The 60,948-nt window shown below is 32.7% G+C and overlaps 7 protein-coding genes and 1 pseudogene across 13 annotated transcripts; 5 read left to right on the forward strand and 3 right to left on the reverse strand.

The window, feature by feature from the left end:
* The first annotated feature begins 7,152 nt into the window (after positions 1-7,152).
* On the forward strand, positions 7,153-10,223 carry LOC146952225 (F-box/kelch-repeat protein At3g23880-like). The gene is made up of 2 exons (XM_085700179.1): positions 7,153-7,332; positions 7,432-10,223. Exon 2 carries the CDS (start codon positions 8,427-8,429, stop codon positions 9,720-9,722), a length of 1,296 nt encoding a protein of 431 aa, XP_085556305.1. The 5' UTR covers positions 7,153-7,332; positions 7,432-8,426; the 3' UTR covers positions 9,723-10,223.
* On the forward strand, positions 7,153-13,024 carry CBL10 (calcineurin B-like protein 10). Of its 3 annotated transcripts, XM_085700210.1 has the most exons (10): positions 7,153-7,332; positions 7,432-7,609; positions 7,749-7,844; positions 10,561-10,643; positions 10,760-10,819; positions 11,130-11,238; positions 11,333-11,385; positions 11,855-11,935; positions 12,011-12,123; positions 12,663-13,024. In XM_085700210.1, exons 1-10 carry the CDS (start codon positions 7,315-7,317, stop codon positions 12,715-12,717), a joined length of 846 nt encoding a protein of 281 aa, XP_085556336.1. In that variant the 5' UTR covers positions 7,153-7,314; the 3' UTR covers positions 12,718-13,024. The 3 variants fall into 3 exon arrangements, with proteins under 3 accessions (XP_085556336.1, XP_085556315.1, XP_085556325.1); XM_085700189.1 differs by lacking the exon at positions 7,749-7,844; XM_085700199.1 differs by lacking the exon at positions 7,749-7,844 and having other exon boundaries at positions 12,011-12,073.
* Positions 13,025-16,265: 3,241 nt separating this feature from the next.
* Positions 16,266-17,177, forward strand: LOC146952227 (uncharacterized). The gene has a single exon (XM_085715972.1). The coding sequence runs from the start codon at positions 16,266-16,268 to the stop codon at positions 17,175-17,177; it is 912 nt and encodes a 303-aa protein (XP_085572098.1).
* A 5,824-nt stretch (positions 17,178-23,001) lies between these two features.
* Positions 23,002-25,500, forward strand: LOC146952228 (rhomboid family protein). The gene is made up of 5 exons (XM_085700227.1): positions 23,002-23,213; positions 23,309-23,393; positions 23,768-24,265; positions 24,617-24,707; positions 25,138-25,500. Exons 1-5 carry the CDS (start codon positions 23,066-23,068, stop codon positions 25,222-25,224), a joined length of 909 nt encoding a protein of 302 aa, XP_085556353.1. The 5' UTR covers positions 23,002-23,065; the 3' UTR covers positions 25,225-25,500.
* A 4,254-nt stretch (positions 25,501-29,754) lies between these two features.
* Positions 29,755-31,305, forward strand: LOC146952229 (protein LURP-one-related 15-like; annotated as a pseudogene). Its single transcript, XR_015005507.1, has 4 exons — positions 29,755-29,895; positions 30,018-30,202; positions 30,300-30,525; positions 30,709-31,305. The product of XR_015005507.1 is annotated as a protein LURP-one-related 15-like (transcript).
* A 316-nt stretch (positions 31,306-31,621) lies between these two features.
* Positions 31,622-32,805, reverse strand: LOC146952230 (uncharacterized). Its single transcript, XM_085700256.1, has one exon. It carries the CDS (start codon positions 32,803-32,805, stop codon positions 31,648-31,650), a length of 1,158 nt encoding a protein of 385 aa, XP_085556382.1. The 3' UTR covers positions 31,622-31,647.
* A 13,656-nt stretch (positions 32,806-46,461) lies between these two features.
* LOC146952231 (uncharacterized) lies at positions 46,462-47,619 on the reverse strand. The gene has a single exon (XM_085717199.1). It carries the CDS (start codon positions 47,617-47,619, stop codon positions 46,462-46,464), a length of 1,158 nt encoding a protein of 385 aa, XP_085573325.1.
* A 9,048-nt stretch (positions 47,620-56,667) lies between these two features.
* RTE1 (protein REVERSION-TO-ETHYLENE SENSITIVITY-like protein (DUF778)) lies at positions 56,668-60,070 on the reverse strand. Of its 4 annotated transcripts, none has more exons than XM_085700268.1 (3): positions 59,986-60,070; positions 58,685-59,059; positions 56,668-57,187 (listed from the first exon to the last, which is right to left on the reverse strand). In XM_085700268.1, the coding sequence occupies exons 2-3, from the start codon at positions 58,970-58,972 to the stop codon at positions 56,765-56,767; spliced, it is 711 nt and encodes a 236-aa protein (XP_085556394.1). In that variant the 5' UTR covers positions 58,973-59,059; positions 59,986-60,070; the 3' UTR covers positions 56,668-56,764. The 4 variants fall into 4 exon arrangements, with proteins under 4 accessions (XP_085556394.1, XP_085556411.1, XP_085556407.1 ...); XM_085700285.1 differs by having other exon boundaries at positions 58,685-59,084; XM_085700281.1 differs by having other exon boundaries at positions 58,685-59,100.
* Positions 60,071-60,948: the final 878 nt, after the last annotated feature.

Consider the following 60,948-nt stretch of genomic DNA (forward strand, 5'->3'; position numbering starts at 1 on the left):
TCCTTTGAAAATTGCACTATGAACCCCCTGACCATTTAATGTTGCACCCTCTGCATCCATCCATCAAACATTTCCTGCGTTGATTAGCCCATGTTTTGTCCTTTCCTTTCCTTCACTTGTTGGATTTTATTTCTTACATGTCCACTTTATATGTATGTACTTTCTTATATCTTTTGTCATTTTCTTTAATTGAAAACTATTTCATGTAGCCTTTCTTTGGATAAGTGTAGTTTTATTTTCTTTGATATTTAAGTTAGATAATATTATCTACCACTAAGACAAAGTGATGGTCATGTAAATTACTTGCACAAATAATATGATCTATATTGGATGATTATTCAATTATTTTTAGCATATATATAAAAAAAATTGAAGACTAGATCGTGTAACCAAATATAAAATAAATGGAAATATATTTTTTTTTTTGAAAGTAAAATAAATGGATATATAATTGTCTCTTAACTTATATCGAGAGAGTTGTATTCAACAACTTTAATAATGAATTTATTATTCAACGATGATTTCAAAATATAAAACCACATAGAAGACAATTATAAAGTATGTATGTAATTTTTTTTAAGTATGTTGCAATTTGTTAATATATATATATATATATATATATATATATATTATTAATTAAAGTTCAAAAAAATTGACCCCTTGACTCAGGTTCCTGGCAATGCCACTGGATTCAAGGGCAAAAGAGTCAAATGGATGATATGTACTTCTGCGGTGGAAAGACTCGATTTCAAGAAGCTAGGGAGAGCAGCTTCTTTAAAAATCGATTCTGCAGAGGAAAACGTGCGACGGCGGTAGAGTGTTGGTGGAGAACCAAACACCTCGGAATCGCGTTTGAAGGGTAAGACGTGCGTTTAACAGTTCACACCGCGTAACCAAACAGGGACTTCGTCCTACGTACCGGCCAACTGTAGGATTATGACCACTAACGAACGTGTACAAACATTTTTCATAGGAAAAAGAATGACACTAGATAAGGTTTGCAGAATTTAGTAATCCTACCAAGTATAATAGAAACGTACAAATATGAACATAATTTAGCTAAATGTGATAGTAATCACAAACAAACAACAATCAGCATCAATCGGATTGGACATTCACATCTAAATGAAGATAAGAATAATGAATACACAAACGGATACGATTGCCCTTCCACTTATACTTTGGTCAATGAATACAACAGGATCCATTGAGTAGGTTTGAAATTTGAACCCAATTTTGCACCCTTACATTCTAAGCATTTCTCAATTAAAAAAACCATTTCGTTTTTTGAGAAATCAATCAAACAAACCATAAAATTACAAGGTATTGACATAATTATAACACCATCAAATCCTTAAATTTTTGTAATCGTATTTTTATTTGTGCTTGGCAAGATCTTTTACTCTAGTTTATGGTATAAAATCGTTCTAAGGGATTGAATTTTCCAGACATGTAGTTTTCATTCACGGGCATGGATCAAACCTTGACTAATTGCTTAAGGTATCCTCCTACCATCAACCCATGACCAAATGGTTAACTAAGCTATTTTCTCATAATATAATATAGGAATAAAAGCTACCATGTAATCATCTAAAAAGAAGTTATGATGTAATCCAACAATTGTTTTCATATAAATATATGTATTCAGATTTGAATCTTCATAGATGAATACTGGGATTGACTTATAACCAATAACCTCGGAGGTGGTAGAGGGATCGATCACGCCAAAGCACAACAATGACGATTTTATAGACACTTTGATGTTTATGTTAGTATTTTGTTAAAAATAGTGAAGGTTAGCATAATGTATACACCCACTGATTATAATTATAAGCAAAAACATACATTTTAGATGCATTCAATAAATGATGTATGTGGCATAAATTATAGATCACGTACATCATTTATTGAATGAATCTAAAAAATATATTTTCATTTATAATAATGACCAAAGATTTAAGATGTGTGGCATAAAGTTACTTATATGATCCAATTATTGATTATTTTGCTTTTTACAAATCTTCCCCGAATTGACTTCTTGTATAAACAATTGAGATGGAAGAAGAAAACTTTAAGAATATTTTTTTTTAACAAAAACTTTAAGAATGATTTCTTATTTAAAAATAAACGACATATCTTCTTATTGAAAAGAAAAAACTATAAATGTTGTCATAAAAAAGACCTTGAAATTCAAAAAACATTCTTAAAATGAATTACATATACCTTAATTCAAAGACTTTCAGCGAGACTCAAACATGGAACTATCAAATCAAAATTGTAACATGCCATTCATTTGTGGCTCTGTCTACGGTGGGAGACCTTAATAGGTTTCCTACCGGTGCATCACCTTCTTTTTTTTTTTTGAAGAGTGCATCATCTTTTAAAACCGTTAGATTGATAATCACACTAGATTATGCTATAGACCATATGCACTTGATTATTTTTCATTTGTCTTCACTAAGTGGGTTACATGAGGCAACCACCGTTTGGACCTTCTGGTATAATACTTCCTCCGGTCCTAAATATAAGAGAAGATTCTCTTTTTAAGTTCATTGAATAAATGATGTATTTAATTCATATTATAGTCCAGATACGTTGATAATTCAATGAACCTAAAAAGAGATTCTTCTCTTATATTTAGAACCGGAGGGAGTACCCATTTGCAAAATTTTGTTGTCCCTTTTTATAAGACTTTTTTTTTTCTTTCAAATTTCAAGATACGTTAGTGAACTTTTCGCAAAAACACCCATAACTAGATGAGGAGAATTAAAAAATCAAATATTATCAATCTTAATAATTAAAGGATAATTTTAGAAAGACTAAGACATATTATTGACAAATTTAATGTAACCATTATTTTTCTTAATTTGTTTTTATAAAAAGGGTCTTATATCTATAAATTTAGGTGATTTTTTTCCATATCTAGGTTTTGCTTCGTAAAAAATAGCGGATAAACTAGCTTATAACGAATGAACTTATAGTGGATGACTTATAAGCTAGTTGATTATTTGATAAAATTAGCTTATTAATGTGAAATGACATAAATAATGTGCACTTAAATTTTTTTAAATTTAAATTGGAGGGGTAAAATTGTGATAAAAGATGATAAAATACAAATTCTAAATTATAAATAATGTGCACTTAAATTTTTTAAATTTAAATTGGAGGGGTAAAATTGTGATAAAAGATGATAAAATACAAATTCTAAATTATAAACTAGTTGAATTAACTTATCAACAGCTATTATAAACTCCTGAAAATAAACTATAAATTCGTGTAACAATAACGGTAGTCGAATGGGTCTTATTTATTTTTTTATTAAAAAAAAATGGGTCTTATTTAATCATTCGAGCCTATAAATTACGCTTAAATTTATGTCTTAGGAAACATATTCCACAATGAACTAGTTACAAACTCGTGCTTCGCACGGGTTCAATAGCGTATTCGATAAAAAAATTCTTCGAAAGAAGAGATGTTAAAACGACGGAACATTGTGATTCATCATAAAATATGTATGAGCTGGTTAAGAGAGCATATAATCAGTTTATGAAATTAGGAATTGACATAATATTTAGGATGAAAACAATTGGAACCAATAAAGGAATCAATGATGTTTGAATTATGATTACATATTATCCAAAATTATAAAAAAGAGTCTTGTTGTTATAGAGTTACCGCAAAAGGATTGATACCCATATTTACATCATATGAAATCAAGCAAAGAAGTAGCATCGGTGAGTGAAGATAATCTAGTCTAGGATTAGAGTTAAGGTGATCTGTTGAAAGTGCGGATCATGAACACCAAATCTTTATTTAGGAACGACTTGAACGTGCATATTTTTAGGTGGCTTCTCTAGATCAAAAATTAGCTTATCACCTACCTCTAACATATGTTCTCGGGAAAAGTTGAATCATTGGCCGCCTAAGTATTTTTCGTAACTTGCTCTCTTTGCCGTTATCAAGCGACACTTATACCTTTTTTGAGCTTGTTTGTTGATGAGTGTGATTGTTTTCCGTGTTCCTTTTAGAAATGTCCTTGATATCTCATTTGGGAAGTGCTAGGTACAAAACAAATTGCAGTGTTAATTAGATGTTATATATATATATATATATATATATATATATATATATATATATATATATATATATATATATATAAGTACATTTCTAAAACATTTACCAAAACATTATAAAGATTTGCTGTAGAAAAAGAGCATGTTCTATTTTGTTCAAGAGATTAGGAAAAAAACATTATAATTAACATGATACTAATTGGAACCAATGAAGGAACCAACAATGTGCAGATTAAGGTTACATAATCATTAGGTTTATAAAAGAGACTGCAAGTGTCAAAGACTAACCAAAAAAGGATTTTTGCCAATATTTACATGAGACAAAATGAAAAGAACAAATGGCATCCCAAAGTCAAGATAGTTTACGATTACAGTCCAAAGCGATACGTCAAAATAGTATAAGTTCAAATAGTTCAGCAGCAAAGATCTACTTTGGAACAACTCGAACGTGCAAGTTCTTCAGTGACTTTTCGAGACCAAAGATGAGCTTACCACCTTCTTCTATCACACGTTCTCTGCAGAAATTGAACCACTGCCCACCCAAGTATTTTTTATAGCTTACTCTTTCGGCGGTAATGAGGCGACACTTATACTTTCTCTGTGTCTGGTCATCAATGAGAGTGATTGTTTTGCGCTTCCTTTCAGAATTGTTCTTGACACCTTGTTTGGGAAATGTTAAACAGGGAAATAACAACAATATTAGTCTAATGCATATTAACATGAATAAGATGTATGCGAATATAGTTACATATAATTTATAAAATAAAGGTAGCTTGACTAATTTTAAGCTAAAGAAAATGTATCATGACTTCTAATTTATCTTCCTATTATCTTCCTATAAAGTCTAGATAAATGCATGTATGTGCATTATATGAACCCCGTTGACCAATTAACATTGTTGAAACAAATGGAAATTAAGCATCACTCCCGCATGTGCATCTATAGCTAGCACCATTTGACATTGATGTCTTCGAACATTTGGGGCAACTCTCATAACACCATCCAAACTGTATATATTTGCGAGATTGAAGAAAGAAAATAAAAATATTTGGTATCATTAAATGACAGCGTGAATAAAAAAATTTATGAAGTTGTGATGATTAAACGATATTGAAATTAAATATATAAGTGATAAAAAGATAATAACATTCCTTTGAAAAAAAGGAAATAAAATTAAATGGGACCTTCTTAAAAAAAATTAAATGGAAGAAAAAACATATTGAAATATACTATTAAAAAATAAAAGAAAGTACCTTGGTCAAAGCGAAATGCTTGTGAAATAAATTGTCGAGAAGTAGTTTTTTTAAGTAGCATTCATCAACTTTTGGTCAAAGCTCATTCCATTCAATTTTATGCATTAAAAAAAAGTACCTTTTTTTAGTAAGTACTTAATTGATATTGAATTTAGCTTAACTTCTCCTTAAAAATGTAGAGAAGTTGAAAAAAAAAACGGGTCAAACGGTATCTTAATCTCCTACAACGGCAGTGTAGAAGCAACTGAATTTGGGAGAAAAAATTGGAAAATAGTTAAAAATAAAAAAATAGGAAAAAAGTTAAAAGTTTTAAAAAATATAAAAATCGGAAAATAGTTAAAAAAAATCGGTGAGATAGCACTCAACCAAGCAATACAAAAAAAAAATTATATGCATTAGCGTAACAAAAAAACAGACAGAGGGACATAAAATATTACTTTAAACGTTAATGTGTGTGAGTATATATTCGCGAGGTTGAAGAAAGGAAATAAAAATATTTGGTATCATTAAATGACAGCGTGAATACAAATATTTGTGAGGTTGTGATGATTAAACGGTATTGAAATTAAATATATAAGTGATAAAAAAATAATAAAATTAAATGGAACCTCCTTAAAAAATTAAATGGAACGGTTTTAAAAAAAAAAGTTAAATGGAAGAGAAAAACATATTGAAATATAATATTAAAAAATAAAAGAAAAGATTCCCAGCGTGAGTTGAAAAGAGGTGCTTGTAAAATAAATTGTCGAGAAGTAGTTTTTTAAAGTAACATTCAACAACTTTTGGCCAAAGCTCATTCCATTCAATTTTATGCATTCAAAAAAATTACTTTTTTTAGTAAGTACTTAATTGATACTGTGTTTGACCTAACTTCTCCTTAAAAATGTAGAGAAGTTGGAAAAAAGCCGGTCAAGCGATACTTTAATCTCCTACAACAGCAATGTAGAAGCAACTAAATTTGGGAGAAAAAATTGTAAAATAGTTAAAAGTTATTAAAAATATAAAAATTATTAAATAATTAAAAAAATGTGAGGGGCAAAATGGGAAATGCACCCATATATTGGTGAGGTGGCAACAACACAATTCCACCAATAAGAAAATTACAAAAATGCCCCTCCTAAGGGCAAAATGGGAAATTCATAGGGCATCAACTTTAATAATAGTATATATATATATATAGATAGATATAGTCATATAGATGTATTACCTGGCGTAGGATTAGTGTATGAAGATGAGGTAAGGTAGTGTGGTGACAGCAGTGTCATCATGTGGGGACAAACGAATATTTATTCAACTCCACACTTGCTATACTAAGAGCATCCACAATGGTAGTTCCCTAACAAGGACTCCTTAAATGGACCCTACGTGACACATCACTTATTTATAATTTTTTAATAAAAGTACCTATTAAGGACTCAATGACTCCAATGGCAATACACTAATAAGGACTCCAATGAAATAGTACTTAAATATGTCCCACTATCTTTACATATTAAACAAAAATATTTTATCTATTACTCATTTTTACAAGTGGGACCAAGTAGTACACATTTTATTACTTCTTTATGCAAGTGGGACCAAGTAGTACACATTTTATTACTTCTTTATGCAAGTGGGACCAAGTAGTACACATTTTATTACTTTTTTAAATGTGGGACCCGTTAGTTACCCAGGAGAGAGAGGGTCCTTATATAGTTGTCCGTTCCTTAACGGGGACTCAATTTTTCTTCCTCCAATGGAGGGTCCTTAACGGGGAGTGGTCCTTGTTAAGTAAGGACCCCCCATTGGAGATGCTCTAATACTATTATGCAAATAAAGAAAACAAGGAAACCATAAACAGAAACATAATCTACATAGGAAAGGAAGTCTTAAACTGCAAAACAAAACAAAACAATCAAACAATGCATCACATGCTTTTCCATAACCATCATAACCCTTCTTATCATCATCACCAATTTCGATCATAGAGGCTAGAAAGAACACTCACCATGCCTACTCATTCCCCTGTAACTTTTTACCTACCTACTCATTTTTCTAATTCATTTCATTACTTTATAATTATTCACATGTATTGATTTCAAGATGCATGTTTTTTGATTCCACAGGATGTATCTAGAGGAATAGGGGAGTGTTTCAATGCAGCTTTGATGCCACTCATAGCTGTCTTTGAGGTTTTGGTCTTTGCTGTGACAGGTTGTTTCAATTCTCATCTTCCCAATTTTCACACTCAAAAATCTGCTTTTACTGCTAAAGACTTCATACGCCTTGCTCAAGAAACCAGATGTAACTACTCATTTCATTCCCCCCTTCATTCAATGATTTCCATTTCAATTATTTTCCACTTTGGCTCAATCAATACAATACAACAGTGTTTCAATTTTTACCATTTTTTCATCCTCAGTAAAATAGTAAACAATGGCAGGTTACTGTGATTCTGTCAAATTCTTGTGTGATTCTGTAGACAAGTTATATCCAACAATATGCTGTAGGTGTTTGTTGTTATTTGATAATGATGATGGTATGTACAGGATAATATCATAAAATAATATGTACCATAATAATTGATCACGTTGGATACAACTATATAATTAAAGAATGCATCTAACAACTGAGTTTGATTGCTCCTTATATTTATTATTATTGTTTAAAACTTTATGCAAGTGGGGTTTGAAGCCAGCTTTGATATGGTCTATTAAATTATCCTAACTGCTCAACTTTATTGTAAAGCTCTGAATCTAATACATTAAACTATGTTTTTATTTTTACTATATACTTTTCTTACTCTTCAATTACTATTTTCTCTCCCAAAATTACATTTTAGAGGGGTAAACTTCTCAATCTCAAGTCAAAGTGAACTGTTTTGAAGAGTAGAGTTAATGTACCCCTTTAAAGGCCTTGATTTCTAAGCTTGTCCTATAGTTTTATATGGGATGGAAGCTGAAATGGAAGTTATTGTGCAATACTAGTTTTGCACTTGTACTTGCATATGAAAGTCCCACATGATATAACCTCTTTTCCCACAACAGATTTGCACCAGCAATATACAATATAACCCTTGTCTTTAGGTTTCAACCACAACGACACAGCATTGAAAATTGATATGAATATCCAATCAGTTGCGTCTATGACTCTATCGCCGGTGGTCCTCTCTGACGATATCATCGCTGAGGTATTATTGTTTCTCCCCGTTAAATCTCTTCTTCGATTCAGGTGTGTCAGTAAGTCTTGGAAAAACCTCATCCCTGATCAAGCCTTTGTGAAACTACACCTTAGTAGATCAGCAACACGAAATCTGCTCTTCACACTAATCTCGCAGCACATCACAGATCTCACACCAGGCGACTCGTCGGATGACAGTGACGATGTACCTGTTCCTTACTCCATGCGCCATTTAATTGAGAATCCGGCATTCACCTTTTCCATGGACCCTTACTATCATTTGGACAACAAAGATTGCTCTCGTATGGTTGGCACATGCAATGGATTGATCTGTTTGAGTAGTTATTCTGTGACCGATGCATATAGAGAGTACTGGTTTCGTTTATGGAACCCAGTAACCAGGACAACATCTGCGACATTTGGTCGTTTTCAAGATTTTCGCAACTCTCCACTTGAAACTTTCAGCTATCATGGCAATTTCAACTTCAAGTTTGGTTGTGACAATTCAACTGACACTTATAAGGTGGTGGTGTCCCGTTACCATCCACATCAACAGAGAAGCATTGTGAGAATTCTAAGTGTGGGTGATAACGTTTGGAGAGATATTGAAAGTTTTCCTATTGTTCCTCTTCATTTGGACTTTGGGGAATATTATTGGAATGCGGATGTGTATTTGAGTGGCACACTGAACTGGTTAGCTATTCACAATGACATTCATTATAATGTTGAGGGTAAGAATATTACCGTTGAACAATTTGTTATTGTTTCACTTGATCTGGGTACAGAGACATACAATCAGTACTTGCTGCCTCGTGGTTTTGAGGAAGTTCCACCTACTGAACCAACAGTTGGTGTGTTGGGGGGCTGCCTTTGTTTTTCTTATTCTTACAAGAAAACTGATTTTGTTTTATGGCAGATGATGAAATTCAGGGTGGAAGAGTCTTGGACTCCATTTCTTAAAGTTAGTTACCAGAATCTTCAAATAGATTATAACTTCAGTGACGATGAGATGAAGTATCGTTTTCCGTTGGTGCCGTTGCTTCTTTCTGAGGATGGTGATACAATGTTGCTTAAGAGCAGTCAAGATTACCAAGCAATTCTCTATAATTTGAGAGATAAAAGAGTAGAGCGAACAAAAATTACTGCAAGTAGTACTATTACCGATAATAGAACCAGAAATTATATACGCTGGGTTTCAACCAGGGTTTACGTTGAAAGTTTAGTTTCAACCTTTTGAAACCTTATCCTCAAGGTTGAAGTCGGGAAACTGCTACTGAATGGTTGCCTTGTCCTCCCAAGTTGCCTCACCAACTGTTCTGTCTTGTCACTGTATTCGAGCTTGAGGAAAAGAAAAGGAAAGAGTTACGCAAGATGATGCTTACATGAGTTATTTGATGTGTATTTAAATGCAAACGTATATTTTATATCGCTGACGATGCATCAGCTTGGGGATGCCACTATCACTCATAAAAGAAGGAAGCTGAACTCTGATGTACACAACCTTGTGGACTTGAGTTTTCATTTCTACAAAAAAAAACAGATTCAAGAACTTTCTGTGTCCAAGTGCACTTTTTTCTGAATTTCGTTTTCCTCTTCTTTTGGTTCTGGTCACCAAAGATACTTCTAAGTTTCAATCACTTTAGCATCTCTTTTCAGCCATTTCTGTCACTGATTTATTTAACACAGTGCACAACTTTTGTATGACAAGGGGGCATCCATTTCTATTACATTTTCAAAACTAGGTCGGTGTTTATGCATCTATGTTTGAAAGAAAAAAAAACTGAGAGAAAGATGAACTTCAAAATTGAATAAATGAGAAAAAATTGATTACAATGATCCTAACTAAACTAACAAACTTAAACTAATATGTAACTAATACTAACCAACTTGTAACTACATAACTCCAACAATATATCTCTAATGATATCTAAAAAAATGTGATTTTCTAGTTTGAACTTTGATTAACAAAAGCTTTGGTTTGAATAATTGGCTTTTGTGCTGTATTTTCTAGTTTGAACTTTGATTAACAAAAGCTTTGGTTTGAATAATTGGCTTTTGTGCTGTTAATGATGCAGTTACTGTTAATGAAGTTGAAGCATTACATGAGCTATTTAAAAAGATAAGTAGCTCTGTAATTGATGATGGCTTGATTCACAAGGTAAGATCATATTTGGTTTCAATGATTGAATGCAAGTTTTTCACATAGGGTGTTTTACTTTATTCAGTGATGCAGTGATCATGACGATACTTGTATTTTTTTTCTTTCAATTGTAGGTGGAGCTTCAATTAGCACTATTTCAAACCCCAAATGGAGAAAATCTTTTTCTGGATCGAGTAAGCAGTTCCTATATTTTTTAGCCATGGCATATTTCTTCATGTTAATTCCTATATTGTAGATGAAATTGTATTGTAATGGATTTACTTTATGTTAAAATGAGTATATGAAAATAACATGCTTAAAAGAATATAGCAAAACAGTTGCTGATTTTGAGGAACTAACATAGCGAAATGGCATTATAATATGCTTTGATCGGATGCATGTGTAAAAAAATTATACACTATTAGTAAAAAAATAAGACCATTGTGATTCTTCCAATGATGCCATGAATGTACTAATGTGTTAAATTCCATGTTTCTTCTATAGGTTTTTGATATTTTTGATGAAAAAAGAAACGGTGTTATCGAGTTTGATGAATTTGTCCACGCGCTCAGTGTTTTCCATCCTTATGCCCCAATGGATGAAAAAATAGACTGTACGTTCAGTTGAAGACAGTCTTTTGGTTTCATGCAAAGAAATTCAAGTTTTGTTCACATCTAATTCTAAGTCCCATGATGATAATTTTGCAGTTGCATTTAAGCTCTATGACCTGAGACAAACAGGGTTTATTGAGCCAGAGGAAGTGAGTTCAGTAGTTCAGTTACAGTTCTGTTATTTTTACACAATTTTGACATCAAATTTCGACAACAGTGGTTAATTTTGGCAAGTATAAGGTTAAGGAATATAATTTCAGGTGTTCAAGTTTGTGTGTGTGTGTTTCCATTAATTGTCTAAATTGTGTGCAAATATACATGATTATCATTAACCATGATTTATGTTCAAATATACACTTGAAAATTGTGGTTAGTGACATTCAAAACTGTGTTTAATTGTGTTGATTGGATGCTTAATGAGTTGTGATACCTTGTTATTTTCATTAACCAATCACGGAACGTAATTAACTACATATTTTAACTGCGTTGACTATCAAAATTGTTGTTGAAATTTGGTGTCAAATTTGTGTTAAAATATAATTTCTCTTCACATAAGCCGCATCGCTTTAGGCATTATAAGTTTATTGATTATTAAGTGTTTGATTTACTTGGTTTCAGGTGAAGCAAATGGTTATAGCTATTTTGATGGAATCTGAAATGAATCTTTCTGATGATCTTCTTGAAGCTATTGTTGACAAGGTCAGCATCTAGTGAAACATGAAAATTTAGCTGCAATGAGTTATATTGTTTACAGGACCTTCACTTTGTCTGCAGACAATTGCCGACGTTGATCAAGACAATGATGGTAAAATCAGCAAAGAAGATTGGAAAACTTTTGTGAGTCGAAATCCGTCTCTCTTGAAGAACATGACACTTCCTTATTTGAAGTATGCAAAAATTCCTTACTTTCTTACTTTGGTCTGACTCTTTCCAAAGTGAACAATTCGCATACAAACTTGTGGAAAAACATCTTAATTACCGCTTATAGCATAAACACTTATCATATACGTGCTTATGTATACTCTATTTTATAACAAAAGATAAAATAATGTCAAACTGTTTTCATATAAGCTATAACCTATTTTCATAAGCTATTCTGAAGAGTGTGTGGAAATAAGCCGAAACAATTTATGGCATGTCATAAGTTGTTTCGATAAGCTCTCTCAAAACAATCTCACAAGTACTTATGTCAGTAGAAAAGCTCAAATAAGGCAATGCAGACAGGTTCTTAGTTTAAAATGAGCAATACTAATCGTTGATGCATATATCAATGATTGATATTGTATGGACATGCATAGCAAATCATGAATATATTGAAATGTTAACCATTGGTTTTCTCACTTCATTAAGAGGAAAATTCTTCATACTTCTATTCCTCTAAAGTCTTTAAAATTTTAACTAATTGTGTCACTTTGTCATCTTCCAGGGATATCACCACTGCGTTTCCTAGTTTTATTTTCAAATCAGAGGCTGGAAATTGAGAAGAAAATGTTTTATTGTCTATTTGATGCAAATGATTGGATTGGTTATTGCTGTAAATGGTAACAACATTGGTAATTTGCTGACAAACAATCATGGTCAGCAACATTGCATAGTTCCTGCAATCATACCCTAAAGCCACCAAGTTTTCATGTTTTGTATGTTTGAAGGAACATATTTTGAACCAACAGAAATATTTGTAGCCTATAATTCATAGGTTTGATTACATGTATGTTCACATAACCAATGATTGTATGCTTTTGTTCCATTATACATAAAGAGTGACCGCAGTGACATCTTCAAGTGAAACATCATGAACTATTTAGAGTCTCCCGCAAGTAAGCTTGTCTTTAAGGTGACCAAGTGTATTTAACTTTATTTAATTTTAAAGTATATTTTGATTTTTTTTTTGACAAAGTATATTTTGATTTCACTAAAATTAAAGTGTGGGATAGTTATTCACTTCAAAAGAAAAAATTAATTGAATCGGGATTATTTTTCTCTTTCTTTTGCTTTTCTTCTCCAACACCAGGGGCGGATCCATTTGAGAGCAATGTGGAGCTAAAGCTCCACATGAAATTTTCCTTTTTTTTAATAAATAAAATACATGTTAAAAATAAGATATTTTGAATGTTTTGTCACTTGTTAATGATACCAAAAAATAATTATAAGAAATGAGGAATGAGGGATGAGAAGAATTTATATCTAAAGTTATTAAAATTTGCAATAAGCATGATATTGATGTGCCTGATATGGATGCACCGCATGCACAAAGGAAGTAACTTTCATTGAAAAACACCAATATTGTTCATTAAAAAGTTATATATTTAATATAAAATACACAAGTTATAAGACAAACTTACCATTTTAAATTTCTTAACATGTGCAAATTTGCATATGGTAGAAAAACCTCTTCTTATTTTTAATATAATTTGCATTATTGTTTCTTCAAAATTTTAGCTCTACGTATAATAAATGTCTGGATCCGTCCCTGTCCAACACCAAAGCCATAATATGACCCCCACAACATAGCATTATAGTTATTGTTCCCATATCTACAATCTATAACAATATATTCTCTCAAAAAAAAAATCTATAACAATATATACAAAGGGGATACACGCTTTTCGCATGGTTATATATATATTATGACCTTATATTAAAAAATATTGTGTTTTGGTGTAACATTTTTTCTTCTAATTTTACCCATTACTTAGTTATTATTTTATCATTTTATAATTCAGTGCGGATAAAATCAGAAAGATGCGCAGACTAATACCGTCTTGAAGCTGGTTGAATATAAAGGGGAAAAGGTGTTTATATTTTGTTAGTCACCAGCGCCTGTTAGGAGTTTTTCTTCTACTGCCAGTTTTTTGGCCTCTCTGTAATATTAGCCTTTTGCACTTTTTGTGCAAGGCTTTATATATAATTTGCTGTTTAAAAAAAAAAAGCAAAAATGCAAGGTTAACTAAAATACAAGTAAAATTTAACTAACATAATCATTTTTAATGTTATTACTTTCAAAAGGTTTAATATAGTTATTATTTTTGCTCAAAAAAAAAAAATATAGTTATTATTTAGTCACTACAAATATAATGAATTTTGGTTTTCATGCATATACATTTTTAGTTTTGTTTTTCATTGTTGTAAAATCAAATGTCTTGGTTTTTAGCTGCATGTTGAAGCCACAGTGTGTACATCATCATTTCCATGTAGGATTACAAATTTATAGTGATAGTATCGAAGCCACATTGAAAGATTGTGGCACGTCAACGTTGCCATGTGGCATTGCAGTGACATACCACATCAACATTCAATAGATGATTGTCACATGACAACAAACACTTATTTACGTGAGAAATGATATTTTGACAACTACTTTTTGATAATTTTTGGACAACTTTCTCTCTCATACTCATATGATGTTGTTATCCTCTCTCTTCCTATTTCTCTCTTCATTGTTTTTGACCAATAAAAAGTGAGAAAAATAAGGTTGTCAACAAAGTTGTCATCAAATGGATGTCAAAATATCATTACTCTATTTACATTGATAAAAAATAGAGTAATGATATTTTGACATCCATTTGATGACAACTTTGTTGACAACCTTGTTTTTCTCACTTCTTATTGGTCAAAAACAATGGAGAGAGAAAAAGGAAGAGAGGGGATAACATCATGTGAGTATGAGAGAGAAAGTTGTCCAAAAGTTGTCAAAAAGTGGTTGTCAAAATATCATTTCTCTAAAAAATAATGTAAGGGTGTACGGTAGAATGGTTTGTGTCTTTCACATCGCACCACCTCCAATCATCTTCAATCTCCCTTATATCGGAGGACTACAACTAAAATTGATGGAGGCAAAATCGGAAAAGTTTTTGAGTTTTCGAATTTCGAATTCATGTTTTAAAATTGGGGGGAAACGACATGTTACATTTATATCTTCATTTTAGTTCTACACCAATATGGATGGATTGTCAAGTAGGGATGGGAATATGCCAGACCAGCCTACAGGGGCCTATGGCCTAGCCTACGATAGGTCAGGTCAGGCCAGACTTTTTTCTTAAATAGAGAAGGCCTAGGCTTTTTTTTAAGCCTATTTAGCTTAAAAGGCCAGGCCACAGGTCTCTCAAAAAACCTCTTAAGCCTATTAGGCCTGCCTATTTAAGTAATATGAATAATATTATTTATTAGGGTCTTGTTAACGAGTGCCCCCGGGACACTCTTTAAGCATTCCAAATTAAGAAATTATTCTTTAAAAAAGTCAAATGGTTCACTTTTCAATGCATTAAATACACATGTTTTTATATAAAGTTACTATTTAAAACCCTTAACAAGTGCCCCGGGGGCACTCGTTAACATTTTCCTATTTATTATTATATTATATTTTGTACTTTGAATTAAAATATAAATTTGTAAACTTTTTCAATAATTCAAGCTTTATTAGTATATATTAATTTTTTTCATATATAAATGTATTATTATAAACTAGAATAGAAATATGATACAATATATAGTTGAATTCCCTAAAACCTCGTGTTGATTATCAAAAGAGAGTTTAATCTAATTGAACTATTAGTTCGCTAATTTAAACTTAGACCACATTGCTTATTTAAAAATGTTCATTAGTTATAGGTTTTTAAACAGGCTAGCAGGCCGTATTAGGCTTTCAGAAGGTCAGACTCAGTCCTAAAAAGTAAGCCTATGGCAAACCGCAGGCCATGCTTAGGCTTTAAAAAAATATGGCAGGCCAGACTTAGGCCTTGCAAAGCCTTGCTCGGCCTAGCCTATTCTTATCCCTATTGTCAAGTAATCATCTCAAATGGTAAGTGAAATAGACACGGCAACACATTTAACAATTACTTAAAAGTTTTAAAATAAAATAACTAACATAGAATACAATACAGACGATCACAGTTTTGCGATTTACGGCGATTTGCGATTACAAATCCTTTGTGATTTGTGATTAAAAAATCACCGCTTCTGTGATTTTGCTTACTACCTATATCCAAAGTACTAGTTGTTGAAAAACCTTAGGAATAGAAACCCTAGTGCAATGAGCTCTGAGTTTGTCTTCTCCGCTCAAGATGATCCAACCCTGAACCACACCAAAAAGCCACCCGACCTTAAGCTTTCACCGCCAAAGCCTTCTTTCCGCGATAAACTCTTGGGATCCTCTCAAGAAATCCCAACCCGTGAAAGAGAAAACATGATCGAAAAGAATTTGGTGCGAATTGAACTGGAAGATGGAAACAGACTACTCCCAAAGGTTTATCTAGAACCAACGGTGTTTCAGGAACTCTGCACACCATGGAAAGACGCCCTCGTCGTCAAGTTGTTGGGCAAAACTCTAGGTTACAACACCATGAGAGATCGGCTGCACAGAATTTGGAAACTCCAAGGAGGTTTCGAAATCATGGATAACGACAACGGTTTCTATATGGTGAAGTTTGATCAAGCAGCAGACAAAGAGAAAGTTGTTACTGGAGGCCCTTGGTTAATATATGACCATTGTCTGGCAGTCACACATTGGTCACCTGAATTTGCTTCTCCAAATGCCAAAGTGGAACGCACGGTCGTGTGGGTTCGCTTTCCAGGTTTAAATTTAGTCTATTATGACGAGAGTTTTCTTCTAGCCATGGCTTCAGCAATTGGTCGGCCAGTCAAAGTGGACACTAACACTCTGAAAGTTGAAAGAGGAAAATTTGCAAGAGTCTGTGTCGAAATTGATCTCACTCTGCCAGTCGTAGGAAAAGTTTGGGTGAATGGACATTGGTACAAAATTCAGTACGAGGGCCTCCACCTAATATGCACCAACTGTGGGTGTTACGGCCATCTGGGTAGAAACTGCACCACGCCCCCAGAACCGCCCCTCCCGAGACACCACAACAACAGACTGCCGGCAACCAACAAGAGGTCAGCCAACCGCTGCAACACATCAACCAGACCATCGACCAGTCACAATTAATGCCAGAATCCAGTAACGGCAAGGCAGTTAATTTTGTTCCAAATGATTTATCAGTTATTAAGGGTAATATAATTAGCATTGATGAAGGGAATAAAGAGCTTCATGGAGATTGGCTGCTTGTTACAAGAAAAAAGAAGTCAACCAGTAACCCCACCTTAATTTCCTCAAAACCGGTTACCAACAAAACCAATAGGTTCACTCCACTGACATCTGTGACCCAAAACAACAGACCTGCCCCACTAAACCAGAAATTTCCCCCACGTCCCAATCCTAATGACATAACACGTGCAAACAAACCCACCAATGACCCCAAAAGACGTAGGCAAGAAGAAAACAATTTTGACCCCCTCATGGAATACTCTTTTGCTTCCCCAACCATTAATACCAAACCTAAGCCAGTGAAAGATAGTTCAAAAAAGCATGCAATACCAACTCATGTGGTAAAGAGCAACTACAGAACCAATAACAACCTTGAAACATCCATCCCGTCCCCACACAAACTCGACCAATCTGTTACTTTTGAACCAAATTTTGGTAACGTCACCATCCTTACCCCCACACATTTGAACCCCCCAGCCATCACTGACCCTCACACAAGCCCAACCGCTAGCCACGATCATGTTACCAGTGAGGACACAACTGATGATTACATTGCTTCTATGAAGAATAAGGATGACCTTGGTGTACGTGATGAAGACATGGTCACGTAATTATCTATCTCTGTGGACCTTTTTGTTTTCCAGTCTTGTTATGGATGCTCTGATAGATACTTCAATCCTCTCTTGGAACATCAGAGGGGCATACAATAATAATGCTAGAAGACAGTTAAAAGATATGATAAGAAAGCACAATCCAACTTTCATGGCTATTTATGAAACTCACATACCTTTTACTCGACTCTCCTCCTTCTGGACTAATATTGGCTACACTCCAGTTCACATTGTTGAAGCAAATGGTCATTCTGGAGGCATTTGGCTCCTTAAACATTCTGCAACCAACATTTCCTCAACTGTTCTTGATTCTAACCAGTACTCCATAACCTTCTCCATTGGCCGAGGTACTGCTAACACTACTTGCACTTGCATCTATGCTAGCCCGAACTACTCCATGCGACCCAACCTCTGGAATTACCTCATGAACATCAACAATACCATGGACGTTCCGTGGATGCTCATAGGTGATTTTAATGAGACCCTCCTCCCCAGTGAACAAAGAGGCGGCATCTTCCATCACAATAGAGCTGCCACTTTCTCAAACTTCATGAACAATTGCAACCTCCTCGACCTTACAACAACAGGTGGTCGCTATACTTGGCATAAAAACAACAATGGCATCCGTATTCTCTCTAAAAGGCTTGACAGAGGTTTGGCTAATGTTGACTGGCGTATTTCCTTCCCTGAAGCTTTTGTTGAAGTCCTCTGTAGATTGCATTCTGATCACAATCCTCTCCTCCTCCGTTTTGGCGGCCTCCCTCTTGCTAGAGGGCCCCGACCCTTTCGTTTTGAAGCAGCCTGGATAGACCACAGTGAGTATATTGATGTGGTCAAAAAATCTTGGACCACTTACAATCATAACACAACCGCATCTCTAATCAAAGTCATGGAGAACTCGATCACTTTCAACCATGATGTCTTTGGAAACATCTTTCAAAGGAAAAAACATGTGGAACGGAGGCTCAAGGGCGTTCAATCCTATTTAGAAAGAGTTGACTCATCTCGGCACACTCTTCTTGAAAAAGAGCTGCAACAAGAATACAATCATATCCTCTTCCAAGAAGAAATGTTGTGGTACCAAAAGTCAAGAGAACAATGGGTGAAGTTTGGTGACAAAAACACTTCTTTTTTTCATGCTCAAACTATCATCAGAAGAAAGCGAAACAGAATTCACAGGCTGCAGCTCCCAAACGGCATCACAACTTCTGACAGTACTATTCTCCAAGAAGAAGCCCAAAAATATTTCAAAAATTTCTTTTGCGGCAACCAGCCCCCCCATAACCGAACCTTCAATGAAGGAAGCCACCCCGTCCTTGATGACACCGGTAAAAATTCTCTAACCTCTCCTGTCACCAAAAATGAAGTTTTTGCTGCTCTCAATTCCATGAAACCTTACAAAGCCCCTGGACCCGATGGTTTCCACTGCATTTTCTTCAAACAATACTGGCATATTGTTGGTGATGACATCCACCATCTTGTCCAAACAGCCTTCCTAACAGGTCATTTTGATCCGGAGATCTCAAACACTCTCATTGCACTAATCCCAAAAATTGATCCTCCCAAAACTTACAAAGATTTCAGACCCATTAGTCTTTGCAATATAGTTTACAAAATCATCACTAAGGTTTTAGTTCATCGACTGCGGCCTCTTCTTAATAATATTATTGGCCCCTATCAAAGTAGTTTCCTACCTGGTAGGGGCACATCTGATAACTCAATTGTTTTGCAGGAAATTGTCCACTTCATGAAAAGATCCAAAAGAAAGAAGGGATGTGTAGCTTTCAAGCTTGACTTGGAAAAAGCGTTTGACAATGTTAATTGGGAGTTCCTCAACTCTTGTCTACATGATTTTGGTTTTCCAGACATTACCATCAAGCTTATCATGCATTGTGTCTCCTCAGCCAACTACTCTATCTTATGGAACGGAAACAAGATGCCTCATTTCAAGCCCACTCATGGACTTAGGCAAGGTGACCTGCTTTCTCCCTACCTCTTCATCCTGTGTATGGAAAAGCTTTCAGTTGCTATTCATGATGCTGTTCTTCAAGGGAGGTGGGAACCGATTCACATCACTAATGACGGGCCTCAGATATCCCATCTTCTCTTTGCTGATGACGTTCTTCTTTTTACTAAGGCTAAAAGCTCCCAACTTCACTTCATCACCAGTTTATTTGACAGGTTCAGTCGAGCATCAGGTTTGAAAATTAATATTTCCAAGTCTAGAGCATTATATTCTTCTGGCACCCCAAATGGCAAAATCAATAACCTCACTGCTATTTCTGGTATTCAAAGCACAACTTCTCTTGGCAAGTACTTGGGTTTTCCAATGCTTCAGGGTCGGCCTAGAAGAAATGATTTTAACTTTATTATTGAAAAAATGCAAACCAGACTTGCATCTTGGAAGAATAGACTCCTAAACAGAACAGGTAGACTGACTCTAGCAACTTCTGTTTTATCCTCCATCCCTACTTACTATATGCAGATTAATTGGCTTCCTCAGAATGTCTGTGATAGTATAGACCAAACAACCCGTAATTTCATCTGGAAGGGCTCTAATAACAAAGGGATCCACCTAGTCAATTGGAAAACAGTTACTAGACCGAAGCATATTGGTGGCTTGGGTGTTCGCTCAGCAAGAGATGCTAATACTTGTCTGCTTGGGAAACTTGTTTGGGACATGGTTCAATCCACCAATAAGTTATGGGTGAATCTCCTCTCTAATAAGTATTCAACCGGTCCTTGCATGCTTGATGCCAGAGTGACTAGCAGCAGCTCCCCTTCATGGTCTTCCATAGTTCGAGCCAAAAACATTCTCAAAGCCGGTTATACTTGGCGTGCAGGAGCGGGCACTTCCTCTTTCTGGTTTAGCAATTGGAGCTCTCATGGTTTACTTGGTTCCCTGGTCCCTATAATCGACATTCATGATCTCCATCTCTCTGTCAAAGATGTCTTCACATCTGATGGCCAGCATACTGATGTTCTCTACACCAATCTTCCTCAACACATAGCGGACACCATCAACAATTCTCACATGAGATTCAATGCTCATATTGAAGATGCTCTCATTTGGAACCATAACAAGAATGGCGTTTACACTACCAAAAGCGGGTACTCCTGGCTTCTCTCCCTCTCAGAAACAAATAGTAATGATACTTCTTGGTCTTGGATTTGGCGGCTGAAAGCTCCTGAAAAATACAAGTTCCTAATTTGGCTTGCCTGTCATAATGCAACCCCTACCTTATCCCTGCTTCATCGCAGAAATATGACAGCCTTAGCAATTTGTTCGCGTTGTGGAGAGAATGAAGAAACTTTCTTGCATTGTGTCCGTGACTGCAAATACTCCACAGCGATCTGGCACAAAATTGGTTTCGATAACACTGCTTTCTTCACTGAGGGTTGTGCGCAAGTCTGGCTTAAGACCTTCTCTTCTGGGCCTCGCGCAAGCAGCTTCCTCGCCGGTCTTTGGTGGTCTTGGAGGCACCGCAACATGATGTGTATCAGCAATGAAACTTGGCCTTTATTTCGGATCAGTTTCCACATTCAGGATTCAGTAAATGTTATTGAGGCTAGTTTCAAAAAGATTAACGCCACCCCTCTCGACCGCATGGTGAGATGGAATCAAAATAATCATCTTTGTCACATCCTCAATGTGGACGGGAGTTGCCTTGGTTCTCCAACTCGTGCTGGATTTGGTGGTATCATTCGAAACAACGCTGGTTTCTACCTCTCTGGTTTCTCTGGCTTCATTCCGGATTCGAAAGACATCCTGTTAGCTGAACTCACTGCTCTTCACCGCGGCTTTCTCTTGGCTGTAGCTATGGGAATAGAGGATTTAGCTTGTTACTCGGACTCCCTTCTCTCCATTAATCTTATTACAGGCCGAGCATCAAATGTCCATGCCTATGCTGTCCTAATTCAGGATATAAAGGACCTCCTATCTGCTCACAATTTCTCCGTTCATCATTGTCTTCGTGAAGGAAACCAATGTGCGGACTTCATGGCCAAATTGGGAGCCTCATCGAATGAAGAATGCTTAGTCCATGCTTCTCCTCCTCATGAGCTTCTTGTTTTAATTAGAAATGATGCCATAGGAACCTCTTTTCCTAGAGCTTAGGCTTCTGTCTTTGTTTTTCCTCTCTCTTTTTTTTTTGTTTTTGTTTGATTTTAGCCTTGTTACCAAAAAAAAAAGAATACAATACAGACATACCTGACATCGAGTTCGAGTGTCACTTTCATAAGCCAAAAAAATGAGGGTTTACTAAAAAAAGAAAAAAAAATAGCTGATTGATTTATAAAAGTGATTTGTTAGTTTATTAATGAGAAATGTTAACCAATGTCCCCGGGACACTGGTTAAGGCCTATAAATGGTAACTTATCATGAAAATATGTGTAATCAAAGCATCAAAAATCGAAATCTTTGACTTTTTTATAAAATAATTTTTTTTTTTGGATTCCTTAAAGAGTGCCCCGGGGCACTTGTTAACAAGACCCTTTATTAATTTATAAAGAACAAAAGTACCAATTTGCCCCCAAAAAATATATTAAAAAATGGTTAAATATGTTTTTGGTCCCTATAAATATGTCAACTTTTCGTTTTAGTCCCTCTAAAATTTTCCTTCAACTTTTAGTCCCTATAAAATTTTCAATCTTCACTTTTGGTCCCTCTTTTAAAGTAAACTCATATGTAGAATTCATATTATTTAATAAAGTTTTCCTGAAAAATTCAAAATATTATAAAAATCACTCCAAAAAAAAAATTCAGAATTTTTTAACGAAACATGAATTTAATATGAATTTTTATATTTTTTACGGTTGATAATTCATATTTAATTTATGTTTTGTTGAAAAATTCTAATTCTTTTTAGGAAATTTTTTTAGAATACTTTACACATTTCTGCACAATTTCATTAAAAAATACAAAAATTAAGTTAAATATAGGGACCAAAAGTAATGATTGAAAATTTTATAGAGACTAAAAGTTGAAGGAAAATTTTAGAGGGATTAAAACCAAAAGTTGACATATTTATAGGGACTAAAAACATATTTAACCCTATTAAAAAATGACAAAAAACATCATTTTTTTATTACAAGAAAAACACTTCATCATTCTTGTGTTGCCGAATCTGTTAAGTTGCTTGTCATCTTTGTGATTTCGAGAAGCGTAAGCAAATATCAATGGCAGACAAACCAAGTCGATCGCTGATTCTATACGGCGATGGCTTAGCCCGTTTCATCGATCCATCATCTTCTCACACAAACCTTCATTCCCTCGCTTCTCTCTCTTCCTGCGCTTTCTTAACTCTCTCCAATTCCAATCCCTCAGGTTCCTTTCTCTCTTCTCTTTTTAATCCAACCCACACTTCTTTCTTAATCAATTACTTGTTTTCTTTAATTCACTTGATTTTATGTAGTTTTCAGAAACCGAGGATGATAGAATTGTTAGAGAATTCGCATTGCTTCTTGATGCATCCCAAATTCATGATGAACAAACCTTACCCAATAGGTATTTTCTTTTATATCATTCATTTTTTTTACAATGTTATTAGCTGATGTAAATAGTTTTACACCGTCATCCAATCAAAATCATCAAGAAAATTTTGTGTTAACTAAATTATATAATATGACAACAATCAATTGTTGTATTGGTGAAATTCGATATTTATAGCGAATTATTAAGCTATTAACTCTTGTCTGAGTTACTATTGGAGTAACTTGATCCCTCCTCGTTTAAAAACGAAGAAGTATTTTACAGGGTTAAAGTGTAATGGGTATGATATTTTAGGTACTAAAAACATTGTTTTTTTCAATTAGATTTGTTGCTGTTTTGTGAGATTACTGTGTCACATGAAACTTTTGCATTCTTTTCTTTGAATATAGGTTTATGGGAATGAAAGCTGCTATAATGACCAACCATTCAGGGTTGAAATCTTTTAGTACCAAACTTGGCTTCAGTGTTGTTCAGTTGGATGAGTTGGTGAAACAACATGCTTCTGAATCACAAGACACTGATATTGTGGCTGTTGAGATTCTCAAGTTGCTTGGCTTTCAAGAAGGGAAGGTTTTAGACAATAGCCAATTTGATCTTGTTTTCCTTCATGTTGGAGCTGGTGAAAAGGACAATGGTAGTGAACAAAATGCTGATGTGGAGTTTGTGGATGCATTGGTTGGTGCAATAATGAGACAAGCGCAGCCGGGATCTGATGTTGGTTCTCGCATGCACTTGTCTGTTGTCATGAGCTATGGCAAGGTCTTGGAGGATGATGAGTCCAGGTTTTCAGTGTCAAAGAAGGTTGATGAGAAGGACTCTTGTTTTTCCACACTGTATCCTTTACAAAGTTATGCTATGAAAGGAGGAGTTCCTCGCAAGGATGTGAGGTAATTTAAGCTAGCTTTTGGTAGATAGGTTATAATGGGATAAAACTGAACATATGGTTTCCGTTTCATGTTTGGTGAATATTAAAAAGTTTACTTTATAGATAGATCATGAGAGATGATTGAAAAAACTGAGTGGTTCCGTTTGATTCCACTGAAAATGTGGACCCAAAGAAAACATATACCTGTGTTGTGTATCAAACACTTTTGGCGTGACTCGCAAGGATATGTTCAGTTTTATCTAATTGTTGTGTACCAAACACAAAGTGCAATTAATGATATCGCTATCAATAATCCTTGCTTTCTTTCTTTTTGGATTGTCTTGCATATTTACCTCCATACCAAATGATGCAGGCACCATTCGCCAATGTTAATTGCTCAATTGCAACATGCTGTGACTCGCAAGGATAATGTACAGAGGTTTTCCTTCCAAGATTTCATGGAGGTTTGTTTTGAAATTTTACTCACAAGCTCATAGTTTATTACAAACAGTCTTTTGATTTTTGCTTTGCTGCAGGCCTTATTACGAGGCCCTATTATGTTTCTTTTTCTTAATGTTTGTTCTTTGTCCATTCGCTTTAAACCTTTGACATTTCCAAATTATTGACCAACGAGATGTGTGCTTGAGTGGTTATGCCAATATACCACATACAATTGATTCTGTAAGCGTTAGCAGTTATTGTAAGGCATCATTGTTGGAGCATAAGTATGCTAGCAAGTCAATTACTGATGTTATCTATGATATCATTACTTTTAGTTTTAAAGATTAATGAGGCTTAGAATTTCCCTAGTGTTTGGCTTGTTAAGTGACATTGTAATGATCCATTACTGTATTATTCCTTCGCTTTACATGTTTCCTTTTTCTTGTTATGCAGAATGGTGGAAATCTCACAATACCAGCAGATAGGTTCTTGCACGAGATAGCTTTTAAGATGTGGAAAGCTCCAAAATATGGAGCTTGATCCCCATCCCCCCCTCCTTTTTCAAACTAAGCCTCTTGCCATAGCTGCAGAGGTATTTGAATATGTACTAGGTGGTCCACTGATGCCGATTAACATGTTTGTTTCCGTTACTTCGTGTGATAACCAAGATTTTGATGATTGTCACCTATCTCCCCCGCGCTATGTTTGTAATAAAAGCTAATGGTAACACATAATTTGGCACTTTTTTGAAGACCATATTCTTGGTCCAAATTTTTGTACCAAAAAATAAATAAATTAGCATTTCTGTTTTTGAAATTGTAAGGATCGAACAATGTAATCCCCTCAAATTTACAAAATAACAATCCAGTCCTTTAAATTAAAGAACTTTAGTCAATTTAGCCTCTACACCAAAATATCACAATAAGAAATATTCCCCAAAAGCAATAAATTTCTATTTTATTTTTGGTTCAGATATTAAATTGAGTTCGTCATCTGGATTTTGTACTGTATATTGTGTTAGTATGCATATAAAACTCCTCATCTTGTTGACAATGCAGCGAATAAAAATAATTTACGTCTAAAAATTGAACGGCAACAAACTGAAAATTGGAGACCATTATTATCACTTAAGAAACCAGAAGGACCACTTAAATGGGTGCAGTGAGCTTTATGTGAAGAGTGATCACATCACATCCTTGCAGAGAGGTAATTCCTTTTTCTTTTTTTTACCATTCTTATTTATTTGCCAATAAATAACCTAGAAAAGTAAATTTTCCAAAGCGATTTGAACAAATAGGAAAACTCTAAATTATCTTCTTTTTGTCCAGTCATAATTTGTTTTTGAGGAAATGCAGTTGGATCAAACCAAAAATGCATTTGAATATTAATATAGACCATCAAACTAATTTCATCAACACATGATAATTTATACTTTTATTATAGAAGTAAGTATAAATAGATTCATTTAATTTGCTACAATTTTTAAATAATAAAGGAAATTTTTTTGACACATATACTCGTGTTTGTTACACTTTTATTTTAATTATTGAATTTACTCTTATCTATTTGTTTCACATGTTATTTGTATTGAAAATTGATGATAATTGGAAAGAGAAAAAGTTAGGACGAAAGAGGCAAAACATGTTATTTTCTTTATATATAGTATAGATATAAAGAGAATCAGGGATTTTGAACTGGTTTTTTTGTTATTCCAATTATACCATTAAACAAACGGAAGTTTTACCCTGTACCCCTACGTTTTACCCTGTACCCCTACATCTATGCTGTCACCCCTACGTTTTACTTGAATTGCCTACTTTACCCTTCAATATAAAGTTAAAACAATTTCTTTTCATTACCAAAGTTGCCAGTTCACCCTGCAGTGGAAAACTACCGGAAAACACATTCGAAGTTTTCGAAGTAGAGCAAAGCATGAAATCCAGCATCCCTCTAAAAAAATTGTCTTCCTGTCCAGAATCATCAGCTTTTCGTGATAATGAATTTGTCAACATCAATTGTTTGTGTTTCAGTTTGTTTACATGACAGATATGGATTACCGGATTTGATTTTGAATTTGATTTCGGATGAGACAGCGACAATGAGTTTTTTTGTATCAATTTTGAGTTTCAATGGCTTTTTGTTTGCACATCGAACACATTTCCGAATTTGATTTCAGATAACGCTATCGAAGCTTTCTGATTCGGGTTTCAGACAACTTAAACCATCCTTTCCAGTTTATATGTATTTCTGGAAAACTTAATCATTATTTTCCAGTCACCATCCCGTTTTGGATTCAATTGTTACCGTTAACAATGGTTATGGTGAGTATAACGGCGACCTACATTTATTTGATTAATAGTGTATTGACAAAGTTTTTTTATTTAAGAACAATGGTTATGATGAGCAATGAGAAAGGAACCCAGCGAAAGAACTTTTTTTTCAAACACTTTTTCGATACTTCTTTTTATTGTTGCATTATTTGGGATGAAGATTGACATCATTTCAAGTAATCACAACTTCAATTTGTAAAAACTTAAGAGGAAATACAAACTTTTTTTTTGTGATGAAGACTTTATTAATTAAATACTTTTGATAACAATGAAGTCCAAAGCTTCAAAATTGGAATTCTCTTACGTTGTAGACTCTTGTGATGATCGACAGCATTAAAGATTTTAAAAAAATGATTAACGAATTTTTGGAATGGTGTTTCACCACTTTCCAGAAAACAAAGTTACATACAAGAAGATTAAAAAATGTTTATGCGAAATACATACTTGATTGTCATGTGGGGGGTGAACTTCCTTCAAAAAAAAAAATAATCATTCGATATTAAATGGATGGAATATATCAAATCTATAAACTCAAAGAAAATATGCACAAGATGTTTTGAAGATTTTTCTTTTTTGAAATGGATGAATTTTTCTAATGATGGATTATATAGGTGTTATATTTTTTTTTTGAGGGATATAGGTGTTATAATCTTGAAGTTGTTGTAGTTATGTTTTGCTGGGTGAAGTTGATAATGTTTTTTTTTTTTGGTGAACAAAGAGGGCCAAAGCCCAAAAGAAAAGAACACACTACAAAGTCACGCTAACACTCCTAGGCATGCAAGCCCCGGAAAAGTCATCAAAGAGGAGATTCTGGAGCTCTCTAGGTGGAACCTCAAGAATGCTCACATCATACGAACTCTGGTTAAGACTATAACTAGCTAGCCAATCAGCGCATCTGTTTCCTTCACGCCAGGTGTGCATAAAAATAACATGCCATTGTAACTTTGAGAGGTCTTGGATACAACGAACCAAAATAGGGGTATTGCCATTAAGCTTACAACTCCCTATTACCATATCAATCAAAAACTTAGAATCGCTTTCCACTATAAGATTAGTGTATCCTTGTCTTCTCGCCACTTGCATTCCTGTATACATTCCCCACATTTCAGCATGAAGGGCGTCACAAGCTCCAATCCTTTGCGTATACCCCTGAAGCCATTGACCATCCGAGTCCCAAAAAAGACCTCCACACCCTGCAATGTTCAATGAACCCTTGTAAGCTCCGTCGCAGTTAAGCTTGATCCAATCCCTATGCGGATGCTTCTAACCTAACAATTTCAACATTTTTACCACTTGAGCTAGAACTTATGGGACAATATTAAAATATTTATTAAGTAGTAAACTAATAAAATTTAATAGTAATTAAAAAAACAGTAAATGTAAATAGATTTACAATTGTTTTAGTAGATAGTTCAATTTCAATTGTTATTCAGTCTCAATTTGTTTACAACCCTGTACACAGGTGTCTCTTAATTTACTAAGGTTCTCTAATGTTTTGTTTGTTATGTTTTACCATCAATTTTACAAGTTTTTATGTTGCTTTCAATTTAGAGTCGGGCAACCACTTCCAATACCTAACTTTAATATAAATGCAAGTCCACATGGAAAAAATTAAGTTGGTGCAAATTCAATTCTTACTTCTCGTATTTTAGTGATAACAATATAAAAGAAATTCCCTCCCTCAAAAAAAATATAAGAGAATAATTTATTCCCTAAAAAAAGAGAGAATAATTTATCCCGGAAAACAACTATTTTGGTCCTTGGATGTGTACCTCATTGTTATAATGGTCATTGACTCAAGAGAAAAAAATATAAAAAGTCCATAACTCTAAATTTTATTAGCCACTTTAGTCCCCAGCGTTAAATTCGACCGTTAAGTGTACGAAAAATCTAAGCTAGCATTTTTTTTTAACTGACAAGGATGTTGTGACGTGGCATTAGGGACAAAATTGACAGAAACAAAATCGAAATTATCACTTTTGATCCCTAGATCCCAATTCATCTCTCCCTTGTTCAATTTCAAATCTCTAATCCTATTCCTCCTGCTTCCTCCTAGTTCCATCCAAATCACTATAAAAATTCATTCAAAAATGTTAAGGATGGACATAACTTGATTCAAGAACAGAGACTAAGAGTCGTAACGAAAAAAATTTGAAAACCAAAACTTGATGAAACTTTTTAGAGGGACTAAAAACGAAATTTAAGATATTTATAGAGACCAAAAACTTATTTAACCATATTACATTTTAATTAAATTTGAGTGTAAGCGGATATTTTTGGAGGGTAACAAGAAAAATCCTCACATTCTATTTGATAAGAAAGTTTATGAGTTAAACTCCGAGACTCTCAAAGAAAGTCAGACTCAACAAACGATTACATAGCTACTTACATATCATACCGAAACAAATGAAATTGAACTAATAATTTTGCGAGTGAGGCAACTTTTTACGGATAGAAACAATAACAAATTCTCTAATTTTTTCATGCACAAATAAAAACAAATGGACAGTTTTTCTTTTTGGACTCAAAAAAAAAAAAACAAAATTGACATGTTCGTTGTATAATAAACGTACAGCACTTGACATTCGACAAGTCAAAGGAAGATGATACCTTTAGATTAGGAATGAACTGAGATTCTTATCCATATAAGTCAAAAAAATGTTGTTCAAACCTTACTTTTCAACATGGTTGACAATTTCAGATCCTATCATCACATATATACAAGCTTCGGTGCCAAACTATATAGGACATACCTCATTCTACATTACAAACAACAAAGAACACATCTCTAATTTTATTTTTGATATTAATTCAATCACTATGGCAAATCAACCACGATTATCTACAAATGCCATAATCAGCCCTCAATATTGTGCTCCAGGTATGAACCATCATCTTCTTGGAACAATTTTTACTAAGCTGTATCGAAACGTCCATAAACTTATTTGATTAGATGCATCAATATGTATATCCTTGAACCATTTTTATGGTTTGTAATTTCAGGTACACATCCCATTGATTTGATAATCACAACAGAGAGGACTTTGAGAGATAACTTCACTATCAGAGACATCAACGACAACATCATTTTCACGGTTAAAAGTTCTCTGGTAACCATCGTAACACCCCGCCAACACCGGTTCTTATTTGATGCTAATGGAAATCCCATTCTTCATCTCCGTAGATCGGTTCGTTCATCAACTATAGAGATAACTTATTATATAAGAGATGAAATATTAATTAAGTTGCAACATCTAAATGATAGTTACTGCTTTGTTTTTGCAGCTTCTAGCAGCAGATGATTGTTGGAAAGCATTTAGAGGTGAAAGTACAGAGCCAAAGGATCTTATCTTTACTAGGAAACGTTCCATCTTTGATGCAACTAAGGACCAAATTAAATGTGTTTTTGGCAAATAACAACACAGGAGTTTGTGACTTCACTGTCAAAGCAAATTTATCTGGACAATCTTGGAATGTTTACATTGGTGAATCCAACAATGTTGTTGCTCAGGTTTATTTTTTAATATTAGTTTTATGCACAAAAAAAAAAAATGGTAGAAAATTGAAATATCCATGTCACCTAAAGAGTCCCTCTGTTGAGTAGAGTCTCTTAAGAAAGAGTTTTAATATTCAGCAGAGGTGCTTTGTAATAAATCCATAACCAATAACCATATTTTTATTGTGATTATTGCAGATAAATAAGAAGCTTGGCACTATTGTTAGCAGGGAAAAGTTCATGGTCACTGTGTCCCCAAATATCGATTATGCATTCATTGTGGCTCTAATTGTGACCTTTGATTAACAACCTACAAGAACAATGATAGTTCACACGTTTCAGATGAGCTAATGTTACATATCACTTCAGCTTCAAGTTATGTATTTTTTGTTTCTTCATGTCATGAAATGTAAAGATATATATTCTAACCGAACTTACATATAAGCAAAAAGTATTTGGTCTGAAATCTTAAGCTGTTAAACACTTCAAAATGCTTGCATATTGTTGTTGTTAATACTAATGACTAGAAATACCGACATTTGGAACGGCTTATTGAACAAGCAAAACACATTCTAATTTTTGAAAAAGTAAACTAGGGGTGAATAATTGTTTTATACAAAGCTAGTTAAAAGTGAAAATGACCAACTAGAGGCATTTTCTAAGCATAGGCTCGTTTATAATCTTAACTGATTTTGTTCCTTTTAATCATACTAACATATGTTCCGTTTAATGGAACAGACTAATCCTGTAAACATCAGGTGTACTGATATGTATTTAATTTTCATTCCAACAAAAGAACACACATGCTTGGTTGAATTTAATGATAGCATTGAATCTCACGGACCTCATCAATCACAGTTAAATTGAATTAGAACCAATGAGGGCGTATAAAAATATAACATGGACTATAGAAAGATAACAAAATAAAGAGAAAATGATAGTAACACAACTGAAAAAATAAAAGACACTACTTAATAGAAAATCAAGTTGAATAAAGAGAAATTGTATGAAAGAAAATAAATCCAAAGATCATAACTAATTAGATACAACTTCTGAAAAGCACTAACAATCTACTAATTAAACGTGGCCGCACATAGTAGTATTGGTTGGACTACATAAAATTTCCATGCTGCAACATCAGTTCCAAGGCACAACATTTGTCCCACAAGATCGAAATGTGTCTGAGTAGGAAATCAAACGAAGGTTGAATCGACAATTGTGTTCGCATATTTCCTCGACCATCATAAATCTTTCTTCATTCAAACCACAACTATAAACTTTTTCCTCAGTAGCAAAAACCAAGAGATCACCATTCATAACCGTAAATCCGGTAACTTGAGGATCTTTTTCTTGTAACCCTAGTCCTCTCACTCTAACTTTCAAAACCTTTTTCCATGAACTCGACTTGTAATCTTTTAAAAACCAAACAGTAAAAATTGATTTTTTTAATAATTTCACCAAACAAATTGATCGTTTCGAACTTGACACCTTACCCCAATTGAATATGCTCATATTACACATGGTATGACAACCTCTAATGGCTTCTCTCGGCAACCTCAGCATTGTCGAGTTTCCATTCTCTAGATGATAAGACATTATGTATGGCTTGTAAAAAGGACTAGATTTTGCAAAATAATGAGAACAATCTGAAATAACATGAATGGCTTTGTTGTGAAACACGTACATGTCAAAGTTCATGTTTCTTCCGCCAGCAAGGAAACCATTATCCATTGTTTTCCACACACCTTCCTTTTCATGATAAACACTGCATGTATAGCAATTGGATGACCATTCCATTGGATTTTCAAAAAGAAACACCTTGTAGTCATCTGAAGAGCAATCTAACATGATGTTTATATTAGCAAAATCATGATTTCTTTGAAGTGACTCTGGGGTAGGAATGAAAGACCTACACTTGGTGATTGGATTAAATATGAAAAACTCAATTGGACCATGATCATTAATGGTTTTGCAAAGAAGCAAACCATTACTTGAACCTAAGATACCGGTTGAATTTGATAGGAGTCTAAGAACCTTCTTAGGAACACCAGAAGATTGACTGTCTTCAGGTAGAGGATGTAACTCGACTTGTTTTTCGTACTTTTGGATTATCCGTTCCGGTTGGATGAAGAGGCATGTGTCATCCCTCCCCAATAAATTACGAGACTGCTTTCTTTTGAAAACAGTTTCTTTTGGAAATCCAGAGACTGAGTTGCAACTTGAGTCAAGCTTGCAAACGCTCTTTGCCGGTAGCCATGAAAATATCTCAAAAGCAATATCTTGAGGGACTTCCATGGTGTTGTTGAAAAGGATTAAGAAAAGGAGGAATATAGGAAGAACAGAAAGTGGGTTGATGGGTGAAAGAAGAGAAGGAAGAGAAGAACAACGAATAGTATAAGTTTGTAGCTTTGAGGAGAAGGCGTGTATTTATAACTACGAAGCCCTAGCTTTATATCACTTAAGTAATGCTTATTAAGTAACAAATCTTTTTTTTTTTTTTCCCTTCATAAAATTAGGAACAAATCTTCTCACAAAATATTTCCTTCAAAATCTTTTGTAACAAATTTTTTTCTTTGAAAATAACCCCTTTCCAAATCTCAAGAAAAAACCAAGATATGCTTATAATGAAATAGAAGAAAAAAATTGTAACAAACTTTTGCTTAGAGAATTTTTTTTTAACAAACTTGGAAATCAAAATAAATAATCACATTTAATCTCTCCTCTCCTTTTTCAAACGGTGATACTTTTTTAAAAAAAAAACAAGACATAAGAAGATTTAGTTCTTTTTTCTTTCAAAAAGGATTTAGTTCTTTTTCCCATAGAAAAAGATTGAGTTCGTTTTTTAGAGCAAAAAGATTTAGTTAAAAAAAGATTTAGTTCGTTAAAAAACTATTTGACCAATTTAAAAGAAAATAATAAAAAAAAACCGTGACCAATATTTTTTTTTTTGAAACTATAGCCACTTGTTTTTTTTATAAAAAAATTGGATGAATTCATCTATCTATAACAATATATAAAGATGGTTTTTTCTTTCTATCATTTTTACGCTTAATTTTTTTTTTTTACTATTTTATCTTTTTTATAATACTCCATCCGTTTCAAAATGAGTGTCGTTTTAGGGTTTACACACATATTAAGAAATGCAATGATTAAAAGAAAAAGAATGATTATTTTACCAAATTATCCTTATTAACTATTGGTTAGTTTTAAAAGTAATATTTTGGAAGTAGCGTGCAGAGTATTAATTGGAGGGTACAATTGAAAAGAAAAAGTTATTATTGCATTGGAAACTGAAAGCGACACTCATTTTGAAACGGAGGGAGAATTATTTAACAATTAATTTAAAAAATAGTGTCTAAGAAATATAGTGTCCCAATGAGGTTAGATCATCTGGTAGGGGCGTTGGATTATAGTATATGTGTGTGTGAGTGTGTGTGAGATAGAGAGTGTGCACGTATGAGCCACCCATCTATCTGCTAGTCTTTTTTTTGTGGTGTCCGGGATTTGAATGCTAGACCTTGCATATATTATGCATTGTCCTTTACCAACTGGGTCAAGCTAACGAGGACATCTATCTGCTAGTCTTACTATACATAAAAAGAATAGGGAATTTAGGCTGCCTTTTTCATTATTTAAATTATACCCTTAAATAAAATTTTCTATAATAATGTTAGATTGTAGGGTCACTCAAAAAGATAAGAATTAATATCATACGTGCTATATTGTGTTAGTTATTGAAAAAGATAAACATGGTTTGTTGGGTTTATTATGATTTGAATGTCACAAATATTTTTTTTTTGAATAAAAAAGTCACAAATATACATATTTTTTAAAACTATTTTGTACATATAATTTCACTTTTAATATATATTATGTAAAATTTTAATTAAAAAATTACTCAAATCTCATGATAATAAGAACAATCCAGACGGATATCTTATTAAAAAAAAAGGAACAATAAGAGAGCTTATTTTAATTTATTTACGAAAATTATTTGAATGTGGTATATGCTAAAAATTTATAATGATATTCGATAATATAAATATTCAATTAATCGCAATAGAATAGGAAACAAGCAATCATGCTAATCGTCTTTCAGCTAGTAAGAAATAAAATGAGTTTATAATACTGTTTTTTACTATTTTTTTGAAGATGCCAAAAAATTTATAGATAACAAATGCATTATATATATATATATATATATATATATATATATATATATATATATATATATTTTATAACAAAGTTTTTTATCTACCATTAGCATTCTGACGGGTTCGTTTGATTGCTCTTTTTATTGGACTATTTTGTATAAATTTTAAACAATAACTTTATCGATACCAATGTAGTTGAGATAATTATTGATGCCAATGTAATTGAGATAAAAAAGAAAGGATTTCATTGATCATATTAGTTCTGGGACAATGAACATTAACAATAAAAGCTTCTTACATTTCTCTATCTGACACTCTCACTAAGAAAGCTTCTTACATTTCTATTTATAAGTTTGTTATTGTAAAAGCTTTTAATGGTAATTAATGTTCATCATCCCAAAACTAAGATGATCAAGAAGGTCGATCCTCTCGCATACTCCAATCTATAGTTGGACTATAATGCGTCCTTTTTATAAGGTTTCACAATTAATAATGGAAATTCTATTGCTCTTCTTCATGCTCAACTTCTAGGTGCAATCAATGCAATTGAGATAGTTTACAAAAAGGGTTGGCATCATTTTTTGTTGGAACCAGACTCTTAGCTGGTTAACTTGTCTTTCAAGTCTTCTTCCACTGTTTCTTGGCAGTTAAGAAACTGTTAGATGAATTGTATGGAATTTGTTAGATACATGTACTTCATAGTTTCTCATATATATAGTGTATGGTATTGTGTATATATATAGCGATGAATTGTGTATATTTACTCCATACCAAATGATGCATGCACCATTCCCCATGTTAATTGCTCAATTGCAACATTCGTGACCGGCAAGGATAATGCACGAAGGCTTTCCTTCCTAGATTTCATGGCGGTTTGTTTTTAGATTTTACTTCAGGTTTTATTCACAAGTTCTAATAAACAAATATTATTGATGATTTGATAAATTGAATTTTTGACAAGAAAAAAAAAACAAAAACAAAAAATTCAATTAGGCGCCATAAAAAACCAAACAACCAATCACATTAATGCTCGTATTTTTGCAAGTAAGAAATAAAATGAGTGTGATAATACTTTTTTGAAGAAGCCAAAATTTTTATAGATAACAAATGTGATTGTATTTTATTATCTTTTTTAATATAAGATAAGGTTTTTTATCACCCACAAACATTCAGACGAGTCTGTTTGTCTGTTCTTTTTGTTTTATAGGATATTCATTTTTAAATACAAAAATATATTTGGTCCCTGTAAAAACATAGAGCTATATATGCTTGCTTGTATTTTCAATCTCATGAAATACAAAATGCTTGTGTATTTAGTCTATCAAATTAAACTTAAAACATTTTATTTAAATAAAGGACTGATTAAGTCACTCTGGAAATAACTCAGCGTCGAGTTAAGTTACTTTGTTTAATAACTAATATAAATATTGAATTTCACCATCCAATTGTCAAACAAAATATTTTCATTGAGTTGATCAGCTCCATAAAATTTCAAAACTATTTTATTGAATGTATAATATAATACATTTTTCAAGCATATAAGTAAATGGCGATTAGAAGATTATATAGATACAAATTTTATATTTATAGAAAGTATTGTTTATTTAATCAATAATATAATGCGACAATATTCAACGGTTGGATTAATGAAATTCAATATTATACTAACCAACCATTCAAGGTTGAAATCTTTTAGTACCAAACATGGCTTCAGTGTTGTTCAGCTGGATGAGTTGGTGAAAACACACATAATTCTTAATCACAACACAATGTTGTGGCTGCTGAGCTTCTTAGGTTGCTTGGCTCTCAAGAAGGTAAGGTTTTAGACAAAAGTCCATTTGATCTTGTTTACCTTCATGTTGGAGCTGGTGAAAAGGTCGATGGTAGTGAACAAAATGCTAAATTGCTAATGTGAAATGTGTGGATGCATTGGTTGGAGCAATGATGAGACAAGTGCAGCCAGGATCCAATGTTGGTTCTCGGCTGCACTTGTCTGTTGTCGTGAGCTATGGCAAACAGGTATTCAGTGTCAAAGAGAACTGATGATAAGGGCTCTTGTCTTTCAGTGCTCTGTCCTCTACAAAGTTATGCTATGAATGGAGGAATTCCTCTCAAGGATGTAAGGTAGTTTAAGGTAGCTTTTGGTATATAGGTTATAACGGGATAGCAGAGAACATACAGTTTCTGTTTCATGTAATTGGTGGTAATTAATAAGTGGAATAGATCATAACGATGATTTAAAAAGCGAGTGGTACATTTTGATTCCACTTTATAAGTGAAACCGAAGAAAAATAGATAAGTTACAGATATGTTTGTTCTCAATACGTAAACGTTAGTTCATATTGGTTAATTTGGTAAGCAGCAGGGATTGAACCCTGCACTTCCTTCTAAATACTCCTTCATTGTCGCAAATGCTATCAGATATGTTAATTGGTCTATTTGTCTGAGACCAATTTTAGATTATTTACTACTTTACGAAAGCTTTTGCATTAAGATAAGTGAGTGGTTCTCCACAAACGAAAATATTAGCTTTTAGATGTTTATGGAGAAGTTAAATATCATGAGAAAGCTTTCGAAAATTTGAGATGCAAAAGCTGTTGGAATATTGGTGTGAAGATGGAAAGAAATTGAAAGGTTGGAAGATTAAACACCAAGTAATTAAACTTTGATCTAGTGTTGTGTGAATTGAAAAAATAGGGTGTGGGGATCCACATAAAATAGAACACACACATTAGTAGTGTTTAAATAGTGGTATTTAATTTTAAATACCCGATAATGATGAAAATAATAGTAATTATTATTTTTAATTTATGGATATCACTCCCCATAATTTTAGTTTATGTTGGTTGTGATAAGATTGAGAATCCAACAGAATTTCCTATCTTTCCTTCATTAGTGGATTTGTTTCTTTTTTGAACTTATCCAATTAGTTTGTTACTTGAGCTGATCTGTGGGTTGCTTAATTTTTAAGTTTACTTAATTCTTAAGTTTCTCCAAATTAGTTACAAACTCTCCCTATAAAAGGAGAGCTCACCTAGTTCAAAAATCACACCAAAGAGTTTCATTGAGTTGTCGGGAACTCTTTCTCTCTTCTCCCTTTCTTGACTTGTGTTGACGAGTCTTTCTTCTCTTCATCTCCTTTTTCTGTCCCTTCGGAATTAAGAGTGTTCTTAAGACCATAGTCCCTTTTCGGTTTAATGTCCCTTCGGAATTAAGAATGGTCTTAAGTTCATAGCCCCTTCGATATTTTTATGTCCTTCGGAATAAAAAATAATTTAAGATTATAGTCCCTTTTTCGGTATAATGTCCCTTCAAAATTATGAATGATCTTAAAATATATTCTTCTTCAACTCTTGAAGAAGTTAGATGTTGGAATGGTGTAAAACCATATTTGAGTGATCATAGTATCATAGTTGGAGAAGTTAATAATTAGAATGGTGGTAACATCATATTTGAGTGGTCTCAGTACCATAATAGAGTGGTAACAGTACCATATTAAAGTGGTTTCAGTATTAAAGAGTGGTCTTAGTATCATATTTGAGGGTGTAATTCTCGAACGGTTTTCTACAGTGCAGTAGTTAACCGCACAGTTGTAGTTGGGCTTGTTTTATCCTGGAGGCGGCGTGGTTGATAGTCTACCTTGCACAATTTTGGGCAGTGCCACGAAACGTCTTAAAAGAGAGCGACCTGGTCGTGACTCAACCTAGTAACAACTTCGATAGATAATAAAATTTGGAAATCCAAATACAACAGTTTGGAAATCCAAAAGCAACGAAAGCTAATTTCAATATATACGAGAAATTATTGTTTAAAATATTCATAGTTTTTACAAGATTATTTTGATAAAAGTGTTTGTAGAGAAGTTTGTCTAAACTGTCTAATGTGTTTTGTTTTGTTGTGTGTGTACCAAACACTAAGTGCAGTAGTTAATTTTTTTTTTTTTTGAATCAGAGTGCAGTAGTTAATGATATCATTGTCAGGGGCAATCCTTGCTTTCTTTATGTAGGTTTGTCTTCAGATTTTACTTCATATTCTATCCACACATTTATAGTTCATTTCAATGAGTGTTTCTGCTAATATACAATTGATAGATTTTACTTCATATTCTATCGACACATTTATAGTTCATTTCAATGAGTGTTTCTGCTAATATACAATTGATTCTACTGTCTTATGCAGTTCTTGTAAAACATCATTGTTAGAGCATAAAAAGGCTAGAAACTTTTACTGATTCTATCTTTAAATTTATTACTTTAATTTTAAAGATGAACAGTACTTGAAATTTATCCGGTGGTAGCGTTGTTAAGTGACACCGTAATGACTCATTAATGTATAATTGCTTCACTTTATATGTTTTCATTTTTTTCTCTCGTTATGTAGGATGGTGGAAATCTTAAAATACCAGATTGGTTCTTGCATCAGATAGCCTTTAAGATGTAGAAAGCACCAAAATATGGAGCTTAATTCCCACCCCCTTTCTTTTCAACTGGTTGAAAGCGTCTTGCCATAGCAGCAGGGGTGTTTATCATGGTCTACTGATGCCGATTAACATAGTTTCAATTATTTTATAAAAATTCCCTCAAAAAAAAGATTATTTTATAAAAATACATTTTTTTTTATAAATAGATTATTTTACTCGTTGTTTTTTGCAAATATTTGTAAATACCTTAACAGCACTAATACTCGTATAACAGATATTCACACGAATGTGAGAACGACGTATAAATACCAATTTTATCAAATAAATAGTTAACTACCATGTATACACGTGAACATCTATTATCATCCTTGATAATAGTATAGTAACAACAACACCAAAATTATTATTATTTATATAGTAAAAAAATTAATAATAATAATAATAATAATAATAATAATAATAATAATAATAATAATAAAGTAACATTTCCACTAAAAAGAATTAATCTCAAAGATAGAGTCCAAAGAATAATACAAACTTTATTTGTCATTCAAAATAGCTGCAACAAATTCTTGTTAATATATAAAATAATAATAATAATAATAATAATCTCAAAGTATTGATAGAGTCCAAAGAATAATACAAACTTTATTTCATTCAAAATTGATGTAACAAATTTTTGTTAATATAAAAGGAAATAAAGATCTAAGAAGAACAAATAAAAGAAACATTTATGAATTTAATTTTTTTCTTTTGTTGCTTGACAAATGAAAATGTTCAACATCGCATTCTTTTTTCTTATACCCCACAAAGCATAGTAAAATAAAATCAAAATATACCAAAAAATAAATTAGTACCTTTCAATCTTTCAAGCATAATAAAGAATAATGAGATAAAAAATTAGCATAAACATAAGAAAAATTATATTATGACGGGAATAATCAGAGATAAATATTATAAAGTAGGAAAAAACCTTAATAAATAAAATGATTGAAGAGTGTTGGGAAAAAATAAGGAAAGATAAAAGAATAATAATTTTTTATGGAAGAAATAATAAAATATATTGCATACAACTTGAATCAAATACGTATAAAAGTGTGTGAATAATATAAGTGATTATATATATATATAGGAAGTTATTCATGAAAATATGTCCTCGTGAGCTTAGTTCAGTTGGTAGACAATGCATAATATATGAGAGTGAACATGTGCATAAAAGATTGTCATTTTTCATTGGATTTTCTAAAAAAGAAAAAAAAATCATATGAATGTAGTTCTATACTTCTATTGCATCAAATAGACCCAATGTGAGATAAAAGTACATGAACATCATAAACTTAATTCTAGAAAATGTAAATTGAATATATGGCTTGTTTTTTGTAGATTAAAAAAATGATTTGGCATTCTATAATTTAGAGATTATTTTTCAGAGATTTTATAAAAGAAACAAAATCAATTTTGTTTTTATTTATTGTAATAACAACCTCTTCTTTGAAAAAAATTAATTTAATTTTTTTGGATACAACTATATAAATGAATTTTTTTTTGTTACAAAGTTATCTTCATCCTTTGATACTCACTCTCTCCCGTCTCTCAAAAGATATATTTTCTTAAAAGCTATTCTTACTATCTTTTCATTTGAAACTGTTTTTAGATTTTTCTTTTCTGTAGATCCTTGTGTTTTAAAAAAACTATAACATAAAACAACACAGCCTCATAGAGCCTGTTTGTTACAGATTAGAATAAATGTTATTTTGACATTCAATAATTTAGAGATATTTTTTTTTAGATTTTATACTGAGGTGTGTTAGTACCAAAAATGAAATATTTGGTCGAACTCATGATTATATTTTCGACAAGGCGGATGAGTTATTTCGACATGCTGCAAAGTGCAAAGGGATTTCGACCAATAACATACCGACTTCGACACACCGCAATTTCAACCAAGGAAGTTAAAGTCGGAGTGCAATAAGGCAAAGTGGAATGTGTAGCGGCATACAAGGCTGAAGTGCATTGAAGTTATTTCCTAGTGTCTTAGTGCATGGAAGTTATTTTCTAGTGTCTTGGGAAGTTATAAGAAGTTATTTCTATTTTAAATCTAGACCGTAGGATTTAGTGGTAGTTTTTCCTACAAGGTCTATATATATATATATATATATATATATATATATATATATATATATATATATATATATATATATATCAGTTTGTAATAAGAAAAAGTGGTTGGTTTCTTGATTTCTGAAAACTCTGTAACACCTGCACGCCGCGAGAGCAAAAGGGTTCAGGAATGGCAGATTGACAGATTCCAACCACCCTTTACATTCTTGCAATTTAATATTATTGTTCTTGATTTATTTTCCTCTTTTACAATTTGCATATCTTTTCATCTTTCTTTTCTTTCTTCTTCTTTTAAACATGCTCACTTGAGCATTTTATCTATCATGTTGTCATGAGACAACTTGATATTAAAAGATGTTGGATGCAATTCTAACGTTAATGTTCTTAAAGAATGCATGAAGTGATGTCATAAACCGCAAGACTTGAACGATCCCCTTTAAAAACACATTTGTCACCATTGATGGATAATGAAGTTTACATTACCAAAAATCGGTGTAAACAAGGTGTCAACTAAAATGATTAGGATGAGAAAAAAATTGTGTTTTTGTTAGTCGTTAACTTTCATAAATAGAGAAGAGAATAAAAGATTGACTATTGAATATTGATTGATACTATTGATGATTAGAAAATTTAAAAATATAATAGTAGTTTATTGAGATATTTATGCTACATAAATATTAAAATTAAAATATTTAGCAATAAGAACAAATTAATATTTCTTCAAAAAAAAATTAATATATGAAGTTTGTTGAGATTTTTTTTTTTTTGAGGGATGAAGTTTGTTGAGATATTTATGCTAAATAAAATATTAATTTTAGAAAACAGAAAAAATAATAAAAATATTGAGAATAAACGTGGAAGCAACATGTGGCATACAAAACATACTTTATATACTCCTTCCGTCCTAAATTATAAGCAAAAAAACTCATTTTCTTTGTCCCAAATTATAAGCAAAAAAGACCAACTTTTATCATGGAAGGATTGTTTAGAGTTGTTTTTTATTTACCACTTGTGTTCTGATTCGATGTATCACCCGTTAGGGTTTGAGTTTGTGGTTTTCTGGGTCAGGTTCATGTCCCTCCAGTCTTGTACTTCATTTTTATTTTATTTGAACTTTATTTTGCTTAAAAAAAATTATGTTTTTCAAAAAATTATCTTTTCCAAAGGAAAATTAAATGCAAAGTGCATTCAATTTGCTCTCTTTTTCATTTTCTCTATAATCAACTACCAATAAAAATTGTTTTTACATCTTCCTATAAAACTTATTTCAAAGATAACACAAAAAACTATGTTACAAACTATTATGTTTTAGTTTTCTTAATAAGTGTGATTTTTTTTTTGCTTATAATATGGGACGGAGGGAGTATATACTAGTGTATTTACCCGGCGTTGCCCGGGTTAGACATATTCAAGAAGATCAAAAAATTGTATGTATGATATCCGCAAATAAAATTTATCACAGATTGGTATGTGACGAATATTTTAATAAATACACACGAATATAATAAAATAAACCATATTATAAATACTCGTAAATTTATAGTTGCACATACAGATAAAATTAACGGGATTTGGTAAAAATATTAACACATATAGAATAAAATTATCTTTTTTTAAGTTTTCGGACTCGCATAAATTCATATTCGTTATTAAATTAATAAAATTAAACAATTGTTGTGCTACATGAAATAATATATAACTGGATCTTTTAATTAAAGATTTTTGTTTGATTAGTAATTTGTGAATACCTGGTTTGGAGTTATTGAACTTCAGGAACAACATCGTTAATTATTAGTTTTGAATTATTATAGGGTGTGTTTGATACTCCCTTTTTTTTTTTTTTCTAAAGGTCCAAAATATAAAAAAAATAAACATTTGCAAACAATTTTTAATATACAAAGTAAACTTTAATTTGAAACGCGTAAGAATTTCTTAAGAACTGTACAATTTAAACTTAGCCAATTGCAATATCAACATAATGGGAACATCTGGATTTTCAGACATAAAGTCAATAAGTTGATTTGCATATTCTTTCGATAGTGTGCACGTGAGTTTCTCCCCTCCTCTGCATATAATTGGCTGGTTGGACACCACTTGTGTATTCTGTAAGTTCTCCCTTTGCAGCTAATACTCCAATAATATCTTTAAAAAAATATGAAAGGTGAAGTTGATATCCAATGCAATAAAAAAAACTATAACAAATAAACAGGCAATAGATATAAAAAAAATTGACTCCATAAAAAAATAGTCGTTAGTCATATCCTTAAAATAAAATAGTCTATAGTCAAGACAAGTTGGATTAAACTTACAGTTATTCTTAGAAACTGAGATATTTGTTATCTCATCACACATTTCCTCAACCAGCATAAATTGATATTTTGACATTTTGTCACTCCACACAATGCATTGAACATTTTGTCACTCCACACAATGCATTGAATTTTGCTCCTTAGAATATTAGAAACAACAAAAGTCAACAAAAATTGTGAATAACTATACATTCAAATGTTCTAAAAACAATAATAAAACATAACAAATAAAAATCGTAAAGATTAACCACGCTTCCTGCAGAGTTGCTTTTCGACTTCTTTTGAGATAGAATTGGCTCACCCAATTATAGACTTACGTCGGATTTTTTTTATTTTATTTTTGTTTTGGCTTTTTCATTGAGGGTTTTGGCCTAGTCCCCCCTCTCCTTGTATATATTTTCCCTCTTTTTTAATAAATTTTAGAGATTGGAAGGCATAGGACGGAGGCGTCCCGGGGTGCCAACCTAGTTGGGATGTCGGTGTTGTCTCCTGATCTCTGTCTGTCTCTCCCTGCTTAGCAAAAAAAAAAAAGATTAATTATCATATAAAATAATTTTAAATAAAGTCATGTTAGTTTGTAAAAGTTAACAAAGAAAAAGAACTAATGCATACTTTTTTATCCATGAAAACCATATCGAATAAATCAATCTGGTCTCGATCTTTGAAGTTTGACATTCTCTATACGATCATAATCTTGAATCTCAATAATTTGTATTTATTATTGATGGTTATGATATCAATGAGGTCAAATTTTGTAGCCATAATTTTTAGAAAATAAAAATAAAAATCAGAGTGATGAAATTTATTGGTTAGTTAGGAATCAAAATTGAATGAAGGTACTGCAAGTATGTGTGTAAACATCATTAGAAATTTGTAAGATGTTGTTTGAAAAGTTTTCTTCAAAAATAAAAATAACCAAAACACAAAAACATATTATATTAAAAAGTAGCATTAGAAGGTGGTTGATATATATAATATAAAAATCAAAATATAAGTACAAAAATAACAAAAGAATAGGTGTTTGCGAAACCTAAAGAAGGAAAAAGGTTAGATAAAAAGAAGGTTTGTGTTTCGGATTATGCTCAAAATATGTGAATATGTGGTTAACAAAAATTCCTTTATTTTTATTTTTTTAATTAAAAAACTCATTTATTTACAGTTAACATTTTTTTTAGAATATGTTGTTAAAAGATAATATAATAACTAACCAAAGCTTTTTTTTCGTTAAAGAAAAACTAATTGAATAATATGGTGTTGAAAGATTACATGGTAACTAATTGAAGCTTCTTTTCCTAAAAAAAATTAAATATTTAATGGATATGAATGAAGGGTATCGTATGCAATTTGTTGAGATATTTCTATTACATAAAATATTAGGAATTCAATAAAAAGTTAAGTCAAATATTTAATTGATAAGATCAAAACTTTGTTGAGATATTTATGCCAAATTAAATATTGGTTTTAAAAAATAAAAAAATAATAAAAATATTGCGAATAAACGTGGAAGTGACACATGACATAAAAAACTTTACTTTATATATATATATATATAGACATAGGCGCGCGCGCACACTATTGATGCTAAATAGAAAGAAGAATAAAATCTTTTTGATGAAAAGAAAGAATTTGTAGAGATATCTATGCAAAATTAAATCTTCACGTAAAAATAGAAGATTAATAAAAAAAATTGAGAATAAACGTGGAGTCGAAACGTCACAAAATATCTTAACTTTATTTATATACTATTGATTGATTGACGTCATCAATGGAGTTAAATTTTGTAACCCATAATTTTTGGAAAAGAAAAATAAAAACATGAAATTTATGATTTGGTTAGTCGGGAATCAAAATTGAATCAAGGTATTGTGTGTGTAAAACATCAATATAAGTGTTTTAGATGTTTGAAAAGTTGTCTTCTAAAATCAAAACATAAAAATAACAAAAAGATGAAAACATGTTATATTAAAAAGTAGCATTAGAAAGTGGTTGAAATATATACTATATCAAAGTTCCTAAAAAAAAAAAATACTATATCAAAGTATTTGTAGAAGAAATAATAGAATTGGTGTTTGACAAAACTGAAGAAGGAAAAATGTTAGATGAAAAGAAGGTTTAGGATTTCCGTTTGTACTCAAAATATGTGAATAACAAAAAATCATTTATTTATAGTTAACATTTGCATTAGAATATGATGCTAAAAGATAACATAATAACTAATCAAAGCCTTTATTTCCTGAAAAGAAAAACTAATTGAATGATACGGTGCTTAAATATTACTTAGTATCTAATTGAAGCTTCTATTCCTAAAAAAAAAAACTAATTAAAATAATTGAAGCCTTTTAATCATAAAATAAGATCATGTATGTAATCTTTGTTGAAAGTATTATACGTAGTTTGTTGAGATATTTCAACTACATAAATTATTAGAAATTCAATAAAAAATTAAGAGGATAAGATCAAAAGTTTGTTGAGATATTTATGCTAGATAAAATATTGGTTTTAAAAAATAAAAAAAAAATCATAAAATATTGAGAATGGATGTTAAAGTGACACGTGGAATAAAAAATCTTACTCTAGCTAGAACAAAATAATCATGTAAGTATCAAGTGTATTGATATGTATTTAATTGCCCTTCCAACAAAAGAACACACATTCTTGATAGCATTGAAACTGATGGGGACCTCATCAATCACAGAGATAAAATAAGCTTATAAACCAATTGAAAGATAACAAAATATAAAGAGAAATTGATAATAACACAGCTGAAAAAATAAAAGACACTAAATAGAAAACCAAATTGAATAAAGAGAAATTGTATGAAAGGAAATAAATCCAAAGATTATAACTAATTAGACACAACTTGTCAAAAGCACTAAAAATCTACTAATTAAACTTGGCCGCACATAGTAGTATTGGTTGGACTACATCAAATTTCCATGCTGCAACATCAGTTCCAAGGCACAACATTTGTCCCACAAGATCGAAATGTGTCTGAATAGGTGATAAAACGAAGGTTGAATAGACAATTGTGTTCGCATATTTCCTCGACCATCATAAATCTTTCTTCATTCAAACCACAACTATAAACTTTTTTCTCAGTAGCAAAAACCAAGAGATCACCATTCATAACTGTAAACCCGGTAACTTGAGGATCTTTTTCTTGTAACCCTAGTCCTCTCACTCTAACTTTCAAAACCTTTTTCCATGAACTCGACTCGTAATCTTTTAAATACCAAACAGTAAAAATTGAATTTTTTAATAATTTCACCAAACAAATTGATCGTTTCGAACTTGTCACCTTACCCCAATTGAATATGCTCAGATTACACATGGTATGACAACCTCTAATGGCTTCTCTCGGCAACCTCAGCATTGTCGAGTTTCCATTCTCGAGATGATAAGACATTATGTATGGCTTGTAAAAAGGACTAGGTTTTGCAAAATAATGAGAACAATCTGAGATAATATGAATGGCTTTGTTATGAAACACGTACATGTCAAAGTTCATGTTTCTTCCACCAGAGAGGAAACCATTATCCATTGTTTTCCACACACCTTCCTTTTCATGATAAACACTGCATGTATGGCAATTGGATGACCATTCCATTGGATTTTCAAAAAGAAACACCTTATAGTCATCTGAAGAGCAATCTAACATGATGTTTATATTAGCAAAATTATGATTTCTTTGAAGTGATTCTGGGGTAGGAATGAAAGACCTACACTTGGTGATTGGATTAAATATGAAAAACTCAATTGGACCATGATCATTAATGGTTTGGCAAAGAAGCAAACCATTACTTGAACCTAAGATACTGGTTGAATTTGATAGGAGTCCAAGAACATTCTTAGGAACACCAGAAGATTGACCGTCTTCAGGTAGAGGATGTAACTCGACTCGTTTTTCGTACTTTTGGATTATCCGTTCGGGTTGGATGAAGAGGCATGTGTCATCCCTCCCCAATAAATTACGAGACTGCTTTCTTTTGAAAGCCGCTTCTTCTGGAAATCCAGTGACTGAGTTGAAAGTTGAGTTAAGCTTGCAAACGCTCTTTGCCGGTAGCCATGAAAATATCTCAAAAGCAATATCTTGAGGGACTTCCATGGCGTTGTTGAGAAGGATGAAGAAAAGGAGGAATATAGGAAGAGCAGGTGGGTTGACGGGTGAAAAAAGAGGAGGAAAAGAAGATCAGTGAATAGTATAAGTTTGTTATCAAGCTTTCTGGAATAGAGCAAGAGAAGAACAGTGAATAGTACTTATAAGTTTGTAGCTTTGAGGAGAAGGCGTGTATTTATAACTACGAAGCCCTAGCTTTATAACACTTAAAGTAATGCTTATTAAGTAAACAAATCTTTTCCTTCATAAAATTAGGAACAAATCTTCTCACAAAATATCTCCTTCAAAATCTTTTGTAACAAATTTTTTTCTTTGAAAATAATCCTTTTCCAAATCTCAATATAAGTGACCTAACAATTAATCTTTCGACAAAAGTAAGAAATAGAAAAGAAAAAAAATTATAACAAACTTTTGTTCAGGAGAAAATTTTAACAAACTTGGAAAGCAAAATAATCAAACGGTGATATTTTTTTTTTAAAACTAGATATAAGAAGATTTAGTTCTTTTTCCTTCAAAAAGGATTTAGTTATTTTTCCCTTAATTAAAATAAAGATTTAGTTAGTTTTTTAGAGCAAAAGGATTTAGTTCATTAAAAAACTATTTGACCAATTTAAAAAAGGATTTATTTCTTTTTCCCTTAATTAAAATAAAGATTTAGTTAGTTTTTTAGAGCAAAAGGATTTAGTTCATTGAAAAACTATTTGGCCAATTTAAAATATTTATTTCTTTTTTCCTCAAAAAAGATTTAGTTCTTTTTTCCTTACAAAATATTTAGTTCGTTTTTTAGAGCAAAAAGATTTAGTTTGTTAAAAAACTATTTGACCAATTTAAAAGAAAATAGGAAAAAAAAACGTGAGCAATTTTTTTTAAGACTATAGCCACTTGTGCTTTTATAAAAAAAACTAGATGAATTAATCTATCTATAACAATATATTAAGATTCTTTCAAAAAAAAACAATATATTAAGATGATATGGTTGTTTTGCGATGATTTTTTCTTTCTTTCATATTTACATGTTTTTTTTTTAAAAATTTATGTGCTAGTCTTTTTTTTTTTGTGGTGGCCGGGGTTCGAACCCCGGACCTTACATATTTTATGCATTGTCCATATATACCAACTGAGTTAAGCTCACAGTAACATTTTTATGCATTGTCCATATATACTAACTGAGTTAAGCTCACAGTGACATTTTATGTGCTAGTCTTACTATACATGACATTTTATGTGCTAGTCTTACTATACATTATGAGATTTTAGGCTGACTTTTTCATTACTTTGACTATACCTTTAAATAATTTTTCTTATATTAATGTTAGATTGTTAGGGTCACTCAAAAAGATAAGAATTAATATCATACTTGCTACATTGTTTTTATTATTGAAAAAGATAAATATGGTTTGTTGGGTTTGTTAAGATATGAATGTCACAAATATCATCTTCTTTTTTGAAGAAAAAAGTCACAAATATACATATATTTGTAATCAAAATTAAAATTTCATAGAAAACACTGTTCAAAATTTACAAGTCTTAGCGCACTATAAAAAGCAAAAAGACGGACAAGTCGGTGCCCGTCTTTGGACATAATTTTTCATTGCTTGAATTATACCATTCGTTTAAAAAAAAAATTAAAAGGACCAATCGTTTAAACTATTTTGTACACCCCATTTCACTTTCAATATATTACGTAAAATCTTAATTAAAAAATTACTTAAATCTCATGATAATAAGACCAATCCCAGAAGGATATCTTATTAGGAAAAAAGGAACAATAAGAGAGCTTAATCTAATTTATTTACGAAAATTATTTGAATGTTTTTTTTTTTTGTGGTGGCCGAGATTTGAACCTTGGACCTTGCATATTTTTATGCTTTTATGCATATGCATTGTCCATACCAACTGAGCTAAGCGCACCAGGACATTTAAATGTGGTATATGCTAAATATTTATAATAATTTTTTTTAACATAAAAAATTTATAATGATATAAGATAGTTTAAATATTCAATTAATCGCAATAGAATAGGAAACAAGCAATCATGCTAACCCGCTTGTAAGAAATAAAATGAGTGTGATAATACTTTTCTTAACTATTCTTTTTGAAGATTCCAACAATTTTATAGATAACAAATATATTATATATACTCTATTATCTTTTTTATAACATAAGGTTTTTTTTATCTACCACTAGCATTTTGACGGGTTCGTCTGTCCGTTCTTTTTATTGCATTATTGTGTATAAATTTTGAACCCTAACTTGATTGTTGCCAAAGTAACTGAGATAAAAAAAGAAAGGATGTCATTGATCATATTATTATCAAAGAGAGAAAATGAATGAATCTCTTGTTTTTCATTAATTGTAATGTGATCAATACAATGTTATTTATACAAAAGTAGAGTTGTATGCTAAGAAGCGTAAGCTAGCAACTAGAAGAACAAAGCTCTAAATGATAACTTGCTCAGCAAGTTGTCTCTATAACAGAGATGGAGAAGCTAAACTGTAATAGTCCCCCTCAAGTTGGAGGTTTATATATGTCAACTAAACCCAACTTGATCAATAGAGAACTGAATGGCTGAGGAAGTAAAGATTTTGTAAAAAAATCTGCAAGTTGATTTTGGGATGAAACTGGAAGAAGCTTCATGATTCCTGCAGCAAGCTTCTCTCTAACAATATGACAGTCAATCTCCAAATACTTGGTTCTCTCATGAAAGACTGGATTAGCTGATATATGAAGTGCACTTTGATTGTCACAATACAAGACAGGAACCCTAGTGCATGAAATCTGCAGATCCTTCAAGAGATACAACAACCATTGAAGCTCACATGTAGCTGCTCCAAGTGCCCTATACTCAGCCTCAGAGGAAGATCTAGAAACTGTGAGTTGTTTCTTAGTTCTCCATGAGATCAATGAGTCTCCAAGGAAGAAACATTGTCCAGAAATGGACCTTCTAGTGTCTCTGCAACCTGCCCAGTCAGCATCTGAGTATCCCTGTATGTAAGGAAGTGATGATCTTGGAAAATAGAGACCTTTGCCAGGGCATGTCTTGAGGTATTTGAGCACTCTTAAGGCTGCATTATAATGTGTTTGGGTTGGCTGAGACAAGAACTGGCTCAATTGCTGGGTAATGAAAGTAATGTCAGGTCTGGTGGCATTCAAATACAAGAGTCTACCAACAAGCCTTCTATATGCAGGAATGTCTGTAAATGGAGGAGAATCATCATGATAGAGCTTAATGGATGGATCTGAAGGAGTGGCCACAGGTTTAGAGTCCAAGAAACCTGTATCAGATAGCAGATCCAAGCAGTATTTCCTTTGACATAATGAGATACCCAGTTTTGAATGAGCAACTTCCAAACCCAGGAAATATTTGAGCTGTCCCAAATCCTTGATTTTGAATGAATTGTGAAGAATGTTTTTAATGAAAACAAATTCATCCAAAGAGTTACCAGCTAGTATGATGTCATCTACATATACTAGTAATGCAGTGAACTGATGAGTGCTATGTTTGATGAATAAAGAATGATCTGCTGCAGCTTGTTTATAACCATGACTAAGTAACAGAGATGCCAGTTTTTCATACCATTTCCTACTAGCCTGTTTGAGTCCATATAAGGATTTAAGAAGCTTGCAGCACTGATTAGGCTTATTGGTGGCAACACCTGGGGGAATGTCCATGTACACATCTTCTTGGAGATCCCCATGCAGAAAAGCATTGTTCACATCCAGTTGGTGAAGATGCCAATTGTTCAATGAGGCTAGAGCTAAAACTAATCTGATGGTGGTGTGCTTGGCTACAGGTGAGTAGGTGTCAAAGTAGTCTAAACCTTCTACTTGATTGTAGCCCTTAGCAACAAGTCTAGCCTTGTATCTCTCAATAGTGCCATCTGCATGATGTTTGACTTTATAAATCCACCTACAGCCTATAGGTTGAGCATTTGGGGGTAAATCAATGATTTTCCAAGTTCCAGTATTTTCAAGTGCAGTGAGCTCAACTTGCATAGCTTTCCTCCAACGTTCAAACTTATTTGCCTCAGTGTAGGATTTAGGTTCAGTATGAGCATGAAGAGACAAAATGAAATGAGAATGAGGATTAGAAATATTATGATATGAAACAAAATTGCAAATAGAATTCAAGTGATTAGCAGATGCAGATGCAGATGCTTTATTGGAACAGACAAAATCCTTCAAGTAGGAAGGAGTGGTTTTATTTCTGGAAGAATGTCTAATTAAAGGAGGAATAGGTGCATCAGAAATAGGATGAGATGCAGGAGTGGTGTGAGAAACAATGTCAGTGGAAGAAGAAGGAAGATTGGTATCACAGTCAGGTGGAATGGAAGAAGATGATGGAATGGATGTGAAATATTCCCAATCATGACTCTTAAAAGAGGGATTTGATTTGTAAGGTAAAATACATTCATGAAAAACTACATGTCTGGAAATGAAAAGTTCTCTGGTGTGTAAATCATACAAAATGTAACCCTTGAAACCTGACTTGTATCCCAAGAAAACAGACTTTCTGGCTCTAGTTTCAAGTTTAGTTCTATGACTTTGAATGGATGAAGCATAACAAAGACAACCAAAGACCTTAAAATCAGTAGCATCAGGTGGAGTATTATAAAGTAAATGGTATGGAGACTGATTTTGAAGAACAGGAGTTGGAACCCTATTGATCAAATAGACAGCATGAAGGAAAGCATAAGACCAAAAAGACAAAGGCAGTTTAGATTGGTAAAGTAAGGCTCTGCCTATGTTTAATATATGTTGATGCTTTCTTTCAACTCTCCCATTTTGTTGGGGAGTTTCAACACATGACCTTTGGTGCAAAATTCCTTTGGAAGCATAAAAGTCATTGAGGAGAAATTCAGAACCATTGTCAGTTCTGATGATTTTAGGTGTGACATGAAACTGGTTATCAATCATAGCAACAAAGTTTTTGACATGAAGGGGAACTTCAGCTTTAGATTTTAGTAAAATGATCCACAGAAATCTAGTGTGATCATCAACAATGGTGAGAAAATATTTGTGTCCATGAATAGAATGAATTGCAAGAGGACCCCATATGTCAAAATGAAGCAACTGAAATTTACTATCAGCATGTGAAATACTATGAGAGAAAGGCAATTTCTTATGTCTAGCAAAATGACAAATGTCACATGCAGCTTTATTATCAACAATAATAGTGGGATACAAATGAGTCATATATGAGAGTCTCTGATTGGACAAATGTCCAAGCCTGAAATGCCACAATGCAGATTCAGGTATCCTAGAGTTATCAAAGACACTTTGAGACTTAGAAATACTAGAATCAGAGATATTACAAGCACTATGTGCCACTTTATTTGGTAAAGACTGAAAACTATGAGGAAGTTGCAGCTTCTGATTGTCAAACTGCATAGACAACTTGTAAAGACCATCTGACTTATTACCCAAACCAATCATCCTCTGTGATGTCACATCCTGTATAATACAACTATTAGAACCAAAATTGACACTACAAGATAAAGATTCAGAGAGTTTTGAAACAGAAATGAGATTAACTTTGAATTCAGGAGAGTACAAAACATGAGTCAGATACAAATGAGGAGTAAAATGGACAGTTCCAGCATAATGCACATATAGAGAAGTACCATTAGGAAGGGTAACAAGAACAGGTTTGATTTTGTAAAATGAGGTAAAGTGAGTTTTAGAGAAACATATGTGATCATTAGCTCCTGAATCTATAATCCAGACAGGCATGGAATTCATATGAAGAGAACAAGAAAAAGCACTATGTATACCTGACTGGTAGGTAGCAAGAGGAATGGATTGAGAAGAAGTAATTTGATTTGAAGTAGAGGCAGAAGGAGGCACAGAAGGGGCTACAGCTGCAGGCAATAAAGTTGCTTGTTGAAGTAGGCTCACAAGGTGCTCATATCTGTCTTGAGAAATACTAAAACCTGAATCACCATTCCCCTGCTCAATGTTACTTGTATTTCCAGTTTCAACTGTAACATTGTTAGTAGATCCATGAGAGAGAGTATTAGAGTTTGGTGGTTTATTTGAATTTGGGAATCCATGCTTCAAGTAGCATGTGTCTATGGTGTGATTAGTTCTATTGCAAAAGGTGCAATGCCTAGAAGAATTCTTCTGGTTACCATAATGACCTCTACCACGACCATAAGGCTTCTTAGAGTCAGTAGCATTGATCAAAGCATTGGATTCTTCAGTAGGAAGAGGAAGTATAGGTGCATTATTACTCTCTTCCTGAATCACCAAGGAATATACTCTGTTTAACGAAGGAAGAGGATCCATGAGCAAGATCTGAGTCTTGACAACAGAAAATTGTTCATTCAAACCAACAAGGAACTGCATGATTTGATCTTCAACACGGTATTCATGAGCAAGAGTTGAAGATTCACAACGGCATTGGTGAAGACATGAGCACTTTGGAAGAGGCCTATGTGAATTAAGTTCTTCCCAAAGTGCACGCATTTCAGTAAAATATTCTGAAACCGTTTTTGTTCCTTGCTTGAGGTTGTTAATGGAAGAACGAAGAGTAGAAATTCTGATCCTATCAGCTTTGGAGAATCTCTCTTTCAGATCCTCCCAAACTTCTGATGCATAATCATAGAAAACAATCGTTTGAGCTATGGATTCAGAAACTGAATTGATAATCCATGAGTGTATCAGATGATTGCACCGTTCCCACGCTGCTCTGTTCAAATCCAGAGCATCTGGTTGTGGAAGAACGCCATTGATGAAGGCGAGTTTGTTCTTCGCTCCCAAGGCACGCTTCATGGAACGACTCCACGCTAAGTAATTGGAGCCATTGAGCTTAGGGATGATAGTAACCGAATTTGGACCTTCGCTCGGATGAACATAGAAAACCGATTCAACATCTGGTTGATTCGGTGCAGCTTGAATGATGATAGGTGCTTGACGAGGAGGCATAGTGCGTAAAACGCAAAATCAAGATGAAGAGAATGCGTAAAACGCAGAAATTGAAGAAATTGAAGAAGAATTCACCGATTGAAGCAAAGAAGAAGAACAAAGAAGCTAAGAGAAAAAGCTTCCGTGAGCAACAATGGCGGAAAACAGAGAAGAATCAAAGGTTGAAGATGAAGATTGGAGCGGAAGCAACCGTAACAGAAAACGGTTAGGATCGAAACTTCTCTCTCAAGAGAGAGAAATCTGATACCATATTATCAAAGAGAGAAAATGAATGAATCTCTTGTTTTTCATTAATTGTAATGTGATCAATACAATGTTATTTATACAAAAGTAGAGTTGTATGCTAAGAAGCGTAAGCTAGCAACTAGAAGAACAAAGCTCTAAATGATAACTTGCTCAGCAAGTTGTCTCTATAACAGAGATGGAGAAGCTAAACTGTAATACATATTAGTTCACGGACAATGAACATTAACAATAAAATCTTCTTACATTTCTCTATCCAGCACTCTCACTAAGAAAGCTTCTTACATTTCTGTTTATAAGTTTGTTATTGTAAAAGCTTTTAATCGTAATTAATGTTCATCATCCCAAAACTAACATGATCAAGGAGGTCGATTGTGCAGATAATTTTGCTTCTTTCGGTATTAGTATCACTGGCTTCTATTTGTGGGACATTATCCCTTCTGTTGCAAAAGAAGATTACATCAGAAGTTTTTTCTGTGTTCCGAACACTAACTGCAATAGTTAATGATATCACTATTAGTAATCTTTACCTTCTTTTTGGATTTTCCTGTATATTTTCCTTCCAAGACTTCACGGCGGTATGTTTTTAGATTTTACTTCAGGTTTTATTCACAAGTTCTAATGCAATTCTTGATAAAACTCATACATAAGAAAAAAGTATAGAAAACTAATAAACAAATATTATTGATGATTTGATAAATTGAATAACAGTGAATACAATGGACACTATACATATAAATTCATGTGAAAATGAAAGGAAGATAACAACTAACAATGCTTACTAACATGACAAACTATAAACCAACTATTAACAACTCTTAACAAACTTGTCTCTGCTCTGTTTCTTGCCCTTAATGTGTGTTCTTAGTCCACATATTGTTTAAAATCTTTGATGTTTCCATGTTATTGACCAACATCATGTGTGTGTTTCTGCCAATATAGCACATACAGTTGATTCTGTTAGTGTATGCAGTTCTTGTAAAGCCTCGCTGTTAGAGCATAAAAATGCTGGCAACTCAATTATTGACGCTATCTATGAAATCATTACTTTAGTTTTAAAGATGAACAATGCTTGGAATTTCCTTTACGGTATGTTGGTTAAGTAACACTGTAATGATTCACTACTGTATAATTGCTTCAGTTATGTGTTTCTTTTATCCTGTCATGCAGAATGGTGGAAATCTTACAATGCGCAGGTTCTTGCATTAGATAGCCTTTAACATGTGGAAAGCTCCAAAATATGGAGCTTGATTCTCATCGCTCCTTTAAAACATTGAAATTTGTTAGGTTAGACATCGTGATGGGAGTTCGAACTTTGATTCCTCCACTTGTGTGTTAGTTCATTTTGTCTATCTATCCAAAAAAATGTCTCCTTTTTTTTGTGAAAAAGGAAAAGTTTCGGTTAACACTATAAGTTAACTTTATTACATACTAATTACTGTAAAAAAAAAAACTTTATTATGCATATTGCATTGACCGGGGTTCGAACCCCGGACACCTCTCTTATTAACGGTGAATTTCTAGCCACTAGGCTACTTGACCAAAAAAAATATATCAAGACTTAATTGCGATTTTGATCCTCCTAAAATAATCTCACTTTTTAAGGTCGAACTTTTTTATCCATTAAGTATCACATCTGGTACAATTTTGATAGCAGCTCAGATTTTCGACTCAAACAATGGTTGATTTTAGGCCACAAAAGTGGTGGGAAAATATGAAAATTTGCAACTTAATTCAATAGTGCTTGAATGAAATAGTTCAGACATCTGACTTAACCAATAGCCTCAATTCCAATCATACAATAGCAATTAAATTCTTGAGATGTAGTCTCTACGGCAATAAAAAAAATGTTGGCACAAATGCACTTATTTCTTGTTGCAATAACAATATTGTCATCTGAATCAATCATTATTTGGTTTAAACAAACACAATTCATGACCATCCTTCAATTCAAGAGTACATCTAGCACTCTAATAGGCTTTTGACTAGGTAAGTACCTAATAGAAACCACCCAATTAAGAGTAAAGAGAAGGATAGTAACCCAAGTAAGAAGGGCCATCCAACCATGAAAATACCTATGCAAACAACCACAACAAAAGGCAAGAAAGACCTTACAACAGACCAAAAATCAACCCAATGTCCCTTGAATAGTATCAAGATTCCTACATTTACCATGTTCCAACTCATTGATCCACCATAACATAGCCTATTCAGACAATTAGCAACAAATGAGTGGCAGTTGCAAGTGAAAAGATTGTAAGTTTTACTCTCGAAATGTCGTAAGCTTGTCCTTAAGGCATCATCCCATGTGATTGCAGTCCCATACTCAGTATGCCGGTAACCATGTTTGCATGTATGTCCAGATAGGTTTGGGGGGAAGCAACACTGTAACATTGACAAGTGTGTCAAATAAGAGTGAACACTTTCAAACAAGTAAAATAAAATTGACTCCATTCTAAAAAAATAATTAAGGGGTAGGGGAAGAGGAGAACATATCAAACGGCATCTATGTCTGTGTTGACAATCGACGATTGCATGAAATAGCAGTTTGTTTGAATTCTGATAAGCTATAACTACTATTTCACAACACTGGTTTATGTGTCACACAACTACTCCTATATCCAAATTATTTTTCAGAAAGCAAGGTCAATCATTGCATCAAACAATGGCCTAAACTGAGTTACAATAATCTGAGCTTAACTGTTAAGGTAACACAAAAACATCTTAGATTCAATATTGGCATGTGTATTCAGAATCTTGCAGCTGGAATTGAGACAAAAACAAAATCATAAACACCATGAAGGTTCAATATTAGGAATCAAGCCCCAAAGGCCAAAACCTAAACGTGGTTTAAAAACCAAATGCAATTGATGTCCTGATTTTAATTATCATCTTATGATATTTACCGACCTATTAGAAACCAGTGTTGTCTACGGTGGAATATGTCAAAAGGGAAAAAACCCGCCGTATAAATACAAAATTGTGGCCTATGGCACCGCCATGGCAAGCAAGGACATAAGTGTCAATATTGCAGTTAGTTACTATGAAGCACAGTTCCGACACGAACACTGGAGACAAATATTGTGACACGGCTAATGTCCAATATATAGGACACCGGACACCGCATGCACCATGTATTTATAATACAACAAAACTAAGTTGAGAATGAAGATTAATATATTGACATTCTACAAATAAAGTTATGGTGATGATAATTGCCCTCTCAAACTCAAAAAAGTGTACTAAGAGGAATAATTTACAATACAATCCTTAAATAATCCTAAGATACGATGGATAATTAATTTTATAACAACTAATTAATCTTATGATCCTCTCAAAAAAAATTCCTATGATGACGTGTCTACAAAAAAAAAAAAAAAATACAAGCATCATTTTGCTATTAGTCTCAGAAAAAGTAAAGGATCTAATCTTGGGTCAGAGTGTCAAGTCTTGGTCTCTTGCCATGTGTCCAAGATGTGTCTAACAGGTGTCCGATCCAAAAAAATAAATTGATTGGACACTGTTAAGAGGTTACTGACACATGTGTAAGGCATGTCTGAGAAGTATCGGTGTCGAAAACATGTCCGACACAATACTTTAGAGAGGTGTTTTTACTTTATAGGTTAGTTATGTTGATATACTCCTAATACATAATGTTTGGCTTTAATAATTTCACTCTTAAACTATACTGTCCATGAATTTTTCAATACCAACTACCGAAAATCGTATCACCAACCAATTTTTTCTTTCAATTTTGCATTAAACTAAAACAAGGCGTGCATGGGTTTGATTTTATGTCTGCTATTGTGGGATAAATGGGAACAATCTGAACAAACAGATGGCAACAAGAGATATAGAGATGATGAATTTGAGAAACGGTACCTGTCTACGATCGAGCTCCAAGTATCTTGCTACTGGACCAAATGCAAAATCATCAACATTCACACAATATGATCCTGAAAAATCTAAAACAGTTCCATCCTCCCTGCAAATGCCAACATGACCAATGAAGGGTGCCAACCATGAGACAACTGGAAGTGGATTCCAAACCAAACAACATGGAAATTTTGCATTCTTTGGATCAATTGGATCTAGTGGCCACAGATCATGCTCCATTTTTTTCTTAGGACGCAATTGTTCGATGTCATAACTTGCATTTAACTCCATCATGAAAGTTTACGGCACAACATACAGCTTTGTTCAAATTTCTACCGAAATGCATCACTTTATCAAACTACTCCTCCAAACATTCCAACTCTGCCCACAATACAGCGTAAAGATTCTGTTAGAATGTTATTCTGTCATGAATTTTGATAAAATCGATTCATCAATGACAATCTTCATACGACAAACATGTTTCAAATATGTTTAAGGATCTAAAGGCTGAACCACATAAATAAGACAACATCGGATACAAGATAAGCGCAAAACACACACACACCAACAAAAACATTCTTCTCAGAGTATTAAAGTTTGAACTTTGAGGAGCTAAATGTCACAAAATAATACAAATTTACAGTTAGAGAGTTTTGAACCTTGTATGCATCTCAAATGCTGACACCGTCCCTTTATAAACAATCAAGATATTCAGGAAAATTCAAAAGGACAAAGATACCAGAAATCCAGAATCAACAAACAACCCCTAATATAATTGTTATATATTTATGAAAATCATGGTTAACAAAGTTCAAAACTGTGGTTAATTAATTGTATCCAAATCATCTAAATTGTTCTCGAAATTCAACGTCAAATTTGCATTTCAAAATATCATTTCTATATATCAGAATGAGAACAATAAAACAACCACCATGTCCAATTTCAAACCACATATTCAAGCAGAAAATCAATTACAACACTAATAGAGAACAACACAAACATACAGAGATGAAATCAAACACACACCAAACTAGGTTTTAAATTGATGATAATAACAAATCAAAATCCTTAATTATGCAAGCAAAGCAATTAACGTTAGTCCCAAAAAAACACAAACACAAACAAGAACAATAAGCTACAGAAGAAGGAAAAAAAACATACTTTAGCTAAAGGGGCATTCTAATATTCTTAAATATGAACACCCAAATGTCTCAAACACATTACACATATCAAAATCACAACATCAATGTTTTATGACATTCTTAAAAACAAAAACAAAAACACAAATAATTGTCTAAAGTATTTACCTGAAGCAAAAAGATGAAAGAAGAAAAGGGTGTAAGAAAATGTGTCTCCAATGGGACTTTGAAAGAAGACAGAAGAAGTTGGTGTGGTGTGGTCATTTTGCTATAAAAGATTTATTGTGAGGTTGAAGCAACTTGGGAAAAATAAAAATGAAAAGAAAAATGGAATAAAATTAATATTTATTAGTGATTTAATGATGACTACTTTATTTGGAGAAATCTTTGGATTGGTTTGAAAGAGAAGCAAAGGGATGGGAAACTGGATAGATGCATGAACCCTTTGAAGATATTTCACTGTGGGCCCTACTACCATAAACTCAATATGCATTTTTTATATTTTTTATTTTAATATTTTTTTTCTTTCCTTCTTAAAGCTTTTTCTATTTTCATATTGATCTAAGCAAATTGAAATCTCAGACATAAAGGAAATCTAGATGATTAAATTTAACTATTTTAGCAAATAATTCATTTAAAATAAATCATAATATAATTATAATATATTCATTCAATATATAAATTTAGGGTAATTAGTCACTTTAATCCCTGAATATGAAAGGAGTATTCACTTTTGTCTCTGAATGCAGAGAAATTGCAAAACAGTCATTGAATGTAGACTCTGTTGGTCAATTTCAGGGACTAAAGTGAGTAACTAAGTTTACATTCAGGGACTAAATTGACTAATGAAATCTACATTCAGAGACTAAATTGACTGACAGAGTCTACATTCAGGGACTATTTTGCAATTTCTCTGCATTCAGGGACTAAAGTGACAACTCCTTTCCTATTCAGGGACTAAAGCGACTAATTCCCCATAAATCTACTATGAGCCTGTCACTATCAAGTCAAGTCAAAGCCCCTCACCGACTGAAATCATTTGTATGGAATCAACAAACAACCAAGTCGTTTTAAGGAACGTGCAAAACGGACATGGTTGAATAATTTTTTGAATATTTACTTCATTATTGG

This window comes from Medicago sativa, chromosome 1 (genome assembly GCF_051527215.1).
Source record: "Medicago sativa cultivar Bolivia chromosome 1, Bolivia_mono, whole genome shotgun sequence".
NCBI classification, from domain to species: Eukaryota; Viridiplantae; Streptophyta; class Magnoliopsida; order Fabales; family Fabaceae; genus Medicago; species Medicago sativa.

What these genes read in the sequence shown, in the direction of transcription:
- CBL10 (XM_085700210.1), top strand. An exon ending in CCTTGCTCAAGAAACCAGAT is followed by an intron (nt 7,610 to 7,748) that starts GTAACTACTCAT and finishes AAACAATGGCAG; the next exon opens with GTTACTGTGATTCTGTCAAA. An exon ending in TTGAAGCTATTGTTGACAAG is followed by an intron (nt 11,936 to 12,010) that starts GTCAGCATCTAG and finishes CTTTGTCTGCAG; the next exon opens with ACAATTGCCGACGTTGATCA.
- LOC146952225 (XM_085700179.1), top strand. Translation starts at nt 8,427, where the DNA reads ATGAATATCCAATCAGTTGCGTCTATGACTCTATCGCCGGTGGTCCTC.
- LOC146952227 (XM_085715972.1), top strand. Translation starts at nt 16,266, where the DNA reads ATGAGCTCTGAGTTTGTCTTCTCCGCTCAAGATGATCCAACCCTGAAC.
- LOC146952228 (XM_085700227.1), top strand. Translation starts at nt 23,066, where the DNA reads ATGGCAGACAAACCAAGTCGATCGCTGATTCTATACGGCGATGGCTTA. An exon ending in GAACAAACCTTACCCAATAG is followed by an intron (nt 23,394 to 23,767) that starts GTATTTTCTTTT and finishes CTTTGAATATAG; the next exon opens with GTTTATGGGAATGAAAGCTG. An exon ending in CCTTCCAAGATTTCATGGAG is followed by an intron (nt 24,708 to 25,137) that starts GTTTGTTTTGAA and finishes CTTGTTATGCAG; the next exon opens with AATGGTGGAAATCTCACAAT.
- LOC146952230 (XM_085700256.1), bottom strand. Translation starts at nt 32,805, where the DNA reads ATGGAAGTCCCTCAAGATATTGCTTTTGAGATATTTTCATGGCTACCG.
- LOC146952231 (XM_085717199.1), bottom strand. Translation starts at nt 47,619, where the DNA reads ATGGAAGTCCCTCAAGATATTGCTTTTGAGATATTTTCATGGCTACCG.
- RTE1 (XM_085700268.1), bottom strand. Translation starts at nt 58,972, where the DNA reads ATGATGGAGTTAAATGCAAGTTATGACATCGAACAATTGCGTCCTAAG. An exon ending in TGGAGCTCGATCGTAGACAG is followed by an intron (nt 57,188 to 58,684) that starts GTACCGTTTCTC and finishes TCAATGTTACAG; the next exon opens with TGTTGCTTCCCCCCAAACCT.